The sequence below is a fragment of the Megascapheus bottae genome, unplaced genomic scaffold (genome assembly GCF_031878675.1).
Source record: "Megascapheus bottae isolate mThoBot1 unplaced genomic scaffold, mThoBot2.hap1 HAP1_SCAFFOLD_196, whole genome shotgun sequence".
In the NCBI taxonomy this organism is placed as follows: Eukaryota; Metazoa; Chordata; class Mammalia; order Rodentia; family Geomyidae; genus Megascapheus; species Megascapheus bottae.
The window spans coordinates 198,229-270,317 of record NW_028327387.1 but is presented as its reverse complement, the minus strand read 5'-3'; the positions used below and the strand labels follow the sequence as shown (position 1 = coordinate 270,317).

Below are 72,089 nucleotides of genomic sequence, written 5' to 3'. Positions count from 1 at the left end.
TGAAAGGATGTTGAAGATGATGGGAAGTGATGTTACAGGATACCCTTGGAAGGATTTATGTATGAATAAGAGCTCTCTAATTCCATGATACCCCTTTATAATATCTTTTTTCTTCTCTCAGTTTTTATATACCACAAGGATCTTTCCCTTCTCCCACTGTACTGTCCCTCTTACTGACCTTTAGGCCTGTGTTTGTTGTGTTTTTAGCATCCCCTTTCTTCTAGGTAGATACCGTCTGTGAATTACCAGACCAAAAGTTAGTAACCACAACATGTAAAGAACTAATTAGGGCCAGGAGCATGGCCTAGTGATAGAGTGCTTGCTTTGTATGCATGAAGCCTTGGTATGACATACACAGAAAAAGCTGGAAGTAGTGCTGCAGCTCAATTGGTAGAGTGCTAGCCTTGAGAAAGCCCAAGATCAGGGCTCAGGCCCTGAGTTCAAGCTCTAGAACTGGCAAGACAAAAACAAAAACAAAACTTCAATAAACTCAACAAAAAATGAAAAATAACATATAAATGAATAAAATTTTAAACTAGTATTTCAGATGCCATTTTATATCTGTCCTATTCTTTGGACATTTAGTTTGCTGTCTTCCTTTGCTTCTTTATATACACTGAGATACACATCACTCAATCTAACTTTATTTTGTTGAAATTTACTACTATTTCTTTTACATTAATTCCTAGGAGAGTGAACCCCTGGAGAAAATAAAGCATACATTCATATATAAATTACTTTTTATTGAGCCCAGGTCCTCCCTGGTAGTTCCTGAGATACTATCCCCAACTTTATCTGAGACAGTTGAATAATTATACATACCCCTAGTGTTCTGCCTCAGTTCTTCCTATTTTTAAACCTAAAGTTCATCTCTGTAAAGGTTAACTGAAGTGTTTACTTTGTCTCTTCCTACATTACTCTGTACTCACATTGCATAGTAAGTCTGCTCTTCTTGCCCTTCAGCACCATTCTGCTCTTTATTTGGGAAATTGAGGTAAGTGGCAAGACTCCACTTGTTGGAACTCCTAGAGCTGGGTTTCTGGCCTTGTATATATGTCATTCCAAATTGTTTGGAGTGGAATAAACTTGTCTTGTTGTTTCCTTAGCATTTGTGTTTATAAAATATTTACTATTAAAAGAGGCCCACATTAGGATAGGTCATTTGTCAGCTTGACAAAGGAGGGGAGCAGAAAGGTTTTTGTTCTCATACTTTGCCCACACGAGTCTTGATTATTATATTAGCTGTCTAATAGTGACAAGTGAGTCCAGCTCCCTGGTCACCTCATTAATTAATGAGATCAGACACTTACGGGAAGATAGAGAAATCACTGCCCCATCATTGGGTGTCTTTCTATCAGGGGCCCAAATCAAGAAGTTTTAAAGATATTAACAAGGACAGCAAGCAGGCAGTTGATATTAATTCCCCTGAAAGCAGTAATGAAGCAATCAGCTTCAAAACAAGCCAGCAGTAACCTGGTGGAACCTTAAGACAGTTGGAATCATCTAAAATTAAAGTTACTTTTTCCTCATATGAAAGTGTGTTTTTGGAGGGTAGTGAAAGCAGGCAGAGGTTAGGCATGAGACAGATTAGGCTTCAATCTGTTATCAGTGTTTAGATTGCTTGCAAGAGAAGCTCTTTTTAGGTTGGAAAATGAGCTGTGCAAAAGCTGAGTATACCAGACAAATACCAGCTAAGTATAGCAGAACTGGTATTTGTTTGTGTAACAACTAGTGGCACAAGTTGGGATTCTTTTTTTTTTCATATATTTTTTATTGTAATTAATAGAAAGGTTACATGATATTTGCCAGATAGATGGTGCATTAATTCCCATACATTGATACCCTTCCACTTGCCTTGGTCCCCATTTCCCTCCCCTCACCCCCACCCCTCATCTTGTTTTCCCCCGTTCCCTATCCAAATTCAAATAACCAAATACAAATATATCCGATATATCAGGTAACAAAGTGAGATACTGTAACAATATGAGATAACCAAGGGACAGCAAAAGACATGAGAGATAACATAGTACCTTAAGAACAACAAGCATTCATTATATGGCTTATGTTTCTATATCCTAGAGATCCTTTCATTTAGCGTCCTACTATATGGCCTTTTGTATCAAGGTTTTTTTGCTCTATTGCAAATCTCTGCTAGGAGATTCTTATGTATATTGTTCTACTTAATCAGAGAGGAGAATCACTTATGGAAATAGCAAAGAGTTCTATTGTGGAAAAGGATAACAGCTATAGTCGGGTGTTGAACACAGGCTGAGAACACGGTGCAACATAGACTGCCGTCTCAGATACCCCACAAATAATTGGAACTTGAAATCATTGTGCCTTGATGTGTGAATAGCCAAGAGCACTGAATTTCCTTTTCCTTTTGCTGTTGTCTAAAGTACTGCAAAAATTGGTGTTGGCAGGATACCCTGAAACATCATCCCTGTATGAAGATTTCAAGTGTTTAAAGCATTTGGTAGTATACATAAGTGATTGGCTCTCTCTCTATCTCAGGAAACAGCAGCTGCTTCTAAATGAAAAGTGCTGCATAATCCCATAGAAATCTCTCTGACCACACTGTATGGAGTCATGAGACCAGTTAATGGAGACTTACATATCCTAACATGACCACCCAAGGCTTTTTAAATCCTCCTCAAGTGTCTATATAGAGAAGGGCAGTAAAGACTTGTACTTCAGTTTCCTCAGTGGCTGAAGACATAAGGACATTGAGTGTTTAAATGTCCAATGATTCCTATGAACCATGGCTGAATAGTGCTTGTGTACAGAGAGGGACTCTGAGGCAATAATGCAGGCGGACCTAAGAGGGGAGAACTCCTGAGATAATTTTTATGTAGGAAATAATGCTAGGCTTTATACAAAGACTGGTTTTGCTGGTAAAAGCAAATCTTCTTCTTGCCTAACTTGGATACCTGGACAAATCACCTTAGGCTCTTCACAGGATTTTAAGTAACTCCTATGTAATTGTATTATGTTTAGCAAACAGAAAAGTCTCCAGTCCACCTCTTTGTCTTCCAACTAGAACACATGCCCTTTAAAGATACGAATTGTGAGATACTGTAACAATATGAGATAAACAAGGGACAGCAAAGGAGATGAGAGACAACATAGTACATTAAGGACAATAATTTCATATTTTATCCATAGTTGTTCACTGCCCTTTGGAATATTTGATTTGGCTATGATTTCCATTTGCATGTTTAAGCACATACTCCTGCAGGAATTAAAACTTGCCTGTCTCTCAGGGTTACACTCTGAGCTGTAACTTCCTTTTCTAGTGCAGGTACTCTTTACTCCTGGTCAGCACATGGAGTTCATTTGGCCAGAACTGGTGTTCTGTAGCCAGTGACCTCTGTGAGCAGTTCACATGAGTGGTGTTTTTGGTTAAAGTCCTAATTAGCCTTCTACAGCTAAGGAGCATGGGTTATGAATCTGCTCATTATTATGAACGATAGGGCCAGTGCTTAAAGATTGCCAGTTTGGCACCGAATCATAATTATTGATGAAAAGGCCTTGTCCCAGAAATGGAAATCATAATCATTATATTTAATCTTTCTATGGCTAATGTATTGTTCCCCCTAGAGAAACAGATGCCAGAGGGTGCTATTAGTCATAGAAAGTTCCCCATCCAGAGAAATCAGAAACACAGGAAGCTAAATCCTGGAGATTTTAGCTACTATTTATCCATGAGCCTTTACAAAAGATGTAATGCCCAGAGTCTTCGTGTCTATATATCTGTCCTACATAATTTCACCAACTGTTGATCCTTTGGGGGTTGTTTTTATTCATGAATTAAGGTGCTTAATAAATGGCTAAACAGAATACCTTTTCCCAGAAATTCTTACTGGACCCTGAGCAAAACATTCTATCAGAATGGAATGTGGAAATAATCCCTTTTGGTTGAAACACTGAATTTTACAGACAAGAATGGACTGGTCCAGGACACTGTGGTCCCAGACTCCCTGCTTTAGATGATAATATCTATTCAGTTTTCTTGGCTTGAGTAAAATTACATGAATTCATTAATTTAATGAAAAAATTCATTTAAGAGAATCTTGTTAAAAAGATGAAAAAAATAGTAAATTGACTTTGTGGCCAAAGGCAGTGTTTCTGTAATTTATATAATAATACAATTAAATTAGATAATCTTTAGAAACTATGAGTCTAATTTAGTCTGGGTTTTAGATTCCACTTCTTATTTTAGTTGAAGATGTGCCTCACAATAGCAGCAGAGCTAGAATTCCGGGATTATATATAGTTCATTGTGTTTCAGACATTTCTTAGCGCTACCAGCCTGTCTAACTAGTCAAAATATTCATTCCTCTTCCTAATCTCCTGTCATCTCTTACCCTTCTCTGCCATTTCTACTTATAGCATGCACTTTATATCTAGTGTAGTTGAAGAAAGGCACAATTGCAATTTTGCTTACACACCTCCAAACATTTATACTGACCTTAAAAATGGTAGTTGGAGTACAGGGGTATATTTACCCCTTTTTAGGCTTTCATCCTTGGCATTGTAGCTTAATGGATGTAAATATGGGTTCTGAAAGCTGCTGCTTAGCTTCAAAACTTACTGCATTCATTTACAACCTAGATGACCTTGAACAAGCCACTCTGTGCTTCACTGTTTTCTTTGAAAAACCTCCGAGATTATTAAGAGTAAATGCCTCAAATTTCTGTGAACATTAGATGAGCAGATATTCATAAACACTAAGGGCCATGCTGGTACATGGAAGCTGTTATATTGTCCTTTACTTTGAAGAGACAAAATACTATATAAAATAATGGGTTATGAAGGTATTAAACTTTCAAAAGCACATGTAAATAAATTCTCAATTAGTTAAATTCATTTCTGTGGAACATTTTTCTGAGTGGCCTTAGAGAGACCCATTTCTTTCCTTTGCATCATTTGTAATGCTCAAAATTAACTGTAGGTTGTATTGTATAGGAATGCAATTTATCAAGATGATAAATTTGTCATGATGAAAACATCTGTGCTCATTCTAGTCCCATTTAGGAGACAGATGCCCTTTAACACAGAAACTCATCTGTCCTCGTGTAAAACTTAAGATGAAACTTTTGGGGAATCCTTCACCTGTGGTGCAAGTGAGGCGACTGCTGTGGAGAGCTTTCTTTAGCGTTAGGAACCAGCTTGCAGTGGATCTTGGACTCCTGTTCTTGTAACTAATAAACCTACTTTGTAGAACTTGTTACAGGACTGTGTTCTATTTTTTGGACCCAAGACAAGGTGATAACTAGATGACAGTGACCTTGCTTCAGATTACAAAACCTCACAAAAAGCCTGTTTAGGTAGATAACTACAATGAGGGACATAAAGTAGCCAAATGGCTAGTGGCTAACAGTCGGCTTCCCAAACTCATCTTACTGGTACCTTTATATCCTATAGCTTGTTATTATACTGATCCAGGTCACAGACGCCAGTCACTGCTTAACTGAGATGCAGTCTACTGAGTGAGTACCCAGAACTACAGGTGTGAGTCTTGGGTACTGAGCCCACCACTGGCTTTTAATAGCCTCTGGATAGTGGGCTGTCACCTTGAGCTTAGAGAATTTGGATTGAGTGGTCTTTAAATCCATTTTCAGGGATGTTGTTTATTATTCTGCTGTGGTCAATGGGACCAGACTAGTGACTGTAATGAGAACTTAGGTCTGCATGTCAGGAGACTGGGGGTTACCTTCTCATCTCAGCAACCTTGACCTGCTTGCTTATACTGTGTATAGCCCAGACTCCTTCTTGTGTTTACACACAATGTAACTAAAGTATCCACTGCATACATTTTGCATGTCCAGTGTGGGTTAGCAGAGGCCTTGGCTTTCTCTCACAGCCTCCCAGGGAGTGGAAGATGGAGGCTTCCCTCCTTGGGGCTCTACCCATATGACACAGTCTTGCCCATTTACCTCATATTTGGAAAAATGAGAATCTGGAGAATTCTGGACTAGCTTTTGATTTCCTTGTCTCAAAGTGGCACATTCCCCCTTTGGTTCCCATTTCAAGAACAAGATGCAATCATTAACCCTTTTCTCTTTCCCATCTCTGCTCGGCAAGCTAAACTGTAAGACAGCTGAGAAACGTGGGAGTTCACATGTGCTATTTGTTACATGTCTTTCCATATCAGAAACGCAGGAGTTCACATGCGCTATTTGTTTCAGGTCTTTTCATGTGAAGGAATTTTGAATTTGCATTTTGCTGTTTATTTCCTGAAGTAGTGGACACACATTTTTTGAAACTGAACTTAAACATATATGAGCCATATGTAGATGAGACTGTACCAGTGGAGACAGCATAGGTGAAGCCTGGTGCCTGGCTGTGTTGTTCTACATAGCATGACAAGAAGGCTTTGTAATTGCACCAGGGTGCCTCAAAGGAACACTAAGAGCACTTCTGTGTCCAGGGTAAGACTTGCCTAGCTTAGTGACTTGGTAGTTCACAGCCACTGAAATTTTATTTGCCATTGATCATACCTAGTGTGGCTTTATTAAGCGATGTGCCCAATATGGTGGCACATGACTGATGTCTCAGCTAGCTATTCAGGAGGCAGGACGGTGTTGTCTGGAGCCAAACAAAAGAAAGTTAGTGAGCTTCTTTCTCAAACACCAAATACAAATGCAAATCAAAGAACACCAAGAATTACTAGGTAGAATGATTGCCTATCCCGTGGGAGGCATAGGTTCAATTCCTAGTGCTAAAATGTCAAAATAAAGTGAAGCAAAAAATAGCAGTGATAATACTAGTAGATTCCTTTCAAGAAGAGGAGGTTTGGACACTATTTTATGTTATTAACTCTTGTAGAATGGGTTGTATCTCATGAACTCTTGACAGAATTTTTGGGGAATAGTGTTTACCCTTGGATATACAAACAGATTTTGCAAGGATTGTGGGAGTCAGTAAGACAATGCTGTGTATCACAATCCATTCTGCTAATGTCAGTAGCCGATATGTAAAAATTTTTAAAATTAACATCTGAGACATCATTCTCAAACACAAGGTTTCCTAATTCCTTGCCTAACTCATCATCAGTACTATTGACTGTGTATTAGAAATTAGAAATAAAATGAATAAATAGTAGTAAACTGTATGAATCAGATATAATACCAAATCTGAAACCAGAGTCAGGTTAATATTTTGAAAGTATCCTAGGCAAATACATTGTTAAAGCACTTTTGTGAATTGCCTCTATCTTTAAAACATCCCATGAAAAACAGGTTGTTATTCAGAGGAGAATAGTGAATCTCAGGGGTTAGTACTTTTGACCCTTGTCTACTATTACATTAGGAGATATTTACAGACAGCCATGTACTCCAAAGGCAAATTGTTAAAGAGGTTGTAGTGACTTTCCAGCCTTGTTTAATGCCATTGTTTGCTTGCTTTTTTACATTGCCAGCATTTAAATTCAGAGTTCTGAATTGTAATTTAAACAGTAAAGAAAGCTTTGATTCCAATATATTTTTATGCAGTTCCATGGTTTATTTTTCATACAGCTAATGAGAATAAACAAATGACAGATGATTCTGTGGGGCAATATTGTCTTTTGATCCATTGAAAATGTTTAATAGTTTATGTAAATCAAGCCCAGTAAAAAAGTGACTTATTTAAACTGGCTTCAAGGCACTGTACACAATAGTAATGACTCCATCTATTCTTCCAAATGGAGGAAGACTGAGAACAAATGTTGGTTATTAACTATTCATATATCCCACACCACAGCACCTTGACCTTTGTGTAGTACTAGCGACTGCATACAGCGATAAAGATTGTAAAACTAAATAATGTATTTATCTTCATTAAGTTAATTTAAGAGCTTTATTTTAAGAGTAATATTCTGTTGATGACATTTATTTCCTAGAGATCCCTGAGTTATGATTAGGACAACAGATCTGTGTTGTTTGGCGTAAGTAGTATTCATGAGTATTTGTTTCTTGGATTTGTGACTGTAGTAGGTATGATAATGATTCCTAATCTCTACAAGTTATGAATATCTTGAATTGTATAGGAAAAAGGGCCTTACAGATAGGATTAAGTTTGTAGACCAGGTTTTAAAATAAGGAAACTCTCCTCCATTGTAAAATTTAGGTAGACCCCATTTGATCACATGAACTTTAAAACAAAGAAAGTTACCTTGGAAGGTAGAGAAATGTGATAATGAGAAAGTATGAAATATTCATGGCACAAGAGACATTTAAATTACTATTGTCTTAGAGAGGCTACATGGAAAACAGGATGAGTTTGGAGACTGGTGTGTCAGGCCTATAATCATAGTTACTCAGCAGGTTGAGATCCGAAGGATTGTGGTCCAAGGCCAGTCAGTGAGGAGTTTTCTAGACCACATCTGTAAAATAACGAGCAAAGAGCAGGGCTGTACTGATTTAAATGGTAGAGTTCTGGCCAACCACGTAAATCAAGTAAGCGTGCCTGAGTTCAAAAATTTTATATGTATTTGTGCATGTGCACGTGTAGCTTAAAATCAAACTATATGTTGGCTATAAGTAACTTACTTTACATTTAAGGGCATGTGTAGGCTGAAAGTGAAGGAAAAGAATAGACATCCCATGCAAAAGGCAAGCAAAAAAAAAGAATGAAGTGGCTATATTTATATCATACAGAGTAGAATTTCAGTAAAAATTGTTCTAAGACATAAACAGAAACAATATGTAGTTATGTAAGTTCCAATTCACCAAGAAATCATAATAGTGGTAAATACATAATCACTATCATAAGAGTAAATATATAAAGCAAAACTGCCCAGGCCATTGAAGGTCATCCTGGAGGGAGAAAGGTCATAAGATCTCTCATAACCAATTGCACACACCTATCACCCCAGCTGTACAGGAGGCAGAGATCTGGAAAATCAGAATTTAGTATAGGCAGAAGCTTTCATGAGATCCCACTTCAACAGGTGCTGGGAATGGCGGCATGTGCTAGTAGTCCAGCTAGTCTGAGAAGAGTGAACAGGAGTATCAAGGTCCATCACTGAGGCTCTATCTTAAAAATAACTGCAACATAGATCTGGAGTTTTGGTTCAAGTGACCGAGCACCTTCTTAGCAAACATAAAACCTTGAGTTCAAAACCCAGGACAGTCAAAATGAAACAAGAAGTGTTTCAAATAAGTAACCTAACATTATACATTACACATTATAATGACATTGAAAAAAAAGGACAAATGAAGTCTAGTTTGCAGAAATTAGTATTTAATGTAGAACCAAAACAGCAATAGAAACAAAGAAAATGGAAAATCAGTAAAGACAAAAATCAGTGAACTTATAAAAATGAAACTCCTTCAGGGGCTGGGAGTTTGGCCTAGTGGTTAAAGTGCTTGCCTAGCATGCATGAAGACCCGGGTTCGATTCCTCGGTACCACATACATAGAAAAAGCCGGAAGTGGTGCTGAGGATCAAGTGGTAGAGCTCTAGCCTTGAGAAACTCCAAGGACAGTGCTCAGGCCCTGAGCTCAAGCCCAGGACTGGCAAAAAAAAGAAAAATTAAAGTTCTTCATCTATACTAAGAAATAAACAATATAAAAATAAATAAATTTAGATAAAAAGCGAGGAGGTATTACAATGGATGCTTCAGAAAGAGAAAGGACCATTAGAATTTATAACAATTATCTGAAAGAAAAATAATTGACCTAGGGGAACTGGGAAACAGTCCTACAAACATAAAACACTTATGCATTTCATCATGAAGAAATGGAATGTAGAAATGACATACAGTCATTTAGGAGAAAAGCTTAAACCATAACAGTTCACTGATGAACCATACCAAACATTTAAAGGAGAATCAATAATGACTCTTTAGTTATTTCAAAAACTAAAAGAAATTCATTTTATGAGGCCAGGCATTGACTTGTTACTAAAGGGTAAGTTAAGGTACCTCAAAGAAAACCCAAATCCCAATGTTGATTGAAGCACTGTGCACCATACTCAAGAAGTGGTAAGGGCTCAACCACAGGTAAATGGACAAAGTATATGTGTTATATACACAAAATTGGGTATTATGGAACCCTAGAAAAGAAGGGAGTTCAACCACAGGCAGCTGTAGGGATGAATTCTGAAGATGTTGTGTTAAGCAAAGTAACCTCATCACAAGACAACAAAGACTTGTACAAGTTACCTAAAATAGCCTCACGGCGTTGCGGTGATGGGTAGCCGAGAACAGAGGCAAGAGAGTTACTGATCCTGGGCACTGAAACCCAATTGTACAAGATGAATAAATTCTGGAGGCTCTCCTTTATGGAAAGAGAAGAATCTCACGGCCAGTAGTTACCAAAAAATAAAGAAATGAAGATTTAAAGGGTCATGACCAGATTAGGACACTCATGATTAACTGAGGATTTGCTATGCTTCTTCCAATGAACTTGGCTTCAGCGTCCTTTATTTTTGCTTTGTGTGCCATTCTACATTAGACCTTACTCTGTTTCTCTTACCAGCTTTCATTTGTTTTATTTTTAGTAGAGCTCAGAAGACTAAGAAAGTTGGTTGCTGTGGAAACAAAACCCTTCTTTTTCACAAATATTTTTCTAAATGTCATGCTTAGGTTCTCCCTAAGCCTGAGTTGCTATGCCAGTGTCCCTCCTCTGTTTGTTGGACAAGGCTGGACAAATGTGTTTGCCACAAGTTCCCAAGTAAAAGCACTGCTGTAGTATTCTACATTTAATTTCACTTGAAGACAGGGCATGAAATTCTAGGAATTATTTAGCCTTAGAAAGAAGTGAAAGAAACAGCCAGAGTAGTAGTTACAGGGAGCACTACTGCCCAAAGTGTCTTCATGAATCAGTGTTTCAGTGAAGGTTCATCATCACTTATGAGCTGTCATAGCATACCAGGTATCCCCTTATCCTTCACAGAATAACCTTAATATTTATCTGTGCAGTGTTCAGATATTTTCAAAGCTCTGGTAGCTTAGGCAATGTCTTTAAATCTTGACCCTCACTTTGTACTAAATAATTTTCATAAAGCCAGTACCTATAAAAAGTTTTAGCAACTCTATTGTGTGAATTAATGAAAGATAAATACTGTACTCATGATTTTTGAGGACAGAGTTGTGTGTGCTATACTATTTGAATCATGTCCCTGGCCCTTTCTGCTTTAGTTATTTTTTTTTCCTTTCTAAGAGTTTGAGTTTTTTTCTGGGTTGCTTTTCTGCCCCAACCTTCCTATCTCCACTGATATTATTGGTGTTTGTTTCTTCTAAGAGACAGATTGAGATCATTTATAGGCTCTTGTAGAAAAAAAGCCTTGGTAGTTATCTGTTGTCAATCATTACTTATGATTCATGCTACTGAAGGTGATTTTACTATAATTCCAGTTTAGTTGGTACCTTATTGAATGCTTGAGCCATGTTAGGAAGCTAAATATCCATTAGTAAATCCTTTCTGGTACTCACCAGAAGTCTGAAAAGAAGTTGAATGAATTATATTTATTCCAAATGATTTGAAAACATCAGTTGTCTAAAAAGAGTAGGTATATCATAGCCTTTAAATATCAGTTAGCATTAACAATTCCTGGTTAGGAGATGATTGGGAAGGGATGGAGGAAGAGGAAGGGGTACAAAAATATGAGAAGGGGTTATCAAGGTTTGAGAAGTAATGTACCCCATACCCGATGTATGTAACTGCAATCCCTCTATACTTTATCCTGATAATAAAATACAATTTAAAAACTTCATTGTAAATTTACATCCAGCTTTTAGGACAGTCTCCAGTGCTTATATTGTAGAGGGAACCAGATAATAAATACTCAGCATAATAAAGTAGTAAATTATATTGCACATAGGAACATGACATCAGAAGGATAAAAGGAGAAAAGTTCAAACAGGAATAAGGATTGAAAATGCATGAGGCAGGGTAGCAGTGGCTGAGTGGTCTTTGAGAAAGTGACCTATGAGCAAAGTGTGCAGGTTGGGGGTTTGGTGACCATCAGGGAGAAACACACAGGCAGAGGAAAGTGATGATCTGAGCTGTTTCATGTTAGAGATCACCTGCCACCCTGAAGTAACATCAAGTATGTACACCACTGCACTTGGTGGGAGTGAAGGGCGAGGAGAAGATGGGATCAGAGAGGAGGCAGGCAGGGCTGCTGCTATGCTTGCAGATAACAGAAGGTCTTGACACTCTCTTCCGGGAGTTTGGCTTTGACTGAATGAAGAGAGACTATGCATGCCTGGATTTTGGACACAGCCATGGTAGCATCTGACTTAGCCTTTGCAAAGACCTGGCAGCTCTGTTAAGAATACCTCTTGCCTCATGTCATTGTTGGTCTTCTAGCATATTCAGGAGTCTAATTTTTTTGCAGATATCTATGAACAACTTCACTTCTGGGCATTTCACAGTAGATGATTAAAATGCATTGACTTCTTTCTATTTTAATATATTGAAGCTTTTAGAATAATGTTAAAAATAACTTTCTTGCCCAAATCTAAAATATAAATCGACTAATTTAAGGAAACTTTCTTTCTCTGATTACTTATTATCACTCTTACATTTGAAAAGCCTCAGGCAATTTTTGCAGGTTCCTCCCTGTGTTTTTACAGTTCATAATGAGATCCTATTTAGACTATATTAGTTAATTAATTCTTAACAATTTTATACAGCTTGCACTAAGTATCAGCGTTAATTAGTAGGTTCAAAAATGTTAACTTTTTCAGGAGGGCTTATGTTATAAAATTGCATGTTTTCCAGGTTCTCTTAAATTGAACAAAGGGAATTTACGGTTTCTGTGCCTTGACTATTGGATTGTTTCTCTTCTTTGACTCCCACTTCTTTTAATTTACAGCAATATTTATAAAGTAACTGATCTTTTGAGAATATGATTACCTGAAATTAAATCATGGTTAGTTATAGATGTAACAATATGCAAAGCATTGCTTAATAAGACTTTTGACTTTTCTTGTTGGAAATGCCATTATGTTTAGTTATATAAAATACGTAAAATTTAGATTAAAACTTGTTTAAGTCAGGTGTCACTGGCTTATACCTGTAATCCTAGCTACTCAGGAAGCTGAGATCTGAGGATTGTGGTTAAATGCCATCCCAGCAGCAAATCCATAAGACTATTGTCTCTTCCAGAAAAAAAACCAGAACTGGGGTTGTGGCTCAAGCACTAACCTTGAATGAAAAGCTCATAGACAGCAACCAGGCCTTACTTCAAGCAGGACCCACCTATTAAAAAACTGAAAACAACAGCCCAGTAAACCCGTTTATTTTCTCTTTAAGAAACAGATTAGACCTATTTGTTATGAAATGGAAAGACTTAGAAAAAGTCATATTAAGTGAAGTAAGCCAGACTCAAAGGAACTTAGGCTCAATGGTTTCCCTCATTTGTCATAATCAGTAGAAACCTTGGGCTCTACAAGCAGAGATTTGTAATAGAGCAAAACCTTGATACAAAAGGCCATATAGTATGAAGCTAATTGAAAGGACCTCCATGATATTGAAACAAAAGCCATATAATGAATGATTGTTGTCCTTAATGTACTATGTTATCTCTCATCTCTTTTGCTGTCCCTTGGTTATATCATATTATTATAGTACCTCACTTTGTAATCTGATATATTGGATATATTTGTATTTGGTTATTTGAAATTGGATAGGGAAGGGGGGAAAACCAAGATGGGGTGTGGGGGGGAGGGTAATGTGGACCAAGACATGTGAAAGGGTATCAATGTATGTGAATTAATGCACAATATCATGTAACCCTTTTATCAATTACAATAAAAATAGTAAAAAAGAAACATATTAGAGCAAATCATTTTGATTGAGATAAGTCAAGACCAAAGGAACAAAAGTATATAGTATCCTTAATATATGGATATTAGATCCAAGCACTATAGCAGCAATGACTCAATGACCCAGGGCTTCATGAATGTTAGAGAAACACTCAACCACTAGGCCATGCTCTCGGCCCCTCATGAATTGCTTTCCTCTGCACTTTACTTTCTTTTTTTTTCAGACCAGTTAGAATTTATTGTATAATCATTTCCAATACCAAAAACTGTCATCATCTGAAGTATCATGTACATTTTAAAAACCAGTGAGAAATGTTTGGGCAATTATGCATTTTACTTTCTAGACAAAATTAAGTATTGATAATTTTGTATATTTTATTCATGAGAAATTCAGTCCTGTTGTATACAATGTGAATATTTACTCTAAAGTCTAAAGTTAGTCCATGTAATTTTGTGCTAAAATTTATATTCTCTATTTCAATGTGTTTTTCTCTTAAGTCCCCAGGGAACTTGTTAGAGAAAGTTCAGGTTTCATTGTAAAAATAGCTACACCACGACCAAGGGTATATTCTTCCACATTTTAACTAGTCCTCATTTGGTAGAGCATTCCTTTCCTCACAAAAAGTGAAGGTTATATTCTTTGTACAAATATGCACAGCATTGATCTAATCCCACTATTTTGTTTGATGAAGTGAATATACTTAATTAGTATATCTATCTGAAAGAGAGACTAAGACTTTTTTCACTAATATTGTGATGTTACTAAAATGAGGTTTAATTGTAAGTACTGTAGGAAAAAAATTTTGTGCTGGTCTTAAAAGTGTGCTTATTTCAATTGCCCAACTACTCGGTGTTTTAGAAACAGAATTCATGACTGTGTTAAAAGTTTAACATATAATAATATACCAAATTCTTCATTTACCTTACTGGTAATGGAGGAACAGTATAAAATTTAAATGAGGTCTGATTCAACTTGAAAAATTGATGTGTGTCTGCATATGGCTGCAGTACATGTAAAAATGAAGAAATAATTTACTAATCAATTCAGAAAGTTATCAATATCAAATATGACATGAATGTCTTGGTTATTATGAATTCTACAAGGAGAATCAATTGATTCTCCACTAACTAAAATTCATTTGCATTGTTATTTATGGTGTAATTTGCATTACCATCAGATGTTCTCAAGTTAGCTTTTGCCATTAGAGAACTGTAAGATAGCCTGCTGAGTAAGAAGTCAGCTTATGGATGTAATAATCCCTCCAGAGTGCACTAGATAGTATGGAGCATGGCCCAGAATGATTTCCAGTAATCACCCTTACTCCTTCCATGAATAATTCTTCTCACTGGTGATTTAATTCTGCTTTGTGGGAATAGTTTTCCAAGTTTTCTTTATGGGAAAGATCACAGCACCTAAAAGGATGAAAAGACATTGATTAAAAAGAAGACTAGTGTGTATGCAAAATTTTAGCCAACAGCTCTTGATTTTACTGAGACTTCTTGGTTAAATAAGGTTCATTTTCTTAAGTACCACATGACTACAAATACAACCTAGTACCTGGCGGTCTTTCAGTAGGTTGAGCCAGCTCCTATTTCTCAGATTTGAATGGTTTGGGCACTGTAGATTCCTCAAATAGCATGCATTTGTTGAGCAAATACACTTGAAAGTGGTTGCAAATGGCAACCATTTAGATATGAGGAAATAACTCACAAGTGTTGACATGCACCTTTAACTGTGTTACTCTGGGTAAATTTGAATATTACAAATTTCCAAACCCAAATAGCAAACAATTTATCCTTGAATTCTAATTGCTAGATTTGGAAATCACATTGCTGCCATATGATTCCTCTCCTCCTCATATTTTGATCTCTACCACCCAGAAGAGACTCAAATTTATAGGGAATTAGAGGGTGTAATAATACAAGTTCTGCCTTTTTCCTCTTTTCAAATACACTTCACCTTCAGTGTGTCACTGTAGCAAAAGTGACAGTGCTGGATCTTTCCTAAGATGAAGCATCAATTGTTGACTATTTAAAGCATTATGTGTTCTACTTCTCTCTGTAGTCATTTTGTTTAAAATCATGTTTATTTACAAGCACACTACGATGTTCCTATTTACCTGTCCTTTGGAAAAAAGGAACAGCTTAACAGAAAACCTCCACTCATATTTAACATGATTGGCCAGGCTTCCTTTAGCCAGCATCTTCCATCGCTGCAGTATGATAGTTTCCACACCACCACTTCCTTCGCACTATTCAGCCATCAACATATGTCTGGTGGCTTACAGATTAAATCCAGTGACCAATTTTAGTATCTCTTTTGAATTAACTTCCCTCAGTTTTTCACAGTCTGAAGAAGCCCTTTCACTTTTATGCTTGAAGGAATTATTTCTTGCCTTTCAGAAAACAATTCTACTTCCTGTCTCTTCCTTTCTTCTACACCTTTCATTCCTTTCCACATTGTGATCTCTCTCTATTTGTCAACCTTTAGTATCTTTGGTTCTCTCTTCTGCCATTTCCTCCTCTTCTGCCCTTGTTCCCACATTGTACTGTCAAAATTTCAATGATCATCTTGAGCTGCTTCTTCCAACCACATGTCCCCTGCCCCGCACCCATCTCCTGGGATTCACTTCAGTGTAATTCAGAGCACCTAATTCTTTGAGTCAAAACTTCAAATGGTAAAAATAAAATTCACTATTTCCTTCCAATTCCCTTTATTTCCTATCTTGGATGATGGTAACACTTTATGAAAGAACAAGTAGTATACCCTTAATTTCAATTTTTTCTCTTCTTTCCCAGTAGACAATTAAAATCATATCGATTGCTCCTTGAATGTTACTTACCTCTACTTCAAATTGAGTTGGTATTTAAACCACTGTATCTTGATTTAGCTGATGAAATATTTGAAACAAGACAACCAATTCTGACTCTACAGTTGCCACATCACTTTTTCTCACCTTCTGCTTTCTAATATTGGACTTTGCATAATTCTCAGATTAATTATGGATTTCATAGTTGCAGTCCTTTCCATACTGATTCTTTTACAGCATGACTTACTAAAAGCATCACTTTCTTTGTGGAAATTCTCTTGGCTTTTTTGAGCAGAATCAGACCTGGCTTCTTCGGAACAGAATCTGCTTGTTCTGGCTGAGTGTTTAGACTTCCTCACGCACACTGTATATATAACCCATTTTCAAATATATATTGACAGATTTTTTTCCCCATTCTTCAGATTGGCTCTTCACTTTGTTGATTATTTCCTTAGCTGGGAAGAAGCATTTTAGTTTGAGGTAATGCCATTTTTAAATTTTTGCTTTGGTGTTCTCTGCTTTGTAGGTCTCATCCAACTGTGTCCTTTCCTATTCCAGTGTACAGAGGCATTTCTCCTATTTACTATTGTAGAAGTTTTATGTCTCATGTTTAGGGCTTTAATATATTATGACCTGATTTTTGTGGCTTGTAAGTGGTTTTGATGTTGTTTTCTGATATGTAAATCTCCAACTTTCTGAGTACCATTTATTTAAAAGGCTGTCCTATCTCCAATGTGTGTTCTTCCCTATCATGTTCCAGATCTTATCAAGAAAGTTCCCAGCTTTTCCTCAGTGTGTAAGTTAGCTACTGCCTCATGAATGGACATAGTTATGTGGATATGGGTTCTTCTTTATTTTTATTATGAATTGATATTATATTTTAAATATCACATAACTTTCCTGCATGTATTGGTACAATCATATGGCTATGTGTTTTATTATAATGATGTTGTGTATTATAATTGTTTATTTTCTGTGATGTAGCAGTATAAACCCTTGATGTATCTGGCTTCCTAATAAGAATGCAAAAATGTGGTTTATTTATGCTTCTTATGTAAGTCTTAGCCATAGTAAATATTAATGACTGCCTTTTTGAATTGTTTAGGATGAAGGGTTAGTAATTGTTTAAAGATAATTCCATAAATCTCCACATGATTTCATAAATTCTTATGCTTATAATTGATCCACAAGATCTTTTCAATGTACGTATGTGTCTGTGTTTGGACTCCTACCTAAAGATATGCTTGTTGTCCCTCACAAGTTAGAGAATTCCATGGGAATCTTAGATTTTCATAAACATGAATCAATGCAGTTCATTTTGCTACACCTCTTTTTAGTTGTGTCTAGAATTCTTTTGTGGACTGACATCTGTGCTGTGTTCATGCTTTCTGTTTGAACACTCACAACATAGTGGTTTCATGATTTTATTTTGACTCAGGGAATGTTTTGCTTATCAACTTTTCAGCAAACATGACATACCTGAAGAAAAGGATTTTCACTTATTCTAACTTTGAAAATTAGTAATTAGATAAGAAAATACTTTTTAAATTTAAAATGTAAATTTTTATAATTTTAAAGTAGTTGTACAAAGGAGTTCCCATTCAACAAAGTCATTTATGAATACCCTGCATCTTGATCAGTGTCACCCTTTCAACATTCCCACCCATCCCTCTCAATCCTAACCTTCCCTCAGTTTTCCCAATTTTGTAAGACATATATTAGGTTTTGTAACTGCATCCTTCCTTCTTCCTGTTTTCATTTGTCCTTATCCTGCTTTCCTTAATACTTCCTTCCATATTTTCTGGCATTATTTTGTTGAACTGTGAGTTAGACTTTCTAAGGAATTTTATCCTTTGACTTTTCCCCTGAATCTGTCATAGTTTGATTCATACACTTATGTACACTTGTATACTACCCCAGAGTGATTACTTATATATCTATGAATTAATTTTGTGTTCCACTTATAGGGGAAAACATGCATCCTTTCTTCTCTCTGGACCTGATTTACTTTACTTAACACATTTTTCCCAGGTCCTTATGTTTCCAGAAAACATTCTTTATATTTTTGGTTTGCTCACACATAACTGTATCCAGTATTATTTGGTTATTTCCCCTGTATCTAATACATCCCTATGGTCAAAAGGCTGTGCTGACTGCTGGTAAAATGAACTTCTCAAGAGATAAGCAGTATATATGATAGAAATAAACCTTAACCCAAGGTCAGTGAGCAGTTGAGCGGTATGCAGGTTAATATCTGCTTTCATCTTGTAGCTACATATCAGCATTTCATTTTTGTGAATTATAATTCTTTATGCAGAAAAATGTTCCATGTGGCAACTTCAAAGCAGCCTGCTGAGAAACTAAGAGAATATTTAATAATGGTCGTGAGCAGTGAGGCCTGAGTGATCAAATGCAGGTCTTCCCAGGTAGTATTGGTTATTCTGTTGGGCAGGTAGCTTCAAACACCATGTATAATCCTTTGAACATTACCCTCATCTCCTAGTACCTTCACTATCTCCAGAAGGTGTTACTTTCCTTGTCCTTTCTTAGCAAGGAAAAGGTGCTTTGTATTATTTATTGACCTGATAACATATTCTTGGAGGTATAATCGGAACGTATCAAACCCAAGTAAGTTGTAATTGTAGGGGCCTCAGAAGTAGCATTTTAACCCATTTATGCTAGGGTAGAAGAAAATTTCCGTTTCTTATGGAAAAGACTTCTAGAATTCCAGTCAGGCCTTAAACATTTAGAGTGAAATTGAGGGTTTATTTGCATTCTTAAAATCATCTAAGAAAATGTAACTTGGGAATCATCTCTCGTGTTCAGAGAGCTGGTGAACTATAAGTAGGTTACACCTTACATCCGAGTCTTTGTCACTTTCAGTTCTGAAAATGACAAAAGATTGCTTAAAATTAGTTTTGGAGCTGGATGCTGATGGTGCTTGTTTGTAATATCCTCGAAGCTTCTTAGGAGGCTGAGATCTGAAGATCAAGGTTTGAAGCTAGCCCAGGAAGAAGAGCCTGAGAGACTCTTCTTTCCAATCAACCGTTCAGTAATAGTGGAAATGGCACTGTGCCTTAAGTGGTAAGAGAGCTAGCGTTGAGCACGAATGGGCTCGGGACAGCACCCGGACCCTGACTTCAAGCCCCAGAGCCTGCAGAAAAGCAGTTTTTGAGCACAAAGAAAACTATACATCATGCATATCAGTAAAAATCATTAAGAAGAATCAAGGAGCAGCATTCTAATATGACAATAGCCATCAAACAAATAATTCAGTTTGAAATCATAAGGACTTTCATAAGTATAGTCTACTATCATAGTCTGATTTTATAGGACATTGTTCTACTGAATTACTGTCACTATTGCAGATAATGTGAATGAAGCCAACTTAAAAACAGTTAATTTGGGAAAGAAAATTGCTATATAACATCCAAATAATAAAAATGTAATTAGAAATAGCATAGAGTGTTGAAAGAGTTTTGTCTTTGGTGTTTGCTTTTCACGAGGGAATCAGTCTATAGCCCCTAGGCTTTTCTCTGCCAGACATGATAGCAAGTGTTTCCTGGGACTCTTCGCTATTGGTTTTATGTCTCCTTCCTGCTGTAAGTGCTTTGCTGTGCCACAGCTCTGTACCTGTTTTTCCTGATACCAGTAGCCAGTAGAGCCAATGCTGCTCCTCTCTTGGGTGCATCTAACATTTATATTTAGAGGTGTCCAATTCATTTCTATCTCATTTATTTATCTAACCATTTAATTGTTTACTGCATATTGAGTTTGAAAAAGAGCAGAGGCTTAGAGTTGAAAGTATCAAGAAAATGTATTATAAGACGTCAGGCTAAGACAATAAACATCTGTACGTATATCTACCAATTAAACTTGATTCATAATATATTCATTTACATAAACCAGTAAGTCAGTATATAGAGACTTTTCCCTTATGTCTACTTTATTCATTGAAATAGGCTTTTCACAGTATTTATATACTATGATATGAATTAGACTCTTAACAATCAACTTTTTTCTATAGTACCTTCTATATAGTGTTATTGATCAATATTTTTAAATAAATGATTAACAAAAATAACTTTTCCTTTCATTGTGGCACTCTTCTGAAAGCTCTGTGCTTCACCATTTCACTCATTTCCATGGAAACCATGTAAGTCAGGTTTCTGGAAAATAAATATTACAAAGGAAAATAGAAAAATCCAGATGAAGCCTTAGATTCTTGCTTACCTTGGCAAATCAGTTATATCTGACAGGTGCTACAGAGATCAGTGTTGTGGAGAGATTGCAGTCACTGTTGTCGTCCCGGCTTTTTCAAGTGAATGACAGCTAGTTGTCATACAGTCAAGGATTATGGGAAACATAAGTGTACTGACCCTTAGCACATGGGGAGCCTTTATAAAGTTACTTAGATTCAACACATTCTTAAGATTTCTTTATTAAACAGATACATAAACCTAATATTGGCAAGCTATTAATAGATGCTCATTCAGGCCACATATATTGCTTGCCTACTGTGGTTCACATCTTTTTCTGAAAACTGAAGATACAGAAATGGGAGGAAACTTGGGGTTTTCTCTTGTCACGATAGGGATGTTTTGGTGGGACATGCTTCTTTTTCTCTTTTTTTCCCCCATTTTCGGGAATCTCATGTGGTTAATGCATCTGACTTTGTTACCTGGCATACTATATATACACACACTTATTTGTTTATTTGAAACAGGGAAGGGAAGGGAGAAAACCAGATAATTAGGTGGGGTGGGGGAGGGAAAGGAGGACAAAAACATGAGAAGGGGTATCAAGGTTTGAGAAGTAATACACCCTTTGTCTGACAAATATAACTCTAACCCCTTTATACATTATCCTGACAATAAAATATAATAAAAATGCCACCATGAGATTTACTCCAAAGTGATAACATGACTATTGAATGTTTTCTGAAAATGACATAGCAGAGATTGATATTCACTGAGAGTAAAATTTCTCCTAATGTTCCCCGAGTCACTGGACTCAGTACACCACAGTAAAGAACATAGTGTGAAGTGGTACAGTGCCATAAAACTGGCTTGTTCCTATTTGTAATAAGCAAGTCCTGTTCTGCACTTGTGCTGATCCATGAGCCAATCTAGTTCCTACCTTCCTCCCAGTGTCAAGAATTTCTCCCTCATCTTTCCTGAAAGTATTGTGTGATTGCAATTCAAGGTTTCTGTTCCTGCCATATGCTTTCTCTTAATGTCAGAAACATGTGTATGCCCTGGTGTACTTGTTTAGATACTTTGTCTGCTATTCCTATAGAAATCAGTTTGGATGACAAGTAGCATCCATCTCTGAATTCTGTTATTTTATAAGGTGTCTCTATTCTGCTGTAATTAGTCTAATGGCTCTTTATTATGTTAGACTATTTTTCTTGAAATATTGATCCTTAATAACTTCTGTAGTCACTGCTAAACACACGTACGTTTATTGCACATATATACAGTAGAAATGAATAGAGAAAATGTGCAACTTTATTGAAGGACAAAATTGTACATTATACAGTTCTATCACAAATTATGTAATTCAGCTATTTTTAGACTATCAAGGGATTAGTTATTCAGCAATCACCAAAACCAATTCAAAATCAATGAAAGCATATAATGTGGTATTTTTGTGGAGGATTTTTCCCACTTACTATAATATTTTCAGAGTTTATTCATGTTGTAGTATTCTAACATGATTTTGTCATGCTTTCTTACTGCTTATTTGCTTGTGGGCTTTGGGTCGTTTTCACCTGTGGGTTGATTGACGCTACTGTCAGTAGTGGGTGACAGAAATTTCATTTAGTTTGGGTGTGTGCCTAACGGTATAATTGCTGGACCACATGTAGGTCTGTATTAATCTTCTGAAGAATGGTTAGGCCATCTGTGAAATGCTGTACTTCTTTATGTTCCCGCCATTCTGAGTTCTGATTTCATGATACCTTTTCCAACCCTGGATTTTATGGGGCTCTTTTATGTAACCAGAATGGCAGATGTTTCATCTTGGTTTTGATTTATGCTTACCTGAAGATTATGCCTCATTTTTCCTTTCCAAATATTTTATATTTTTACCTCTCATGGTGGCGTCATTAATACAATTTTAAGTACTTTTGGTTTAGACTATAGGTGTTCCAGTGCCATTTGCTAGAAGGACTCCTTTTCCCCATCTCTCTTTCTCTTTGGAGATGAGACAATAGAAAACACAAGGGCTTGTTTCCAGATTCTCAGTTCCTTTAATCCACATGTGCTGCCATGATGTTTCAGTTACGGTGGCTTTTCCATAAACCTTGTAATCAGAGTTCCAGTATTCTAAGCATTTCACCCCACGGTCTGGATAGTGGGAATAGAGGAACATTGTCTTCTCACCTACAGTCATTAGAATTTACCTTCTGTAACATGGAGCTGAGCGAAGGGAGGATTGAACGAGAAGGGCTGGCATCCTTTTCCTCATATTTCTCCTGGAACTCTGCCCAAAGTACCATAACTCTTGGTTGGTTTATGAAGGATGGGGAGTCTTATGTTTCTGACTACGTCTGACTGTAATGGAGTTACTATCCTGTTAGGCTGGGAGAGGTGAAGGAGGGAACCATTCCTCTCATGCCACAGACTTTCCCTGTTTTTATTGGATTTTATTTGATTCTCTTGATTAAATGTTTCTTCATTTTTCTGTATGCCCTTAGGGCCATTGCTGGAGACTTTAAGTATTTAAATCATTGTTGTCAGACCCCGTGGGGAGCTGGTTTACAACACTCCTCCCTCTTCACACTTTAAAGCTGTACAATAAGACTAGTCAGTCCTAGCCTGGTTTTCACATTCATCAGTATACTATGGGATTCCTCTGCAAATTTGCACAGGTTTCCCCAATGAAATCATTGATTATTCTTTGTTCTGGGTTGGCCTGGCAATATATTAATCCTGGCACTCTCGTCCCTCACTGTGAAATAACAAATCGTTATTCTTTTACATCTTGGTCTTTATGAAGTTACACTAATCAAAATGCACATGAAGTTATAAGGGCTTCCTTTTTTTGTATGAGTACTGAGCAGAATTTCACCTTATTTGGACTTTCTAATAGGGATAAAAGTCTGGTCTATCTTGGATAGCAAATCTTTATTGGTATATTTCCAAACTCTTAGGCATCATCAGTTTTGGAGTGAGAACAGAATAATGACAGATGTTTGAATTGAGGTCCTCATCATTATTACCGAAGAGAATATATCTTCAGACACTGGATAATATACAACGTTATCTGAAATAGAAACTCTGTTATTTAAGCTATTGGATATTACCTGTCCCAAAGGGTATTGGCACAGTCTTCAAATACATCGGATTTTGGATGAAAAAAATAAGCACATGCCCTACAACCTGTATTTGATAGTTATTGTTATTGCAACTCGTAAGATAAATATTCTGACAAATTTTTTTGTGGTCTGACTAGATAACTTTCTTACGAAATATTTAGAAAATATATTCTCTACATAAAATTCTTCATCGTCATTCTTAAGTATATATCTTGTAAAAAATTACTCCATTTCAATTACTTGTTCTACTTCATGTTTTATTTTTATAAAACAAAGCTTACATATCCATATAAAAGTTTGTTTCTGGTAAAATAAAATTCAAGTTCTTGTAGCAAACGTAGTACTTTGGATTTTCAGTACTAACTGTAGAACTCTTGATTTCTTTTTCAGACAGAAATATTGAACCTTGTAATAAATTTACAGTTTTTTATTTTAGTTTTCTCTTTCCCCTCTCCCTCTTGAGTCTGCAGTATATTATGCTCAAGTTCTGCAGTTGTGATGTGATATTTCTTTCCTGATGATTCCTCGAGGTGGCTTATCTTGGCAGCTGGGGTGGTAAGGAGAGGAGGAATGTAAGAGGTAAGAACCTCTGTGGTTCTGAAAATGTCTCTCCCAACTCCTTCTGGGACCATTCCCTGCTCGCGTTTATGGTTCCTAGAGCCAGCTGCAGAATTTCTTGAATTCTGTGTCAGCATCAGCCGGCCCCTGATTAAGACCCTGGGATCTTTATGGTCCTATGTCAAAACGGATCATGGAAACACAGTCCTATCCATGGCGTGCCAGAACATTGTGCCAAGCATGCTGTACACCTCAAACTGATCTGTCCTTCCCAACAAACGTTTCAGGTTAGCACATTTGTTGTTATACCCATTTTACAGATTAAAAAAAAAACCAAGGCCTGGGGATATACTGGAAGCTACAGAGATAAGGGCAAGTCAGGCTTGGAGCCATACCTGTTTGATCTTAACCATCATGGTGGGTACTGACTCCTGGGTTGGGGGTGCGTATGTTTTTCTTCATCTACTAAGGTCCTAGAAATTCCAGAGTCCTTAGAGGCACCAAAGGCACACGGGACCCACATTTATGCTCCAGTTAGCTACGGCAGGGTAACGGTATGGAGATATGGATTTTGAACAGTCGGCAATCCACCGTACATGATTGTATTTATGATTGTATTCGTTATGATTGTTCTTGCCATTTTCCCCTTGTGTTTCTATTCTTCTGAGATGATCTTTAATCATAGCCAAAGCTGGTGCTTATGCAGAGAGAATGTCATCTTCCTCCTCCTCCTTCTCCTCTTCCTCCTTTTCTTTTCCTTCCTCCTCCTCCTCTTCCTCCTCCTCCTCCTCCCCCTCCTCCTCCTCCTCCTCCTCCTCCTCCTCCTCCACCTCCTCCTCATTCTCCTCCTCTTCCTCCTCCTCTTCTTCTTGCTCTTCTCTTTGTCCTTCTCATTCTCTTCTTCTCCTCCTCTTCTTGTTCTTCTCTTCATTCTCCTCCTCCCCTTCTTCTTCCTCCTCCTCTTCTTCTTGTTCTTCTCTTCATCCTCCTCATTCCTTTCCTCTTCCTCTTCCTCTTCTTCTTGTTCTTCTCTTCATCCTCCCCATTCTCTTCCTTTCCTCCTCTTCTTCTTGTTCTTCTCTTCATCATTCCTCATTCTCTTCCTCTTCCTCCTCCTCTTCTTCTTCTGGTTCTTCTCTTCATTCTCTTCCTTCCCTTCCTCTCCTTCCTGCTCTTCTTCTTGTTCTTCTCTTCCTCCTCCTCCTCCTCCTTCTCCTCCTCCTCCTCGTCCTCCTCCTCCTCCTCCTCCTCCTCCTCACTCCAGGTGAAGGCTACAGAAAAATCTTGGCTCTTCTCTTCAGTTCAAGATGACTATCTTGCAAAGATGGCTGTTCATGGCCTGCAGCGGGTTTGACCACCAAGAGTTGATGTCTGTTCCTTTCACTACTCTGTGAACAAGTGTGTTTGTAAATGTAGGTGTAAGAAAGGCTGCAGACTCAGTGTCTATGAGGTATAGAAGTGACATTATGTGAAGTGAGCTGAGATGAAGTCCAAACATTTAATCTTCATCAACAGTGGCAGCGTTTGGGGCTGGGGGAATGTGGGCTCCATGATGACTGGTTTTTCTAGGAGAAACTGGACATAGGTACTTTATTTTAGTATAAAATCCCTTACGTTCATATATTGTCACTCATTCAAATGAATGCGACCATGTAGGTCCAGCAAGATGTCTCTGTGGCCTTCCTGTGACCCCAGCAGTAAAGGCGGGGTCTCCCCTAGTTTCATTTACAAGGCTGATTTGGTTCTGTGAGGCTGAGCCAAAACTAGATGAAGAACATAAGGCATCCATTTCTTTCTCTGCTGGGGAGACAGGAGTGGGGAGCTGAGCAGAGGCCCATGGGGGGCAACTTGTCCACAAAAGTAGTTCATTAAAGCAGGTACCCCCAGCCTCTTAGGACAGACAAGATTTGAGACGGTTTTCCTTTGTGCCTGTAAGGACGTCACACATGGAACTGAGAGATCGAGGGGAGTCATCATCCCTTCTCCACCCCCACCCCAGGAAGACCCCCCCACAAAGAGGGGGGTTGATATTTTTCCCCTTTTCCTTCATCATCTGTTGATGAGATGGGGAGACAACAGCAGTCTGCTCGCTGTGGCTTTAATAGGGCCTCACAGCATGGCTTTGCCTGTTGATGTGATTTTCAGGTTTAATTCCACTTCCTTCTTGGGCTGCACATCTGGCAGTCATAGGACATAATTCTTGCTATATTTTTCACAAGCTACTCGGGTTTGGGGGTGGGTGAGAGAAGGAGAGAGAGAAGGAGGGAGGGAGGGAGCGAAGGAGGGATTGAGGGAGGGAGACAGAAATGGGGAAGGAGAGAGAGGGTTAGAAAATTGGAGATCTGTCTGGACCAAAGGGCCCTCTTGCCTTCCTGAGGTCACCTATCAATTACTTAATTGTTGGTGGGCTCCTGGACTGATACTAGGGGTCTGGTAGTGGATATGGGAGATACAGTTCCTGTCCTCAGAGAATGTCTTCTCCATTTGGTGCTGTAGTGATCTTTTCAGATACCAATGAAGTTATATTTATATAGTTTGTGTGTGTGTGTGTGTGTGTGTGTCTGTGTGTGTGTGTGTGTGTGTGTGTGTGTGTCTGTGTGTCTGTGTCCTAGGGCTTGAACTCAGGACTTGGGGACTCTCTCTTTGCTCTTTTGTTCAGGACTGACACTCTACCACTTGAGCCACAGCTCTGCTTCTGGTGTTTTGTCGCTCCATCGAAGATAAGAGTCTCTTGGACTTTTCTGACCCGACTTAGTTTCGAGCCATGATTCTCAGATTTCAGCCTCTTGAGCAGTAAGGATTATGGGTGTGAGCCCCTGACGCCCAGCTCTGATAAGCATTGTTATTTTAATAGAATGAATTGAGTAGAGTACAGACAATGCCTATGACCATGGGGGACCTGGGAGACCCACTGTGGAGTGACCACCAGAGCCAAGACTTCAATCAGGAAGAGGAGGCAGCCATTTGCACTCAGGGGAAAGGAGTCTTCAGAGAAGGGGGGGAGGAGAGAGAGAGAGCGAGCATGCAGTAAGGGCTATACTAAGGGCCTGCATAGGGATGAAAGAAATGGCAACGTGGTCAGAGAATGGCAAGCTGTTGGGAGATTTTTTGAGTGATGAACTCAGAAAAGTAGCCCAGGGCTCCATCATGCAAAAAGTGAGTTATCATCATTGAATTGTCTTCTAAACAAGACGAGTATGCTCTCCTTAGAGCGCTGTAATCAGAGAAGGGAGGCTCTCCAACTCGTCTGTAGATATCTATGCAAATGTATACACAGTTATTAATCTACATATTCATGTATTATTTTGTGGTGCTGGGGATGGAACCTGGGGAGGGTGGGTCTCCTCACACGCTAGGCAAGCACCTCAAATCCATAGGAGGATTTACAAACTCTCACGCTGCCTGTGGAGTTTGGAGAGGATTGGGTCAGCTATGGGTTGAGAGCCCAAAGCCACTACAGAACCGAGCCAGTAAAAATAATAATTGCCTTTGTTTGCTCTTGCTTTGTTCTCTGTGTTCTGGGTAGTCAGACTTTTCCAGTAGTATGGTGAAGACCCAGAAGGAGCCATTTTCGGTGAGGAAACATTTTATTTTTGCTTATACTTGCAGAGGATTCAGTCAGGGATAGCTTGGCTTCATGGCTGAGGGCCCAGGGTGGGGTTGAGTGTTGGAGCCCAGAATTGCTCACCTTGTGAAAGCCAGGAGGCAGAGAGAGGGACGGGAAGGGGCCATGCAGAACACCCTTCAGAGGCAGGCACTTCCTCATCCAGGCACTGTCAACTTAATCACTACCACCTCCAAATAGTGCCAGGAACTTAGGGTTCCAATAATGAATGGGTCTAATCATCTCCCCCTCCCTCATTCTCCCACTGCCATGTCTGAGCAGCGCTGTGTCGGGAACCAACGTATGGAACCCTCTGGGATGGGGTCGGGCGGTTTAGCTTTGTTCCTTTGGCCGAGTCCTTCACTGATTCTGTTCTGAGCCACGAGCTCTTCAGCGCTCACTGAGTTGAACCTGAGCAAGGCATACAGAGAGCAGAGATGCAGGAATGCTCGTGAAGCCCGGCCTCAGCATTGGCACACTGTCATGTCTACTTGATTCTTTTGGGCCAAGGCAACCATGGAAGCCAAACTGAACTCAAGAGGTGGATAAATAGACTCTACTTCCTAAGGGGAGATACTGCCAAACTGCACAGCCTGGGTGTGATCCAGAGACGGGAATAATTACAGACATCTTTGCAAAGAACCTGCCACAGGCAATGAGGGGAAAAAAAGCAGAAAGACTATTCAGGAGGCTGGTACAGTCATCCTAGCCAGACAAGATGGTGGCCCAGAATCAGATGTTCATCCTCTTGTCATTTGTGTCTCAGTGTCATGGTGACTTACTTCTGGAACTGGAGATGCAGGGGTGCTACATCCAGTGGGGGGTTTTGTCCTCACTGCTATTCTTCCACAAGAAATCATTTCCAACTCCCTGCTAAAACTAACTAGATTGGCACTGACAAACACCAGGCCACCTGCCCAAGTCTACCCGCTGCTGAATGATGGAGCCAGGAGCTATACATTCCCACTATCATCTTCTAATTAAGACCCCCTCCCCAACAAGGGAAGTAAATGGCCTAGTTTGTATTCCCGTGTGCTCTCCATTGGCTTCCACTCAAGGCCTCTGGGCTGTCATCTGTGAAATGGGCTCCCGCCCCCTGTCCCACACCATTGTAATGAGAATCAAAGGAGTTGCTGCCTCCAAATGCTGACCCCTGGGGCTTGGTGTGGAGCAGTCTACAAGCACTTGCTGAATAAATGAGAAAGGAATGTTTAATTATGGCTCTCTGCTGTGCAGATGGAACTATTGGTGCTAGAGGAAAATTGCAGGATGTGGTTGTGAGAGAAATGATGGTAAATTACCTTTTAGATCGTCTCAGGTCACTCCTTTGAGACTTTTGATTGGCTATGAATTCTTCTCTTTTCTTTCCTTCCCTTTCTCCTTCCCCTTCCTCTTTCCTTTCCTTTCCCTTTCCCTTTTCCTTTCCCCTTCCCCTCCCCTCCTCTCTCCTCTCCTCTTCCCTCCCTCCCTCCTCCCTCCCTTCCTTCCTGTCTTGCTGGTCTGCCTATCTTCCAGTGTTTGTGCTTAAGCTCGGGGCCTTGTGCTCTTACTTGGCTTTTTCATTCAGTGATGACACTGTACCACTTGAGCCACACCACCTTCCAGCTTTTTGATGGTTAATTGGAGATAAAAGTCCTTGTATTTGTCTTTCCTGGGCTGGCATCAAACCATGAACCTCAGATCTCAGAGTCCAGAATAGCTAGATTTCTAGGAGTGAGACACCGGTGCCAGGCTCATGAACTCCATTTACACACAGAATGAAGTTACTTTTTCTTCTGCCTCCTATTTGGGTCCTGGGAATAGACTAGAGCCACCCGAGGGACTAAAGTATAGAACTCTCTGTTTGTTTCATTTGATAATAAATAAAGTTAATTGGAGTTTGGGGTTGAATGGGTAGAGAGATTGGGGTGGGGGATGTTGATGAGGTTACTAAGCACCCAGTAATGCATATGAGATGGCCCTATATGAGTGTCCCCACTCTCGCTGTCACTTGTGTAGGAGGCTTGGCCTCTTATACCTTCATAGGACGGCTGTGTGTGACATGGGGCGTCAGAGAAAATCAAGCAAGGAAGTCACTGCCAGCCCTTTTCTGTGTCTAGGGAGGCCATAGGAGCAAAGCACCTCTTCATGTTTCTTCTTTTAGCAGAAACTTCTACAGGGAGGGGAGAGTTAGTGGGAGTTTAAGAAAAATCCATCAGCTCTCATTTTGCCAGGTGTTTAGAAAGGTAACTTTGCTTCCGCACAAGAAATTACATGAATTATGTTAAAATCAGTGCTAAGGTAATAAAATTACATGCTCAGGACGCTTCTACAGAAAACTATCTTTGTCTGGCAGGGTAATTGGAGTGAGGGAAGACAAACTCCATAGCCGCCTCACTGTTACACAAAGAGGGAACGAAGGAAATTGTCCCCATCGTGTTTCTGCTGCGTGGAACGAGCTGCTGTTCCCTCTCTCCTTCCTAAATACATCTGTGGATTTCATCGCAGAGCAAACTTAGGGCATGGGGGGAGCTAGGAGGGGAATAAGGGGATTTTAAAATAAATGCACATCTTAGGAGGAAATGTCAAATCACCCAATCCATTGCAGTGACCCCTAGAACTGGGCAGAGATCCACCAGGATGGTGGTTGTTTTGACAGCCAGCACCCCACTGCTGGTTTGGATGAGACTGCATCCAATTGTATCTCTCTTTTTGCCTCCACTGTGGGGGTGGGGAGAGACAGGAAAAAAAAAGAAAGGAAGAAAAAAATCATCCTTGATTTAATGTCTGAGAAAACTGGAGAGATTGGAGAAGGGACATCTGTTCTGAAAGTTTCATTTCATTTTATTTTATTTTTTTTTCTGAGTCAACACTGGAGTCATTTAGAGGCAGAACTGATGTACAGGATGCATTGGCTGGAATAGAAAAAGCTGAGGCTCGGGAGAGGGACCCTCATTTGTATCTCTACCTGTGCACAATGGGATTTGACCTTTTACCATGATGGCTCAAATGAAGGCAGGATTGAGTCTTTCCAGGGAATAAATGCCCTGCAATGTCTGGAACACTTTCTCATTGCCTTTGGCTCGAAGCATCAGCCAGTATCCAGTGGGGGTAGAGGCCAAAGTCACCACTGAAGAGCCTTTCCTGATTATCACAGCACCTTGGGCTTGTCCCCTCTGCCCCATCCCGAAGCTTGTAATAATGTGGCATCATTGCCTTTAAAAAGTTTTTATCTTTTTTCTCCAAGCTGGAAGTGATTCTTTTTTTTTTACAGGTATGAATGTAATTTTTATGACTAGAGTCTCATGTTTCTGCCCAGCCTTGAATTAGATGGCGAGTCTCCTATCTATGCTGCCCAATGGCAGATATCAGCCACTATGCCCAGTTTGTTCGTTGACCTAGGGTCTTGCAATTTTTTTGCCTGGGCTGTCCTCAAAAGGGAATCTTACTGATCACAACACCCCAGAGGTCATGAAAATCTACTCATTCCTGGAAATTACAGGCATGAGTCACAGCATCCAGCCTATAGCTGTGAGTGTCTTTGCCCACTGTTGTATTTTCAGTGCCTAGAGGATAACGTATGACCAGTTCAAGTAGATATTTTATCGAGTGAATGATTGATCAGTGCCATCTTTATACATGGCTGCTTCTGTTAGAAAAGAACTCATTTAGATCTGCTTCTTTCCTGCTACAAGACACTCTGACACATTCATGCTAATGAGTCATGATCCAAGGGGGGGAGAGAGGGTTAGAGAGAGAAATACAGCCCAAGGATCAGGATGCTCTTTAACCTTGACTGATGACCTTGAAAATGGCCTTACCCCTTTGCCTTTGAAATGACTGCTGTTTTCTGGGAAGTATGCTAGTCAGGAAGAATTGGAAACTTTGTGAGTTGTCAGTCACTGTGGGATTTTGTGCGTGCGTGTGTGTGTGTGTGTGTGTGTGTGTGTGTGTGTGTGTGTAAACTCAATCTATATTCCATTGTATGCCTACATGAACTTCATTCTCTCTGGTATCTGTTCATTTCAGAAGACAGGAATGGCCTCTGCTTTGTCCTGGATCATTTGGCTTTTCACAGCAGCCCTACCCAAACCTTTCAGGCATTATGTAGAGTGTTCCCAGTTTACAGATGAGTAAACTGAACATTCTGGAAAAAGACTGTGTCTATACAGTGAGTTAGAAACAATGCCAGTACTAAAAAAGAAAAAAAAAGTATAGTTTCATTGGAGACGAATTATAGAAACTGCAATGTCTTTAAATTTAGAAAACAAAGTTAGCTCCTGCCAGAGTTGTGAGGCAGTTTTGACGTCCCACTGAAAGCCACCGCTCCCATTCAATTCTGTTCTTAAAGTAGGAAGGAAAAGCTCTCGGGTGTGTGTCTCTCCGCCCATGTATCACTATTTTTGCCTCTCCTTATACCCATGGCCTAGTTTTCTTGGGCTTCTTCGCTATCAATGGGCATGTTATACTAGGCATTGTCCTTGCGTAAGGTTTTGAAGTTTCTCGGGTATTATGAACAAGGTCTTAGACCCCAGCTGGATGCTGCAGCCTACTTTGGCTCTGTTTTCTTTCCTTAAGAAATCTAAAGGATAATGTTGTCATTTTTCTAAAGTGGAGGCCATAAAGAAAGGCTGCCCTCACACTGAGACTCCGCCCACTTCTCAGTGGAGGTGGAACCATTGCTAAAATTGAATTGTATTGTGCAAGGCCTTGTGGTCTTCTAACCGATGGAGAGCAAGCCGAGCCTTTGGGAAGGTGGGGTGACCTGGAGGAGGGAAGGCGTTTGATACCCAGCCTGATGGGGATAGGAAGTCAGTCCTTTACCTTGTCATTCCAGCCACTGCTTTATTGGGGAAGAGGAATCAGCCTAGCAATGGCTGCTGGGGATCTAGGAGGCCGCCTTTGGATGAGAGTTCTGTTTACTGTGGAGCTTTCAGAGGAGATTGGGTTTCTGTTTTTGTTTCTGCTCTGGACTTTACCCAGCCATGTGTCCAGTAGCCACCTGCTACTGGAAGTTGTCTTTGTAATTTGCTGGGCCAGAAGGGGACGCAGAGGGAACTGTGCTGGAGATTGTAGGAGGGAGGGTGTGGAGCTGGGGGCTTGATCTTCAGCCAGTGGAATGAACGTATACAATCGAATGGAAGGGAATCTGAGGAGACATGCTCAGGTTCCCAAATAGAACACCCCGCCCCACCCTTCTCCATTTCAGACTTCAGAAAATGTCAGTGTGTCTGTACTGTGTCTTGGCTTTCTATAACTTCCAGCTAGGAGGCAGTGCCTAAGCTGGCTGGCTGAACTGGCCTGTGGATTGTTGTTGCTTTTTCCTTATCAAGCTTTTCCTCTTGTCTGTCCATCTTGAGTTGGGGTGGGAGGGTGTGAAGGACAGAAGCTGGATGATACAATAAAGTGGCTGCCACTACTTTGGCACAGTAGAAGCTCTTTCAGTCTGCTGTCTCTCCTCTTTCCATCTCTTTCTCTGTCTATCTCTCTTTCTTCATATCTCCAACATTTGTGTTTTAGCAAGTGGGTTCACATGAGGTTGTACTCCTTCCAGTACTTAAAGACTGGGGGTATCTGAGGCAATCAGCTTGAGCTCACATACTGGATATAGGTGAAACGTCATTCTTACACTCTGGTCCCTCCAAAGGATGTGTGTGTGTGTGTGTGTAAAAGACAAGGAGATGAACTGAATGAACTCTTTATGGCTCATTGTTCCCTTTGAACAATAAAGTTATGTTGGATAATATTGTAAAGTATAAAGTGAATATCCATGAGTCATTTCGATAAAAATGGGTCCTATGAATATTGAGGGGGGAAGAGAGGACTCCTTCCATAGAGACTACTGCCCAGGAGAGGGAGGGGTGAAGCCACCAGCTCCTTCCATGTACTTCTGGTTCAGTGATCCCTTTGAAGGCCAATAGAAACAAGGAGAGTTGGAGAACCTGTCACAGGTCACAGCCAACAGGAGCCTAAGGGAGCAGGATATCCTGGGATAGGATTATAAGTGGCAGGTCAGTTGAAAAAAATCAAAGAAAGCAGAATGGACTGTGAACTTGGGTTAATAATGCCATCTCATTATTGGTTTGTGTATGGTAATAAATGTGTGAAAGGAATCTAGGATGTTAACAATAAGAGGTAGTAGGAAGAGGGCATGTGGGGACATTTCTTCTGTCTTCTCAGATTTTTCTGTAAATCTCCAAGTGTTCTGAAAAGTGAAGTCTATGAAAAAGTTGTTAATCATGATCATATTTTACCTTCTGGAGTTCTTTCTCCTGGACAAATTTAAGACTCCCAGAGAGTCTTGTAAGTCTAAGATGTCAGAGGCAGCTGTAACTCGCTGTGTGGGCCTCCGTCGTCCAGAGTCTTGTTCTTTTCTGGTGGTGATGTGGCCCCCGCATTGTCATCTGAAGGAATGCACCAGTTCGGGGAATGGGAACTCAGCCACACGCTAGAACTCATGTCCACCCAGAAAAAAGTGTTTAGATTAGGGAGGGTGTAGCTTCCCTCCTAGAAAAAAAATAAGAAAATCAATAGGTAATTTGTTTCTCTGCCAATACAGCCTTGTGAAGATGCCTCAGTTAAATCACTCTTTACATTGGATTTCCATTATTCATCTTTGCTGCTCAGCTGGGAACTCCCAGGTGGAGGGGTATTTTCTCAGTTATCTATGTGTTTCTAGGCCTTCATCATCCTATGTCAGCTGAACAAAGCCTGACTCAGTGAAAGATGACTGGGTAGTGTTTAGACATACAACACCAAAGCTCATACCCAGTGGCATGGCACCGGAGGAGAGCAGGTGAGACAGATGGCATTTCGGAAACATGGTTGCAATCATGTACCCTATCCCACAACGACCACCATCACCTCTTCCTTCTCCTCCTCCTTCTCCTCCTCCTCCTCCTCCTCCTCCTCTTCCTTCTCCTCCTCCTCCTTTTCCTTCCCTTCCTATTCTTCTTCCCCTTCATTTCCTAATATTGTATTTCTTTTGACTTTTATGTCATTTATGATTTGCTATTATTATTATTACTATTACTATGTAGTTGTACAAAGGGGTTACAGTTCTGTAAGTCAGGTTAAGAGTACAGTGACTCTTTGTCGATATCACCCTTTATTTTCCCTGATTTTCTTCCCCCTTTAGTCAGTGTTTGTGTGTCAATGCATCCAGAAGCTAGGTGACTCTCTCAGGGATGCTTCTTTGTGAGGCTACCTGCACACTCTTGCTGTCTGGGTGCAGCATCTATGCTCCTTCGTCTTCGATGAACCTTACTCCACATCAGTCCCCCAAACTCACTAGACATGACATCACATCTCCTTATATACATCCCTTAAGTGACCCCCTGGGTTAAAAAAAAGGTAAAGTCAGGATCTGAGGAAGAGTTGGATCCCAAACAATAGAAGGGGACTTCTTTTTTTTTATTGTGATTAATAGAAGGGTTACATTATATTTACCAGATAAAAGGTGTGTAACTTCACAAACATTGATACCCTTTCTCATGACATGGTCCCCATTTCCCTCCTACCCTCATCCGCTTATCTTGATTTCCCCCCTTCCCTATCCAATTTCAAATAACCAATTAAGCACATATAAAATATATCAGATAACAAGGTGAAATATTGTAACAATATGAGATAACCAAGGGATGGCAAAAGAGATGAGAGATAACATAGTACATTAAGGACAACAATCACTCATAATATGACTTTTCTTTCCTTATCCTGGAGGTCTTTACATTTAGTGTCATACTATTTGGCCTAATGTCTCTAGATTTTGTTCTATTGTAAATCTCTGCTAGAAGAGCCCAAGGTTTCTACTGATTATGACAAATGAGGGAGACTATTGGGCCTATGTTCCTTTGAGTCTGGCTTACTTCACTTAATAATGATTTTTTCTAAGTCTTTACATTTTAGAAGGGGACTTCTTAAAAGATACAAAGACGAATGTAGGCAAGAGAGACACAGTAAGTTCAGAAAATGATGGGGAAAAAATGAGGTGTTACAGTGTGCAGTGAGTCCCATGCAGGTGGGGCGTCCTCTGTAAAATGTCACCCCTTAGGGGTGGTTGGTTAACTTTTCCCTTTATCCATATCATCTCCTCTTGTTACTCATTCCAATGTGAACATGCGCCTGACTCATTTCTACTCCTTTCTGGACTTAATTAGGTTTGTTGTTGTTATTATTATTATTTTTGCTTGTCTTTGGAACATGGAATACCCTTCTCAGGTTTTTCAAGTGACTCATTTGGCCTCAATATTGTCACAGACACAGGGATATATTTATGGTGGGGGTGGAAGTTTTCCCAGAAGTGGGCATGGTTAGATTAGATGTAGCCCAAGTTTCTTTTACAAATGTGCATTTAAAAAAAAAAGAAAGAGGGCTGGGAGGGACAAGGGCTGGGAGTGTGACCTAGTTGTAGAGTATTTGGCTATTATGCACAGAGACCCAGGTTCGATTCCTTGGTACCACCTACATAGAAAAAGCCAGAAATGGTGCTGTGGCTCAAGTGGTAGAATGCTAGCCTTGAGAAAGTCCAAGGACAGTACTCAGGCCCTGAGTTCAAGCCCAAGGACTGGAAAAAAAAGAAAAGAAAAACCCTACTGGATCGTTTATCATGATTTTAAATGATAGACAAAATGGAAGGTCCTTATCATTTCCCTAATTGTCTAAAGGAGCCACAATGTACATGGAATTTGTGTGTGTGTGTGTGTGTGTGTGTGTGTGTGTGTGTGTGTCTGTGTGTGTGTGTGTGTTCCTGCTTGCAGGGAAAGCAGAACATACAAGTTCCTAATTAGAGCATTGACTCACAGAGTTCTCTTTGCCTTCCAGGCTCTGAGTTCTGCCTCTCTCCCACCTGTTTCTGACGTGTGTCTTCATTCCTAGCAGGTTAATGTGGAGGCCAACCCAATGTGTGCTTCTTGAATAGAACAATTAGTGCAGCCCTGTTGCAGAGTGAACAGCCGGTCTCCTAAGATCTTCCTGGCTTTTGCTAAGCCTATTATGATGTTTCCTAGGAGATGGGACTCAGCAGAAGGCAAAGGGTGTTTTGTTGTGTGTTGTCAGGAAATGGAGAGTCCTATTTACTGAACTGGGCCTGGAGATTCATTTCTGTATTACTCATCTCGTGTTCCCAGGTCAGGTGTTGTGGAACTGTGTGCATCCAAGGTCCTAAGTTTTGGGGGCTGAGAATTACCTGTGTCAGATAAATAAAGAGTAGGATGTGAAATTCTCCAGCCTACTACTGGTTTGACGTAAGAGATGACTGGCATCTTAATCTGGCTTCACTCTAGGAAAGGGTTGGAGAATTCACGAAGGTTCCCAGGGCAATGCTGTTCTTGCTGGTGTAAGTTTACCGAGTGCCAAACCTCTTGCTAGGCATTGCATTGGGGGCCTGGGGGCCGAGAGTGGGGTGTAAATTAGCATCTGTCATCGGTAACATAATATCCATCTGCTCTCAGCCTGCCATCTTACCTATTGAGGGGGGTTGAGATCTGAGTATTGTGGTTCAGAGCCAGCCTGGGGACAGAAAGTCTGTGAGACTCTTAGCTGTAATAAACCACTCAGAAAAAAACCGGAAGTGTCAGTGTGGCTCAAGTGGTAGAGTGAAAGCCTTGAGGGAAAAAAAAAGAAAGAAAAAAGCTCAGAAAGAGTGTGCAAGCCCCGAGTTCAAAAACAAGACCAAGGGGGGAGGGAAATGGGTACCAAGACATGTGAAAGGGTATCAATGTATGTGAATTAATGCACCTTCTATCTGGCAAATATCATGTAACCCTTTTACTAATTACAATAAAAAAATTTAAAAAAAAAAGAAAAAAAAAAACAAAAACAAGACCAAACAAAAATCCTGAAATGCATTTTTTTTAGATCCCAAAGGAAGATATAATTAAAGAATTCAGTAGAATCCGAACACCTAGTGCAGGGCAGTGTTGCTTACGTGGAGAGAACTTACTGAACCGAAGGCTGACATTTCCTCTTTGCTCTGGATGACGGGGAAGAATTCCTTGAGTGCTGTTTGTTGAGGCCAGAACATTTGGCAAATGTGTTACCCTAAAGCAGGCCAAGAAAAGTTGGGATGCCTAGCTGAGTCATAAAACAGTTAAGAACTTTATGAGAGAGAGAGAGAGAGAGAGAGAGAGAGAGAGAGAGAGAGAGAGAGAGAGAGAGAGAGAGAGAGAGGAGGATTTCATTGTGGCAGCGTGGAAAGCAATGACGCTCCCATCCTCGCCCCTCATGCACTCACATTGCATTCCTGTATGTATCCTGCCCAGTCTGACCTTGTCCATTACACAGCCTCTGTCCCTTCCCCTTCCTGGTACCCACACACCCCGGTTCACCCATCCCTTCCAGGAGCTCAGCCCTGTATCACTTGTTCTTAAGGACCCAGAGAGTGCATGGTTGTCTGCAGAGATGTTAAGCAACCCAGCAGTATTCAGATGGCATCTATAACTACCAAGAAAGTGTTGACCCTTTCCCCCACCCCAGGAAGGGGGGGCTAGAGAGCCCACAGGGAAAGCTCAGGCTTTACAGCTTTTAAATTATGGATATTTGGCTCGGTGAAGAAGGGAGGTGACCGAATCGTGTGCACGAGGAACATTTGATATGCGCCCATCTGGGCTGCTGCTATTCTGGATGGTGACTGTACAGAATTCTTCCCTGTGCTAGCCCGAATGCCTCCTCTGTTCTCCTTGAAGGCCTGGAGTGTTGATTTCTCACACATACAGTACGGTAGTCCCTTTGAGCTGTTAAAGCTTCTGTTTGGAAGCTTTAAACCAGGAGAGAATTATGGGGGAAAGATGGTGGAGAGGTACAGAATGCCCAAGATACACCTGGTATTATCCATTGTGCCCCAGATCCACTGAAAAAAAAACCCAAAACAGCACTGGCAGGCACATGTCTGTACCTTTTTTTTTTTGGTTGAATGTGGGGCTTGAACTCAGGGCCTGATTAGTACTCTATGACTTTGCACCACAGTGCTACTTCCGGTTTTCTGGTGATTCATTGGATATAGCGTCTAGGCTGGCTTTGAACCATGATGCTCAGATCTCAGCCTCCTGAGTAGGATTATTGGCATGAGCCAGCAGCACCCAGCTGTCTGTGCATTCTTGAGATAGGAATCCCCATTGTTGGATGGGTTCACATGTAGCCAACAATAGATAGGGTTGGTAGCAAGCCCTTGACCTGGTAGCTAGCCTTGATCCTGTGTCTGGGGGCTTGATGGCTGTTGGAAAATCTTGTCTGGCTTTGGTTTGTGCAGCTGGGGCCTCCTAGCTCTTCTCCACAAGTCTCTTACTGTCCAGTGGTCTTCCTTCCCCCACCTCCCAAGTGCTGGGATTACATTGTATATGGCTGTGGAAGTAAGTAGTTCTTTTGGAATCAGGCAACATGTACCCTTTGCAGTGGGAGCTCCCGGAGCTGCCTATGCAAGTATGTTTTACGTTCTTAAATGCTAACTGAATTCTGAGTGCGTAGGCTTTTAGAAACCATTCTACACTCTAAATATGAAGTGTAAAAAAAAAAGAAATCTTTACACAGAGACTCATGTGCAGGCCTGTTGCTCCAACATCATCATGGGAAATATAAAATATCTCCTATTTGTCTGTTAGTGGAAAATGAGGGGGAAATGATGGCCCGCCTAAATATTGGAATAATGGTAATTTCTTTTAACAATGGAGCCATTGAAAGCATAGATGTAGGTATACCAGAATGAAGTAAATTTTAGGATCTATTATAAAGAGATCCATATGTAACATGCTTGTATGAGACTGACATCTCATGCCTGTAAGGCTCAGATCCACCAAAAATCCAGAAGTAGAGCCTAGGCTCAGCTGGAGAGGAGGAAGCTGAGGGACAGAGCCTCAGTCTGGAGAGGAAGAAGTTGCAGGACAGAGCCTAGGCTCTGAGTTCAAGACCCAGTAACCACTCCGCCAAACACACATTTGTCTGAGTATGAGTCTCTATCTACGTATCTCTTTTTTATCTGTTTTTTGTTTGTTTTGTTTTGTTTTGTTTTGCCAGTCCTGGGGCTTCAACTCAGGGCCTGGGCATTGTCCTTGGGCTTTCTCAAGGCTAGCACTCTACCCCTTGAGTCACAGCACCACCACTTTCTGTTTTCTCTGTGTATGTGGTACCAAGGGATTGAACCCAGAGCGTTGTACATGCTAGATAAGCACTCTACTACTAGGCCACACTCCCAGCCCCGTTATCTGCTTTTATATGTACACTTACATTTATTAAATGTACCTAAACTACATTGAGAAGCCTACTTTTAATAAATGCATTTCTGGCAAGATTTGTAAGACTAGTATTTTGAGGAACAGTTCTTCATTTGAAATGCTTTGGTTCTATTTAATTAAAAAAACACAACTATACACCTATGCTACATAAAACAGTTTCTTTTAAAAAATTATAAATCATTGGATAAAAGCTTATTCTTTTAGCATCAAAGGAGTCAGCTGCACAAATGTACAGTGACTTGGGTTGGAGGTTAAAGTTAATTAACCAGGCAGAATCAGGTCCTTGACTAACCTGCAGCTGTTGGGCTTAAGGTTTGAATCTTTTTTTTTTAAGCCTCCAGATACAAAGACAGACCCCAACTGGTTCCATCTAAGTTCAGCTATTTTGTGTTGAATCTAAACAGAGAGGAGGAGGGCTCAAGTTGGGGGCACAGGGAGGGGTTTCTCATCTCTCAGCTACGTTAATTCAGCACAGAGACATTTCTCATGCCTTACTCACTGCCTGTGGAGAAAGCTTGAAATAGCCTTGAGGGTATGAAAAGAGGGGAAAAGAAAGCAATGTATCTTAAATATCCTGTAGATTTTAGGAGCAGAACAACTGTAATTTCCTTAATTCTTACATGAGCTCCGAATTCTTTCCTTTTTCTCATGCATAGGAGGAAACTGAGGCTGGCAAGGGCAAATAATTTTCCCCCCCAAGGCCATCCACTTGGTCAGCTGAGATTTGAGTCCCTGACCAGTGAGGTCTACACATCTTAGGATAGTTCTATCAGGCTAGGATTTGCAAGTTGATGCTTATCTGCAGTGGACAGGATGGGGCCAGTTTAGGAGTGACGAGGTCCAGGGGACCCATCTTCTCATTCTTGTGAAGTAGGAAAAAGTAGTTTTGACAACAGTACATGCAGACATGAAGTCTAACAGGGGAGTCATATGAGTTTTGAGGATAGAGATGCTAGAGAAATTCCTTGTTTGCTTCAAAATCCTTTCCTCTGGAGGCCTTCAATCATTCATTTGTGTCTCATAGTCAGCATAAATGTTTTCTCCAGTCAGAAGGGAGCTTTTTAGAGTCAAACATTGTCCAGAAGCAGAGTGATGAAGATGCGGCCCTCTGTGTGAGTACTGGACCCATGCATCCAGCTTCCTGTTTCCATGCAGACATTGCTAATCACTCACCGAACATGTCCCTACTTGATGTGGAATGGAGCGTGCAATATTTCCCAGCACAGCCCCTCAGAGTTCTAGAATTAGGTAAACAGATTAGCATTGATAATGGAACCTGTCTGTTATGCAAGCAGTAAGTGCAGTGGTAAGCATACATCTGGGAGCCAGATGTTGAGATTTGAGAGGGAGGGGATGAGACAGAGACAGATAGAATAGTTTAATTCAGTGATTTTTAGTCCATGACAAGCTGCTCACAAGGGATGACAGGGTTGGGGAGTAAGGAGCTAAAGTTCTGGAAACTACCTGACTGTTAGTTAGTTAGTTAATTAATTTTCTGTTGGTCATGGGACTTGAAGTCTGGTCCTGGGCACTGTCCTTGAGCTCTTTTTCTTTTCAGGCTAGCACACTGCCATTCTGAGCCACAGTGCCACTTCTGGTTTTTAGGTGGTTAATTGGAGATAAGAGTTTCATAGACTTTTCTGCCCCTACTGGCTTTGAACCTTGATCCTCAGATCTCAGCTTCTTGAGTAGCTAGGAATGCAGGTATGAGCCACCAGCACCTGTTTTATTATTATTATTATTATTATTATTTATTTTTTTGTACTGGGATTAAATTCAGGGCCTTGTGCTTTCTAGGTAGGTGCTCTATTACTTGAGCCCTGTTCCCAGTCCCTTGGCTTTTAGTTTGGTTTTCAGATAGGTCTTGTATTTTCTCCCAGTTCAGCCTTGAACTGTCATCTTCCTACCTCTGCCTCCCAGGTGGTTGAGATTATAGGCAACTTTCAACAACCTTTCTTTTCTTTTTAAATCGGAGGCACTGAACAATCTATAGTCAAAATACATTTTTGTTTCACTCAAATACTTTTAAGAAGCTGTAGCTTCTTGAGAAAGTTTGAAATTCTCCATGGTGCACGCTCCTTTCTGTGTCCTCCAGAGAAGGTTGAGACATTTTCCTGGAAAGGTAATTTTGGCTCTAGTGAAGATGTCACCATCTGCTTGCCTGCCGGGCAGCTGGCCTGGCTGAAGGAGAGCTGGGGCTAGCTGCTTTGAGATCTGGGAGAGCAGGAGGTCCAGGGCACAGGTTGGGGAGGGGGATTGTTTGTGGCTCCCAAGGCTGTTCTTGGGTAGGGTCTTCCTTCCCCAGGCACCTGCTCAGTTGGGGAAGCCCCTCCAGCATCTCCCTCCGGCTGACTCTCGCTCCTGGCTTTCCTCCCCATCCTCTGTCAAGAGCTCCAGGCTGCCTGCCATTCCTGTTGGCACTGGCAGCAGCCAGAACAGTGCAGGCTTTCCTGGCAGCGGGGTCCATGACTGCTTCATTTCTCCTTCTGCTCTTTCACATTCTTCTGTCTTTTTCTCCATGGCCTGGTACCCAGCAGCCTGTGGCCAAAAAGGGCATTGATTACCTTTTTTTAAAAAAAAAATTTTTTTTTGCCAGTCCGGAGGCATGAGGCTTGAACTCAGGGCCTGAGCGCTGTCCTTGGGCTTTCTCAAGGCTAGTGCTCTACCACTTGAGCCACAGCACCGTTTCTGTGTATGTGGTACTGAGGAATCGAACCCAGGTCTTTGTGCATGCCAGGCAAGCACTCTACCACTAGGCCAAACTCCCAGCCCTTACCATCTTACCTCCCCCCTTCTCTTCTCTCAGCCTTCACCCAGTAGGGATAGATTGCCCGCTTTCCCTCCCTCCCTTCAACAGGCAAGTAACAGACATGGGACGTGGGCTCTGACATTGCACAGGGCTCGAGTTTCCCCCTATCCCCATTTCAACCAACAAACCAACAGTAGTGCACACCTGAAATCCCAGCTCCATGTTGAAGCATAGACAGAGGAGGATTATGGTCCAAGGGCCCACTGAGCTGTCTTCTAGAGAGATCTTTCTATCAGCCAGGCCTTGGTGGCTGACATCTATAATTTCTGCTGCTCAGCAGGCAATGATTGGGAAGATGGCAGTCTAAGGCCCTCCTGGGCAGAAAAGAGCCTATTTCGACAGACAAGTGGTGTGTGTGTGTGTGTGTGTGTGTGTGTGTGTGTGTGTGTGTGCAAGCCTGTACGCACACACGTGTATGGTTTGTGCTTTTTCCATTATCGGCAAGTGCGATCTTGGCAGACATGGGAAGATGACATGCTAGATGATCAGGTAGAGAAAGCACCTTAAAGAGGAGCAGTACACACCAGCCAGCATTGATTGATTACTGATCAGTGCATCTGTAAATATCTCAGACCCAACACTTTGACCTAGGTGCTCTTATGATCTCATGTTACAGGTGACTGAAGTGAATTGATGAATGAACTTGTCACTACCGGTGCTTGAACTCAAGGCCTCACACTCATATTCCTGCCTGCTATCCCCAGCTGCATGGCTGGTGCTCTACCACTTGCCACACCCCTAACTTCTGGCTTTTTGATAGTTTATTGGAGGTAAGAGTCTCAGGGACTTTTCTGCCAGGACTGGCTTTGAACCGCCATCCTTAGATCTTAGACTTCTGAGTAGCTGAGATTACAGGTGTGAGTTATCAGAACTCTTGAGATGAAAAAAGGAATTGCAAGGAGAGTGACTTTTCTAGAACATGAGAATGCTTGGGAAGGGTCCTTCTCTTCCCTTGGCCTTTCCCTCAGGGAGATGTCCTTTGTCCCCTTACTGGCCTGGTTGCAGCCACAGTGGCCTTATAACATCCAAAACAGCAGTGGCACCCTCCTTGGAGCCAATTGGTGTAACCTCAGAGGGGTGTGCCTGCAGCGGACTGATTTCTAGTTCTATTCTTCTCCCCTGGAGATGGGGAGGTGTGGATGGAAAACAGCAGCTACAGCAACAAAAATCTGAGGCTGAAGCCTAAGGCTGGATTCAAAACCTTTAATTCAGAGTGAAAGACTTTAATCAGGCTATAACTTGGCTCCATTCCTAAATGCTACCATGTTAAAAAAGGAAAAGAAATGACAACAATAATAATTCAGAGAACGCAAATAATAGTCCAACCTAAAGCCAGGAATAGGTCAAAACAGCTGTAGTTTCTCTGGGAATGAAACATTCCACTCTTTAAATTATTGCAAGGAAATGTATCTTGTTTTCCCCAACTGAGCCTGGAAGTGAATTTTTAAAAAAAATCTATTACTGCTAGTTACTGATTCAGCAAGAGTTGCTTTATTGTTATTGTTGTTGTTTGCTTTTCTTTCCCTTTTCCTTTGCAAGCCACTGTCCACCTCCATCTTTTTCTGCCCTTTTTCTCCTGGGTGTACCAGAGGAACCTTCTAAGTAAAAAACAAAACTTCACTTTGTGTGTGTATGGCCAAGATTCAAATTTGCTATGATTCATTGGAAGGGGGGAGGGGTTGGCAGAATTGGAGGGAGAAAGGACCCATGGAGCCTCTCAGATGTAAATAATTCAGGGTTTGGAAGTGCTCATCTTTGGACGTATTGGAGCCATTGGGAGTGTGGACGGCTGGGAAGCAAAACTGCTGAGGCAAGCAGGAGAGAAGCAGAGTCACTGGCCTGGATTGGGTCAGCCAACAGAGCAGCTGCATGTGTTGGAGAAGCCAGCCCATGTGGGGCATGGCGGGGGGCCCAGATCTGGGGATCCCCGGACTCTCAGAACACATGAGGCTCAGTGTCAGGGGAGCCTCTTGTTACACACAAAAAAAAATCTCAGGGAGGTGTAACACTCACAGCCTAAGAAAAGGGAACAGTGAAATCCTAAACAGTATTTAACAGGAATAAGTTAGTATGAGTGTATTCCTATTAATATACTATGAATGATATATTAACAACATTAATGACATAGTATAGCAATATATTCATGAGCTAAGGTTAATAGAGCTGATTCTAATTAGTATTAATAGAACTCTTACCACATACGAGGTTACTTTTCAAGTCAGATAAGTATTCTCTCTCCTTTTTTGCGGGAATTTGAACTCAGGGCCTCATGTCTACTCAGCAAGCACTCTTCTGCTTAAGCAATGCCCCCAGCCCTCTTTTGGGGTTGATTATTTTTCAGATAGGGTTTTAATTTGAATCCTCCTACACAGCTGGGATTACATGTATGCGCTACCATACCTGATTTTTTTTCTTTGAGCCAGGTTCTCGGTCTATATCCCAGTCTGACCTTGAATTTGTGATCCTCCTGCTTCCTCTTTCTGAGTACTGGGATTCCATGAATTTGTGCCACTAAATCGCTGACATTGATTTCCTTTCCTTTCCTTTCCCCTCCCTCCCTCCTTCCCTCTTTCTTTTTTTATTTTTTCTTTCTTTCTCCTCTTCCTTCCCCTCCCCTCCCCTTCCCTCCCCCTCCCCTCTCCTCTCTCTCCCCCTCCCCTTCCCTCCCCTCCCTTCCCCTTCCCTTCCCTTCCTTCTTCTGCTAAACCAACCTTGAATTCCCCAGGACAAATCTGATTCAATCATGCTCTTTCATCCTTCTTCTAAATTACCAGATTCCACTGGCAAATATTTTTGAGCATGTTTACTTCTATGTTCTTTAGGAATATTGATCAGTAATTGCATTCACTGTCCAAAGGATAAGCCTGGATTACATGATGCTCCATGCAACTAAATCTAAATGGATTACATTATGATGTAAAATTGAAATTCCACTGCTTCGGATATTCCAGACACATCTGAAGTCAAATCCATGGATTAGAAGTCAAAACCAATAATATTGGATGGTACCAGCATGTCTATCATATTGGACAGCACAGAGAGCTTTCCCTGCAACCTAAGCTTTTGTATGTCTTTGAGCAGAGTTCAAACTTTGACGTTTATCTGTTGCCTTTTATCCTTAGTGTGGTGGTGGAGCTCTTTCCAGCCTTGGAAAAGAAACTCTGTGATGGATCATCTGACATCTGGTTTTTTTTTCCCTACCCCTAAAAGTGTTCTTTAAATTCCCAGCCTAGGAGGGGGTCAGCTCAATATTATGTAAAAGCAAGGTTTAGTTTCATTTAAAAAAGGGAAAGGTGTTTTAGTTTGGCCAGTTCTAGGCAGAACCCAGAAGTGCTCTTATAGGATGCATATTTCACAAACCAAGATTTATTCCAGAACAAAGCTCTAGCATAGCAAAGGTTTTGTCTGGCCAAGTGGGATCCATCCTTACTTTGCATGAGCAAACCTGCAGGTACAATATTTTACAAGGCACATCTCCTTTCAATAATTAAATACCTATGCCAGCATGTTGTAATTTCTAAGGACATAAAGATCACAGAGAAATAGAGCGCTTTATAGTCAAGCAAAGCTCAGGGAGGGTTGTAGATGGGGGGTGGTTTAGGGAGGGTTGTTAAAGAGGAGTATTCTGCTTAATGAGAATGAAAAGAAAATTGTAACTTGGTTCCAAATAGTTCACTGGGGTCAGGAGACATGGAGTAAGAAGGGCAGTGCTGAGATCTCAAGCCCAGCTGGGACTCCAGGATGGGCTCACATCATTGATTTTTTTTAACTCTGTGAAGGAAGGCTTTCTCTTGGACATCTTGTGTCAAATTGGAAAAGAGATTTTTGTAACGGACCCCTCCACCCACCATCAGAGGCTCTGTACGAATCATATCCCTGAGATGCTGCTGGGTTTAGACAAGCTAGGATTTCTAATGGTGGTTTTCCCTTTCAGTGACCTTGGGCAAACCAGTAACCTCTCTGACCCTCTCTTTCTTTTCAGGGAAACAGAACAACAAACCCCATTCTCTTAGTGTGAGATCTGTGGGCCAGCCCCACTACTACTCTCAAGAGCTCTTGCTATAACCGTGGCTGTGTGGGCCACTCTTTTGGGAGGAGTGTCATAGTCCCCCCAGCTGGGTGGTTGGGGGTGAGGGGTGTTTGAGGGGACTAATAGAGAGAGGGGAACATTTTCATCCTTCTCAGCCCCCATTCTTTTCTAAGTTAGGATGAAGTTTAAATCAAGGGCCAGGACCTTGACTCCCCCTGCCCCCATAATTGTGAGCGGTTAAAAGAGGTTCAGGCGAAAAATACAGGCAATGGTCACAAAGGAGTTGGAGACTCATTGCCACCAGGAAGTCAAACACCATTGCGGAGTGAGGTGCTCTCGGAAGGCAATCGGAGGAGGATGTGTTTGGAAAAGCAGGGATTAAAAAGAAGGGTATCTTAGGAAAAATGGTAAACACCATTGAGCATTATGAAGGGTTGGCAGTGCAAAGTGTCTGTCGGACTGTGGGAGAGTAAGCAGGATGTCCTCATAATAGTCCCATATGTGCCTGTGGTCCAACTTGATTTAAAATTTTATGTCTACAGGAGAAATGCCAGAGTAAAGAAATCGCGGGGGAGGGGTGTTTCCAGACATCAGGGATACCCGTGTGGCTCCACAAACAGCGCACGCACCTTTTTACCCAGACAGTTCTATTAATATTGGATTTCTGCTATGATTATAAAACATCATCCGACACAAGCTGTGCGGTAACATTTCTCCCCCAGCAACCAGGGAGCCCGGAGAAGCTGAATTGTCATTTGCAGGAGACAAATGACAATAATCCCTAGAGATGGGATGTGCAGAAAAAGATATAATCCTATTAAGAGATTGCCATTGTGCACGTTGCCTCTTGTGGTCCCAAGTGCAGATGCAGGAAGGAGACAAGGGGGCCTGTAACAGCTATAGGAAGGAGCTCTCCCTGCAGTTGGCAGTGACAGCGCCCTGCCATTTCTGAACAAGGGTCCTTGGGGTATCGGATCACAGTAAATGACTGAGGGGAAATGTACTCAAGAAAGGTGATAGACCTGAACAACTGGAGTTTCACTTCTGAAGGACCTGGAGGAAGCCTGGCCATGACTCAATTTTTTTCATATATTTTTATTGTAATTAATAGAAGGGTTACATTATATTCATCAGATAGAAGGTACATTACTTCATAAATATTGATACCCTTTCTCATGTCATGGTTCCCATTTCCCTCCCCCTCTCCCCATACATCTTGATTTTCCCCCTTCCCTCTCCTATTACAATTAAGCGTATATAAAATATATCAGATAACAAGGTGAAATATTGTAACAATATGAGATAAAGGGACAGCAAAAGGACAACAATCACTCATTATATGGCTTCTGTTTCTATATCCTAGAGATCCTTTCATTTAGCATCATACTGTATGGCCTTATGTATCTAGGTTTTGCTCTATTGTGAACCTCTCCTAGGAGAGCCCAAGGTTTCTACTGATTATTGTAAATGAGGGAAACCATTGAGCCTATGTTCCTTTGAGTCTGGCTTCCTTCACTTAATATGATTTTTTTCTAAGTCTTTCCATTTCCTTACAAATGGGTGATGTCATTTTTTCTGAGAGCACCATAGAATTCCATTGTGTATAAATACCACATCTTGTTGATCCACTCATCAACTGAGGGACATCTGGGTTGGTTCCATATCTTTGCTATGGTGAATAGTGCTGCAATGAACATTGTTGTGCTAGTGGATTTAGTAGGTCCTTGTTTCTGGACGATTGGTAAATGCCAAGTAGTGGAATTGCTGGGTCATAGGGAAGCTCTATATTTAGTCTTTTGAGGAACTGCCATACTGCTTTCCATAGAGGTTGAACAAGTTTGCACTCCCACCAACAGTGTAGTAGTGATCCCTCCTGTCCACCTCCCCTCCAGCATCTGTTATTATTAGATTTCTTGATCCTAGCCATTCTAAATGGAGTGAGGTGGAATCTTAAAGTTGTTTTGATTTGCATTTCTTTTATGACCAGAGATGCCATGACTCAAGTTTTACACTCTTAGAGCAAACCCTGTAACTTCATTGGGTTGAGGACCAGGTAGTTGGAGTTCTAAGTATGTGTGAGATCCATCAATCGGTAAAGGATAAACTATTATTATTATTATTATTATTATTATTTTATTATTATTTGTGCCAGTACTGGGCCTTGAACTCAGGGCCTGGGCACTGTTCCTGAGCTGCTTTTTTTTTAAATTGTTGAAGGCTAGCATTCTACCACTTGAGTCACAGCTCCACTTCCAGGTTTTTGTTGGTTAATTGGAGATAAGAGCTTCATGGACTTTCCAGACCATGATCCTCATATCTCAGGCTGGCTTTGAACCATGATCCTCATATCTCAGCTTCCTGAGTAGCTAGGATTACAGGGGTAAGCCTCCAGCATGGGGCTTAAGGTCTCTATTTGAGTGATGAAAATGAAACCCTTTAATTCATGCTATGTTTTAATGGGAAATGGAAGGGAGTGAATATTCAATTTATGACCCCAGGAAATGAGCACACGTGCACATGCAGATTTTAGTATTTAACAGTGAAGATTAAGACATTCACTGGCCCCCAAGCAATCACTTTGGATTATTTCATGCTCCATGCTTGCTACTCAGTAAGATACCAGCATGGTGTAGAAGAAGAGACATGAGTTTTAATAGTAGAGACATGTGGTGGGTTCAAGCCTAAGCACAACCATTTTCCAACTCTGGGACCTTGGGTAACTTCCTTAAACTCTTGCAACTTTGCTATTCTCATTTGTGCACTAGAGATACTATTCTCTGAAAAGTAGTAAAATATTAAATATTCAAGTAAATTATGATCAAAAAGAGTTACTTGTTTTTTGTCTTGGTGAAGGTTGACACCTCTTAGTTTACCTCTTAGGATCTCTTTCCTTCCCTTTCGGTTAATACTACTTTGATGATGGTGATAGTTGCTGCTGTTGTTATTATTACTATTATTTTAGTCCAGGTGGTTTGGATAGAGATCAATCTGATCCACAGGCAGATAGATATACCAATCCAGTCCATTTCTCTGCATCTATGGGATTGGTCCAGGGAGGTCATGTGATCAAAGATGGCCAATATGACCCCACTGTCTTTCTGGTTTCTAGAAGGAAAAGCTCTATGGCTCTTCTGGGTGCTGAAACTATATAAGAATATCCCTCGAGGGAGTGGTGCTGTGGCTCAAGTGGTAGAGCACTATCCTTGAGCACAAAGAGGCTCAGGGACAGAGCCCAGGCCCTGAGTTCAAGCCCCAGAACCAGCAAAATTGAACTCAAAATTGAGTTTGGGGCTTGAACTCAGGACCCTGCAGTTGTTATGCAAACACTCTACTGGAGTGACATCCCCAGTCTTTATTTAGAATTACTATGCTTTGAGATTTGCAATAGAGCAAAACCTTGATACATAAGGCCATATAGTATGAAGCTAATTGAAAGGACCTCCAGGATATTGAAACAAAAGCCATATAACGAATAATTGTTGTCCTTAATGTACTATGTTGTCTCTCATCTCCTTTGCTGTCCCTTGGTTATCTCATATTGTTATAGTATCTCACTTTGTTATCTGATATATTGAATTTATTTGTATTTGGTTATTTGATAGGGAAGGGGGGGAAACCAAGACAGGTGGGGGGTAGGGAAATGGGTACCAAGACATGTGAAAGGGTATCAATGTACGTGAATTAATGCACCATCTATCTGGCAAATATCATGTAACCCTTTTACTAATTACAATAAAAAATTGCAAAAAAAAATTGCTATGCTTTCCCATGGAATCTTTACAACCTCTAACTAGACTTGCAGAGCTATTTCACCAACACGGAGTTGCCTCATGGTTCTGTTCGGGGCTTAGGTCTTTTATTATTTATGTAACAGTTCCCCTACATTATAGTTCTGTTTGACATGCTCAAGTCACTTCCTGTCTCTGACTGGACGCTGAGAGCTGGAGGGCCTCAAGCAGGATTAGATGGGCATGGTTCTGTGGGTGGGTATTATCTTCACTTTACACAGGAGCAGAGATGTTCAGACAACCCTTTGCAAACTGTCAACTGTCATGGAGCCTTGTTGGAGTAGAAATAGATATTGAACTCAGGTCTTTGGGACTACAGAGATCTTCAGGATTTGGCTGTGTATGTGTATGTGTAATTATATATATGTATATATATATATATAATTTTTTTCAAAGGATTCGGCTAAGAACAAAAATCCCTTTTGAGAAGGAGGAAATCTTTTCAATGTGGAGAAGTATCTTAAAAGGTTCTATATCTGGGTCCTTTCAAACTTGAAATTTATATGCAAGGAATAAAACCAGATGAGAATGGATGGTGTTGGGATGAAACGAACAGGTTTGTGTCTTTTCTGAGCTGATTTGTCTCAGTAAATCCCCAGAAAATATCGCTTGTCTCATTTTCCCTTCAAGCCTTTTGTCTGAGTTTCAGCTGAGAAGATTTTTCCCCCTCTCTCGTTCTTTGTAAATTCTCTTGATTTTGGTTATATAACAGGAGCAAACAATTGCCTTTACTGAACAAAAGTCTCAAATGAATAGCTATCAATGGTAATACTAGTAATTAACAGTTTTTTTCTCTGTCGTGCCTGCCCAAAACTGCTTTTATTGATTTATTTTGACTCTGTTCCATATAGGACAATTTTCCAGCTTGCACAAACATATGCTTATCTTCTTTTGGGCCCAACTATCTTGGACTCTATTTCAAAAAGAGCGTTAACTCTTCAGGACAGAGCTGACAGCAGACCAGAGGAAAGGAATTGGGGTGCCTCAAATGAACTGTACACTGGGAAAGATTATCAATGAGTGTGAAACATAGAGCACCTCTTAGTTTGAAGTTTGACATCCTGGCTTTCCTTTCTGAATGAAATTGGAAATTACACAGAATTGGGGGTGAGCGTGGTGGAGGGTGGCAAGATGGAGGGGTCCATCCAAACAAAAAAAGCCAAGGTCAGAGGGGAGAAACAGTGCAAAGAAAGAACCAGTTGGCTACTGGCAGCTCGCGCTTACTCAGGAGGCTGAACTCAGAGGATTGTGTTATGAGCCCAATCCAGACTAAAAAGCCCGTGAGACTCCATCTTCAAAATATTCAGGAAGAAGTCAGGCTGGAGGCTTAGCTTGAGTTGGAGTGTCAGTCAAACAAGCAAGTGAAGTGAGTCCAAGGCCCTGAGTTTAAACCCTGGTTCTAAATAAAGAAACAAATAACAAAGTAAACAAATAGGCAAGGGCAGGGGAGGAAAAACCAGTCATCAATTCTCCCTTTCTCTCTGCTCTCCTGAGGTCAATCTCAGTTATATGAGTGTCTTTCTTGCAATCCAAGTGAAAAGGTAATTCATGGTACTGAAAAGAGAATTCATTGTGTTATTGAGTTTCTTAAACCCCAGAATTGAACCTTTTATAAAATTAGAGGTGAGAAAATGAAATGACACAGGAATAGCATCCCCCTCAATATATTTGAAACCCCACTGGACATAATCATAGTATGGAATATACAACTTTGTGATCTATTTTTTCAAATCAATAACTTTTCTTCAATGCTTGCACATATATACTCAGTCTTCTTGACTGAGTTGTATTTCATTGGATGGATGCATAGAGCATGCTTAACTAATCACAGTCACCTAGTGTTGGCTATTGGTTCCTTTTTTAGTTTTCTTTTTTTTTTGGCCAGTCCTGGGCCTGGGCATTGTCCTTGAGCTTTCTCAAGGCTAATGCTCTACCACTTGAGTCATAGCACCATTTCTGGCCTTTTCTATGTATGTGGAATCAAACCCAGGGCTTCATGCATGCTAGGCAAGCACTCTACCACTAGGCAGCTGTCTTCTTGAGGGCTCTTCTGTCCTGCAGGCAGATGCTCAGGGTGAAGGACGAGCTGGCAGCGTCCAGAGTGAACGTCCCTGGAAGTCACCCAGCAGCAGATGGAGCTAGTGGATAAATGCAGCCTTGCAGGTGTGGAGTAATTCTAGGGTGCTGGCTCTATGGTGCTGAGTGGAACCCAACCTAGAGCAGAACCATTCCTTCCATGGCCTGCCTTCTGCAGTGGAATTTTACTACATGCTCTTGGAAGCTGGGCTAGCACTTAGACTCAGCAGCTGGAGGGTTCACTGAGGCCATACACAGCCAACACTCCCACCCCCTCATGACCACAGAGCTAGTGTCAGGAGACAGACGTCCACAGACGGCCGTGCATAAATCTTGCCCACAATGTATTCCTGTGGATGGCAGGATCAGACGGTGGGCACTTGACAGCCAGCTGGCAGTAGTATTGGTACCCTGGAAGTGTCAGCAGGCTTAATTACCAGCCCTTGTGCCAATTCCAGGACAAACCACCAGCCGTCTCCTCACCCCTGCCACCGCTGCCGCTCCACAAATCCCTGAGGCGACATCAATAATTCATCTGAGAACCAAAAAGTGCCAGGCCTCTGACACTGTTGTCTTCCAGCCTGGTCCTACCTTCTGGGCCTCGCCTGGTGTCCCTGTCTTGTCAAACGTCAGGTGTGGTGTGAGGTGAAGAACGATCTGCGGGGTGGACACGTGTTGTCATTTTCTGAGGAAACAAGTATTAGAGACAGGGATTAAATGCTCCCAATTAGAGGTCTTTCTTGCCAAGCTTCTTCAGGAGAAAAAAAGAATTTTCTCCTCAGTTGATGTGCTATCCTTATGGAGACCTTGGGGGAGGGGCAGAGGGTGGGTATGTGGAATTCATATCTGGGAGCAGGTGGCCATATCAGAAATAAGGGCTCGAGGTACTGGGAAAATGTAATCAATATTTACCTGCTGAGAAGTCCCAAGAGGAGAAGGAAATGGACTCCTTCCCTACGGCACAGATTTCATTCTGGTGTCCTGCTTTCTTTGTGTATTTGGCAGCAGGGGAAAAGTGCATGATTTTTTTTTCTGGTGGTGGTGGGGAGAGTGTTGGGATTGGTGGAATTATTCCATCATCAGCCTGCACACAATAATCCATTATTCAAGCATGACAAACTTAAAATACTCAGTCTGGTCTCCTGGTATCTGCCTGGTTTCTTATTTGTGTCCAAATGAATGCAACCCATGACATACTTTTTAAAAATATTATGATTCTCTCTCTCTTTCTCTCTCTCTCTCTCTTCCTCCCTCCCTCCATCCTCCCTGCTATCTTTTGTCTAGAACAATCATTATCAACATTAGGCTTCCTTATCTGTGTCGTCAGCTCTGGAGAACAAGAAACTTATGTGGGTTGGTAATGTTTCTCTAGACTTCATTTTAAAAACAACAACAACACACACACACACAAACAAAAAAAAAACCAACAAAGCTAGACTTGTGACAAAACAAAAGTTCTCTAAAACTCCAATGTAATATAATTTAATTCATTCTTTCCCTGCAGAAGTGTAGCAGCCGGAGTTTCTGTGGCACAAGAGACGACAGAAAAGGTGGCTGATGGCATTAGGCAGAAAAGAAATCTAAAGGTGAGGAACAGAGGAAGCAAGGCCATGCTTGGGGAATCAAGTAGCCGGAGATGTCGCTGCTGGTCCAGTGTCTTAGAATCCACTATATTGCTGAAGGCAATCTCTCATCATACTCTCCAGTTGGATTCCAGGTCCTGAAGAATTGCTGCTATTTCCGCACAGGTGTTGAGGCCAGCCAGACACCCAGCCCCTGTCCCCCACCCTCCACCATGTGATTTCATTTGGCAGGGGTCTGAGGACATTAGTATTCTCATAAGGACCCTAGGGTTGCCTTCTACCATCCAAGCAGGTCCCTGTCCCCTGTGGGAGTCTGCTCAGAACTCATTCAGATCACTGCTTTCTCCAGGGTCCCCAGGAAGAGGAGGGCTACAATGTCTATGAGGTGGATTGCTGGTTGATGGTTCCCCTCGATGCCTGCTCTTCACACACTGAGAAATGGACAACCCAAGGTGATTGCGTGTCAGGACGCAGTGTCAACGGAACCACCGTGGTCTGGCCTGTGGTTCAGGGCATGGTCTCTGGAGTCGAGTCAGCATCAGCTGAGATGCTGTCTAGACCCTGGCACACCTGGCAGCTGGGTGCGAATGGAGGAAAAGAGCAGAGATGTCAGGTAAGGTGCAAGATACCCGGTTAGATCTGAACTGTAGATAGACTGTGAATCATTTTGCCAAAAGAAGTCTGTTTCATGCAATATTTAGATCCTACTTGCCCTCAAAGAAAAAAAAGAATCGTTGGTTGTCTGAAATTTAAACATCCTTAGGCACCCGGCATTTATGTGTATCCCAGAAGTTTCAGGGCTTGCTTTGTCTCTGCCCGCTCTTGTCTTTATAGGAGGCTTCTTCTTCATCATCTCGCTCAGATGGGAAATCAGAAGTCATAAAAGGCTTGAGGGGGAAAAGAAAAGGACAAGAATTTTAATGTCCCTACAGCATGAACTCTATTTAGGTTCAGTGATGTGGAACAAGAGTCTTTTCCTATTTTCCTCTCTTTACTGGTGTCCTGTACCAAGACTCAAGATGGACCCAGAAACCATCACTTCCATTCCAAGGATGTTTGTGTGACATTTCTTTCTGATGTAGAAAGAAGGTAGTCTAACGGGCCCGTTGGACAGGTATGCATTCTGTAATTCAGCAGGTAGCTTATGGTTCAAAACCATCCTGGGCAGGAAGTACCTGAGACTTTTTTTTTGCCAGTCATGGGGCTTGAACTCAGGGCCTGAGCACTGTCCTTAGTCTTTTTCTCTTTTTTTTGCCAGTCCTGGGCTTGAGCTCAGGGCCTGAGCACTGTCCTTGGACTTTCTCAAGGCTAGAGCTCTACCACTTGAGCCTCAGCACCACTTCGGCTTTTTTCTACATGTGGTACCGAGGAACTGAACCCGGGTCTTCATGCATGCTAGGCAAGCACTTTAACCACTAGGCCAAACTCCTGGCCCATCCTTAGTCTTTTTCTCAAGGCTAGTGCTCTACCACTTGAGTTACAGCACCACTTCCAGCTTTTTTCTATGTATGTATTACTGAGGAATCGAACCTGGATCTTCATGCATGCTAGGCAAGCACTCTACCGGTAGGCCAAACTCCCGGCCCCGTACCTGACACTCTTATTTCCAATTAACTACTGAAAAAAAAAGCCAAAAGTAGATCTGTGGCTCAAGTGGTAGAGCATTAGCCTTGAGCAAAAAAAAAAAAAAAAAAGGAAAAAGCTTAGGGACAGTGCCCAAGCCTGAGTTCAAGTCTCAACACACAACACAACACACACAGGAGAATATTAGATAATTCCTTAAGCTTACTCTCCAAACAAAAACTAGCTCCTATGTAGCCAACCAAGGGGTCCTTAAAAGAGTATAGTAGGAAGTAGAGAGAGATTTACTACAGAGGGGAGAGACGACACAGGATAACTTCAGTAGAGAGAGAATGAAATAGAAAAATGGAGGGGGAACAGGACGGGGGCGAGAGAGAGGAACAAGAGAGAGGGAGGGAGAGAAGCTTCAAGTAACGGAAGGGTGCAAGGATGGAATTCGTGACCATGTGAAGGTCACAGGCCCCACATGCTCTTTGAAAGGAAAAACAATGGCTTTATTGAAGGTTGGAGACAAGAGCATACCAAAAGACCTGTCTGTCCATTGGCCAGGAGTGATGGCTTTTTCATCTGATTGGCCAGGGCAGGGGAACTAGAGGTGTGGGTTGTTTACAAGCAGAGTCTTGGTAGAATCAACCCCACCTGGTCCCAGTCCAGGTGCAAGGGTTAAAGAGTTCTGATCCACTGCGAAGCCCGCTGATGGCGGCATGCTTCTTCTCTTCTACCTGGGCTGTGCTTGCTCCTCAGCTTCTTCTTGACAGGGTATTTTAGATTAGACTCGAAGGTTCTACAGGTGCACCCCAAGAAAGAGCTCTCCTACAGATCTCCAGGAACAGGGAAGTTGCTGTTTGATGGCTGGGTTTCAAAGCCTTTCGCCCTCATGTTGATTTTTTTTTTCACAGCTGCAAGGCAGTCTGTAAGCCCTGCCCTTTTACATGACAACGCCCTTGCATTTCTAGATGGAAGAAGAGTGGCTGAAGGGTTGGGGGTACCTCACGTCTCTGGCCTTTCCCTTCGTCATGCAGCCTCAAAGTGAACTCCATCAGCCAGCCATCAAGGGGATGATGTCTCTGCAGCAGCAGACTCTTCTCCAGTCACGCGGCTGTCTGGACACGGGGTCCACAAGCTGCAGACCAGGTAAGCTGGGCCTAAACCACAGGAACTATGAGGTGACTCACCAGTGTCTGGTATGTTGGAAATGTGCTTTGGCAACTGAAAAGCAATGCCATCCCCTGCCTGTAAAGAGCATCCTGGGAAGTAGTTTTGGGGTAACCTTCAGTCTTTTGCTACCCATTCCTCTGCTGTTTTCTGTACAAGGCTGACCTGAGGGACTTGAAGGCCACAAAGATAGATTTTTTAAAAATATGGAATGATTATCAGGGTTTTCTTCTTGTTTTCATTTTTTTTTGGTGTTGAGAGCTCAACTCAAGACCTAGGCAAATGTTTTAAATTTAGATCAAAAATTTGAGAAATTGAGAACAGAGTGTGGTACAGAAAATAATGTTTGCTTGCTGTCCTTTTGTGTCTTTTGAGACAGTGAATTTGAGGTTCTCTGCCTCAGCCTCTCAAGTTCTGGGCTTACAGGTGTGCAAGATCATGCCCAACTCATAGAAAACACTTGGATTGAGGCAAAAGGCACAACCTGGAGTCACTCGGCGTCAGATAGAATTTACTGTTTAGTAGCATTGGCCGTGTCAGAGCTCACACTTAATGTCAGCCATTTACCACCTAATATTTCAGTCAACAGTTGATTTGCCTACACTAACAAAATTGCGTGATTTAAATACATATTTGTAGCCGTTATATTTTTATTGTAACTTTATTATAATCTTTCACTCGTTGTACAAAGGAGTTTCACTTCCACATGTCAGTTTATGAGCACATGCATCTTGATCAGCGTCAGTCCTTTCATCGTTCTCAGTAGAAGAGATAAAAAAATTGCAATATAGTTTTGGCTTACGATGAATCCCTTTTGAGACTGTGTTTGGGTATCTATTTCTTCTGGAACTAGACCTACCTCCCAACGACAGGGGTGAATACACATCTCAAATAGGGCCAATTCTTTCTCTCCCACCATCCCTCTCATCTTCCTTCTCTTTCTTCTCCCTCTACCTATCTCTCCTTCCTTCTTTGTTGTTGTTGTTGTCGTGGTCCTTGTCCTCCTCCTCCTCTCCCCTCCTCCTCCCCCTCCCTCCTCCTCCCCCTCCCTCCTCCTCCCCTCCCCCTTCCTCCCCCTCCCCTCCCTCCTTCCTCCCCCTCCCTCTTTCCTCCTCTCCCCCTCCCTCCCCTCCCCCTCCCTCCTTCCTCCTCCTCCCTCCTTCTTCCTCCTTCTTCCTCTTCCCTCCTTCTTCCTCCTCCCTCCTCCTCCCTTTCCTCCTCCCTCCTCCCATTTCTAAGTAGTGGCCTGAAGGGAAACACAGGCATGTAGAGTCTATCTGTGGTCTTGTGCAGACAGACCAAAGCAGAGTGGGGGCCTTCTTGATTGTTGAGCTCCTAGTGTTGCCAGCACCCAAGGTCCTCACATGTGCAGTAGTTGGGACAAGGTTACCTTGCAGAGGTGCCCAGGCCGTCATGGAGAATTGAGAAAGAGATGAGCGGGGTGGGGTTTACAGTCTTTCCGTGTATCCTATCTGCTGTTTGAAATGAAGGCTGTTGGTGGTGTGACCCACTATTTTCTTTCGTTCTTCAGCTTTAAGGAGATGCGGTTGATGTAATAGCTTGTGTACGTTTTCACGTGTGTCATTAGAGGATGTTCCTTGAGTCACCACCAATACCGTGAATAGATCCACAGCATCCCAGCGTGTCCTGGAGCCCCTTTGAGGCCTTTCTCTTCATTGCCCTCTAAACCCCAGGCAACCACCGATCTGTTTCCGTCACAAGTAATTTTTATTTTCTAGTATTTTGTGTCCAGGGAACTCTACAATATGTATTCTGTGTTTTGGTCTGGCTTGTTTAATTCAGCATAATAATTTGAAGATATGTTTCTGTTGATCCTCACATCAATAGTCCAGTAGTTCATGATTGATCCATTTGTCTGTTGTTGGGTGGTTTCTCCCCCCCCAACTTTCAATTTCTGACTGAAAATGATGAGAAATAGTGTCTTGTACATTTGGCTATATATCTTTTTGTGGACATAGACTTTCATAGTCTTTCTCTTAAAAGTACAAGGGCATGGGAAAGCTGGTTACATGGCAAATGTATGCTTTTAAAGAAACTACTAAGCCATTTTCTTGTCTGTTGCCTTTCTCTCTGTCTCCTTTTATTTCTCTCTCTTCCTCTATTTTTCTCTTGATTTCTTTCTCCCTCTCTTTGCCTCACTTTGTTTTCTCTTCCCTTCCTCCCTCTCCCTCTCTTCCTTCCCTTCCACCTTTCTCCTCTCTCTTTCTGTCTTTCTTCTGTGCTGGCACAAGGGCTTGAACTCAAGGCCTGGGCACTGTCCCTGAGATTTTTCACTCAAGGCTGGCATTCTACCACTTAAATCACAGCTCCACTTGTGGCTTTTTGAATAGTTAATTGGAGATGAGTCTCATAGACTTTTCCTGCTTGGGCTGGCTTCAAACCAAGATCCTCAGGTCTCAGCCTCTCTGTAGCTCAGATTACATATCTGAGCCCCCAGCCATCTTCCTGCTCTTACACAGCACGATCAGTCTTTCCCTTCCTTACTTTTGGTTCAAATCAGTTCTAGTTATGTTTCTTGCAACCCAAGAGTCACGGTAAGTATGGAAGACACTGCTTTGGGGAAATTTATTTGTAGGATTGGGAATCTGCATATTATCAAATAATATTTACTTAGAACAAATAATGCTCAGAAGAAGCCATGTGAAGGCTTGAGCCATACCTAACATGATTTAATCTGATCAGCTCAGGACCAATGATTTTAAACCCTCACACTGGGAGAAATTGCAACCCAAACAGCCCATAAATACTATCATTTATCATCTGATCTCATTCCTTGTTATTCCTGAGAGCAAATGGGATTCACAAACTGAGAGAAGACTAATGGTTGATGTGGTTAATTTGAGCAGTGCTTTTTTTTTTAAATTCTCTAATGAGTTAATAAGAATTTAATAAGAAGTTTATAATTGTTGCCAAGATGCCTGTGAGGTAGGGAAATGTTCTGCCAGGGGCAGAATATTTGAACCAAGTGATGCAAAGACAAAAGTGGCAGCGTGCCCGAGTTAATGTGGGGCTTTGCCACGTCTAAGGCCACCTCTGGCTGAAGAGCAGGTGAAAGAAGAACAACAGAGGGACTAAGAAGTATGGCTCCAGGCTAGATGGCTTTCTTGAATTCTGATGCGGGCTCCTATCATCTTGTGACCTTGCCCTTGCCCTTGACCACAGGCTTGCCGCTTCCCTGTGCCTCAGTTTCCTACAAAGCAGAGATACCCAAGCATGTTCCCTGTTGATTAAGTTCTCATTGCTGGGACAAACAACAGAGAAAACAACCTAAGAGAAAAGGCATTTGCTCTGTGCTTAAGGTCATTCTGGTAGGAATGGTGCAGGAAAGATCAAAGCAAGTTATGTCCTGGTGGCCAAAGAGGAGAGGGGAGGGATTGAGAGGATGAGGAAGAGAAGGGAGGGAGAAGGAGAAAGTTTGCTTGAGGTGGCTTCCTTTCCCTTTTTCCTCTTACCCTGATTAGGCCCTGGGAGGATTCTGCTCACTTTCAGAGAGATTTCTACCCCTTCATTGGGTCTTCCCTTCAGTTATTGCTCTCAGGAAAGGACTCAGACACACCCCAAGGTGGCCTTTCCTAACTTCCCAGGTTTCCCCCAAGCCAATCAGGATGCCATTCAAGACTAACCATCACACTGCCTCTGCTGTGCTTCTCTCTCTCCCTCTCTCCCTCTCCCTCTTCCTCTCTCCCTCTCTCCCTCTCTCCCTCTCTCCCTCCCCCCTCCCCCCTCCCTCTCCCTCCCTCTCCCTCCCTCTCCCTCCTTCTCCCTCCCTCCCCCTCCCTCCCCCTTCTCCTCCCTCTCCCCCCCTCCTCTGTGTGTGTGTGTGTCCTGGGCTTGAACTCACGGTTTGGGTGCTGTCCTTGAGCTTTTTTATTCAAGGCTAGCACTTGAGCCACATCTCCTCTTCTGGCTTTTTTTTCTTATTATGGCTAATTGGAGATAAGAGTCTCACAGACTTTCCTACCTGGGCTGGCTTTGAACCATGATCCTCAGACCCCAGCCTCCTGAGTGGCTGGGATGAGAGCTATCGGTTTCTCTCAGGGTTCTTTAGAAGATAAAATGGGTTGATAGTCAGGGGTGCAGGGGACGCCAACAGCAGTCAACACAGTTAGCAAATGTTCATCCACAGTTTTATCACAACGACTGTTGGTAGGTTCATCATGCATAGCATTCTCCCCAGTTGAGTGCAGGAAATTCACTTTTCCCATTTCTCACTTAGATGTTTCGGACAGTCTGCTTTAAAACAATGGATCATCATTTTCATTACTGATGAGAATCTGGGGGTTCAGTAACATGAACAAGTGGCCAACTGATGGAGCCAGTTTTCCAACCCAGAATGGCGGGTCCCTAACGGGCATGCTTTCTTCTATGTACTGTTTTGAAGCTGTCCTAGACTCCAGGGACTCCAAGGTCAGCTTAGAGCTGTCTTGCGCTTAGATGCAGGAGAGAAAGAGCTCTTCCACAGGAATGAATGCTCAGGATTTCTATCAGTTCTCCTAAGATCCAGATGGGACCTGAGGGCTTTGGGTGAAGAAGGCCTTGTGAGCCTTTTCTGTCTTAGGGCAAAGCCAAGGGAGCCCACCATATCCTGTAGGCCAGGGGGTCATTTCCCAGCATGTAGCTTTTCCTCCTCACTGCAGCTCTGTGAGGCCTGGGATAGGAAATGTTGGCAGGTATCTCTGAAGCCATGGGCCCTCAAGTGTGGTCAACCTCACTACTCAGGTGTCTCGTGACTCAGAGGAAACCGGTATGCCTGTGAGTGCATGCCACCACTCGAGCTCAGGGCCTGGGTGCTGTCCCTGAGCTTTTTTTGCTCAAGGCTAGCATCAATGTCAACTGAGCCACAGCGCTCCTTTTGGTCTTTTAGAGGGGGCAGTAGTTAATTGGTGAATCTCAGGGATATTCCTTTCTGGGCTGGCTTTGAACTGTGATCCTCAGATCTCAGCCTCCTGAGTAGCTAGGAGGACTGGCACGAGCCCATCAGCACCCAATCCGTTATCCCAGTTTTACAGGTCTGGAAAGTAGATTGGTGGGGCTCAAGTTCCTAACCCAGAAGTGATTTTAATGTGTAAATGATGGAAATGGGATTCCAACTCCGGTCTCTACTGATCTGAACACTTAAATTGCTGACATGGCTGAGTGGGAAGGTAGCCAGGTGGTTTGGTTATACAACTGATCCATTCCCAGGGTCTCTGTGTCCTAAGAGGTGCAGTTTTCCACGTTGGGTGGTTAGACAGATGAATTAGTTGGGTGATCCATTCCTGTTAGTAGTGGAACAGTCTCTGGGTAGCACATTCCTCAGGTTCTGGGGTGATTTTGCTTCTTCCTTCCTTGTCATGCTCAGCTCAAGGGCTGTAGACTCATTTTATAATTCTCTGTCTTCCTTCCTGGCTAGCCCGGCTCTGGCTGCATCTGCTTTGATATGCGTTCCTGGTTTGATCTCTTATTTATGAGAGGCAGTTTTCACAGACAAAACAGAGAAGCAGGCCTTTCCATCCCAGCAGCAAATGTTTGCCTCACTTCTGGAGCAGGAGGCAGGCAGCCATGGCTTGACTGCTCTGTACCCGCACCTGAGACCAGGGCCAGAATCTGGACACTGGGTGGGGACATTTAGCTCATCGCCGTATTTTGCACCCACTGCACAAATGGGCCGTGTATTTACACCCAGGCTCGGCTCGGCCTCGGGGAGACCCAATGCTTTCCCTCCCCTGCACCACCTATTAATATATCGAAACACTAACCCACTGTGTGGTGGTGTTGAGAGATCAGACTTTGCTGGAGTCATGACAGGATAATGAAATTACAAGGGTGGGGACCCTCCTGACAGATCAGTGACCTGTAAAAAGAGAAAGGGAGATTAGACTTCCCCTTTCCTCTACCTGTGAAGAAAGAGATAACGAGAAAGCACCAAGGACTCCATACAGAAAGAGCTCTCACCAGAGGGCAGCCAAGCTGGATAACCTGGGTGCCAGACTTTCAGCTCCTCTGAATGTAAGAGAGAGATGTTTGTTACTTTTCACCGTATGGCATTTTGTTCAAGGACAAATGAAGATAGATTGCTCTTTGTCCAGAGAAGCCAATCTAGATTGCTGGATCCACTTTGAGTTTGCTAATGTAGATGGGCAGTTAGCAACTCCAGCAGAATGAAGCCTAAACTGAATGGAGGTGGCTGTGAGCCGTTTGAGTTTAGGTGGTTTGGGAAATATAACTTGAAAGGACAGGCATGTCTGGAGAGTGCTGTCTCCCTTACTGGTTTTGGCATATTTAAGTTAGGGAATCCTCAATTTACTTTGAAATTAGTTCTTTTGAAAAACATATCCTACAAAGTTGATGTAATGGTATATTTTATGTTATATGAACTTCAATTTTAAAATGTAGTAATCAACCAAATTAATCTATTAGGGTCTAGATTTATGTATTAATATGTTAATCAATTAATGTATTTACTAATCTACAGATATAAATCTATAAATCTGTCTACAGAAGTATAATCTATACACAGTACATGCATTTATAAATAATATATTTAGTGTATATATTACAGCATATACAATCCAGTAATATACACTATACTATTTATATACTATATATACTATACTACTATATATTATATTTAATAATATAGTTATACCATATTCTAAATGTTTTTATAATGTGTTGTAAGTATATAATATAATACATTTATAAATATAGGGGCTGGGAGTTTGACTCAGTGGTAAAGTACTTGCCTAGAATGCACAAAGACCTGGGCTCTATTCTTCCATATCACATACACAGGAAAGCTGGAAGTGGTAGAAAACTAGCCTTGAGTAAAGCCCAAGGACAGTGCTCAGGCCCTGAGTTTAAGCCCCAAGATTGGGAAAAAAAATAAATATAATCTATAAACATATTTTCTAATAATATAATATACTATAATAAGAGTGTATATTACAAATATATTAAACATGCTAGCTATATATTAGTACATTATATATCAATACATTACATACTAGTATATATTAATCCATACTCTGACCAATAAATGAGTTTATATTGACAAAAATTTACATGAACATGATTCTGTGTCATAGAGCTATGATAATGGATGAATGGGTATGTGCCAGCCCAAATGGGTCTTTGAAAATAATGTCAAGGATAAACAAATGCTGCAGGGAATAGATGAAACTATACCACAGTTCTATATGTTGTTGCATGTTGTTTATGGGATTTACACATGGCTTTAGTAATCTCTCCAGCAAACACATGAATAAGAAGATTGCTCAGCTGATAAAGAGCAAGCTGTCTATAAAGCCTGAGTGAACTTGGGAGAGGCAACGAGGAAAATTCCAGTGTTACTGAGTGTTATTCTAGATGTTAAATACACCCTAACGGATGTAAATAAACATTAACTTTTAATTGCAGAGGGTGGATATGTAGGTGTTGGGTTTATTATGCTGTATACCTTTCTATATAATTTTTTTCTCATTTAAAACCACGCTTGGTTATGCACAGAATGCTGTTAGAAAACAGAAAAGAAAATGGCCTCAGTGCTTGTTTGGGGAAGAGGAGTGGGGGTCAGAGGTGGTGGGACATTTATTTGTGCTTTGTGAGATGAGGGCAGCTGCCTAAAAACTATGCCCCTTTCCTGTCTGCTGTTCAAAGGTGGTGTTAGGAGAATGTGCCTGCAGGGGTGTAGCGAGCAGAGAATTAAACTTAATTAAACATGGAGAAGAATCCCTGGGTACAGAATTTGTGCTTAATGATTATTAACTGCTATTGGTACACGGATGTTACACATGATATATATATACATATTTAAATTATGCCATCTGTTTTGTTTGTATTTTTGGAAGCTTATTTAAAAGAAACATTAGTATATGTCTTCTAACTTCTGGTAGTGTTTGACTTTTTTTCCCCTTCCTAAGGTAGAAAAAAAGCTGTATTGGCTTGGTGATGCTTTTCTCAACTTGTTACATGTATTTACAAATAGCTAGGTACAAACATACACAACGCATACACCATCCATGCACCTGTCATGATCTATTCATCCATCTCTGTCTACACTTACATACATGACATGAGTGTGTGCATTGATGCATACAGTACTTACCCAAGGAATGTACGTTTCCACCATTAAGTTGGCTACTCCACACCGTATGAAAGACAGAACCGAGATGCCTGGGTTCCTTGTTCTAGAGCCCAAGGCTCTAGAACGTGCAATTGTAGTGATCTGAGAGAAAGGCTTTAATCTGAGGCAACTGGTGCACTAGCATGGCATAGAAGAAAGGCCTCACACTAGTAGTCAGCAGTTTCAACTAGCCGGCAGGTGTGTGCTTTGTGTAACTCCTACATTGTTTTAAACTCAATTAATGAATAAAAAAATCCTAAATGGTGTTTGATCTTGGGTAAGTTACATCTCCTCTGTCTCTCTCTCTCTCTGTCTGTCTGTCTGTCTCTGTCTCTGTCTGTCTTTCTCTCTCTCTCTCCCTCTCCCTCTCTCTCCCTACCCCCCCTTATAACCTGAAAAATGAAAGTTAATGCTGTTTCAGTGAGCCCTAAATGAGAGATTGCCAAGTATGTATGGTCGTGCACACTGCGTAACTCAGCGCCTCGTGAGTCTTTGACTTTAGTCTCTAATGGCAGGGCGTCGCTTTCCAGTCTGATGAACCGAGAAGCAATGTTGATGGCTTTTTCATTCCACTTCAGAATTCAATAGCCGCAGTGGGCACTGCAGCCACATGACCTCCAGATGTCCTTTGAAGGAACTGCTCCTCCTGTAGGCGATGGGCTGGGAAGTGGTGATGCCTGGCCTGGGGGTGGGGAGTGGGGTGCTGGATTGGGGCCCATGGTTGAGCTCCAGGGCCTTGTCTTCCTTTGGGATTTCAGACTAGGTGTCCCAGGATGGTAGGAGAAACGGCTCAGATTCTTGGATGATGGGCAGGACAGTGGTTAAACGAGATGACAGAATGGACAATTTGCAGAAGTCCTCCCTGCAGGTTCTGTCACGGATGGTCCCCAACATGGGAATCTCCTAAGAGGCCTCTCAGACTTATGAACTGAAACACATGTAATACGATCGAGTGGACATGAATGCATTGTGTATCTTTGTATGTCTCATCCTAGCATCAGACCCAACACAGGACACAGCTCAGTGGGAGTTCATTCATTCTGCCTCTGAATAGCTACTTTGCTAGTCCTGGACCTAGGTGTTGTCCCTTAGCTCCTTTCATTCAAGGCTGGCACTCTACCACTTGAGCTACAGCACCACTTGTGGCTTTTTCTGTAATTAATTGAAGATGAGAGTCTTGAGGACGTTTCTGTCTGGGCCATTTCTGTCTGGGCTGGCTTTGAACTGTGATCCTCAGATTTTATCTTCCTGAGTAGCTAGGATGACAGATATGAACCACTGGTACCTGGCTTTTTTTTTTTTGCCAGCCCTGGGTTTGAGCTCAGGGCCTGAGCACTGTCCTTGGATTTTCTCAAGGCTAGAGCTCTACCACTTGAGCCTCAGCACCATTTCCGGCTTTTTTCTATGTATGTGGTACTGAGGAATCGAACCCGGGTCTTCATGCATGCTAGGCAAGCACTTTAACCACTAGGCCAAACTCCCGGCCCTGCTTTTTAATTTTTAAAGTATTTCATAGGAAAATTTCCAACGTGTACAAAAAGTAGGACAATTATATAATAAACTTCCAGGCACTAAACCCGTGGCTTCCACAGTCATTAACATTTACAGGTCTGGGTCCAGATCTTCTCCCAAGCTTTTATTTCTATAATAATTTAAAGCAAATAAGATATTCTAGCATTTTACTCACAAGTACATTAGTATGCATCAATAACAGATAAAGACATTTAAAGGCCACATCGACATTTGACAATAATTTCTTATGTCTCATCTGTTGCTTAGTGAGTGTTCAACATTCTATATTTGCCTTAGAAATATAGTTATGGCCTACCTACCTGCCTACCTACCTGCCTATATCCCAAACCTTGGAACTGGCCTCTTTTTCCCTGCAAATATGCATCACAAACCTGCCAATGTGTATTTGGAAAAGGGTTCTGTTTGGGAGGCTCTCTCTCCAGACTTAAAACAACAACAAAATCTCATTTAATATTATCCATTTGTACTATCATCTTTGTTGTCTCTTTCTTTTTAAGAACTCAGCCATCCCTGAGGTCACTCACCTTTCATCTCTGCTTTTCAATTTTCTTCCAGGCTTTTATTTCCATTGACAATCTTAGTTGTTACCTAGCAATTTGAATCAGGGTGTTCAGCCTCTGAGATTTTTCAAGAGAATTGCACCCTTGATAATAAGCATTGGTTGACAGGCCCCACTTTTGGTCTGCATTGTTTGATGATGAGGGGAGAAAATAAAATATAAAAAGCAAGCCTAATCCTAGTGTATTCTTTTGGGTCATTCTCCTATTAATTTCTCTTTGTGAAGAGGATCTGTTTGCTTCATCTGAGGGAAGATTCTTGACAAAAATGTTTTTGTTTTTTTTGTTCAGAGTAGATTAGAAATGGATTTTTGAAGACACCAAGCCAGTATCAACAAGAACCTGTCACCTTGAGGTTAAAGTGTGTGTGTGTGTGTGTGTGTGTGTGTGTGTGTGTGTGTGTGTACACCCAGTAACTTTTTGACCTCTACAATCTATTTTTGAAAAATGTCTTCCACACAGGTGACATATTTGGACCACCTGGTAAAAACTCATTTTTTTATTTGACAGCTTTAATATGTCAGGCATTCTGTTGTCAACATTTTGTTATCAGATGGGTCATGTTTGTTGGCAGTGGGAGCTTACAAACTAATGAAGAAAATAAGGAAGGAAATGAGCTCTGGAGTTAAGAGTTATGTGCTACCAGAAGGTACATGAGGAAGGTACCAGAATCTAGAAATAATTCCCACCACCACCCTAGTTCTCCAAAAAACCTGGGGGGTCTGACAGTTGCATTAAAGTTTTCAAGCCAGGGAAAATTAGCTACAGAAAGCTTAAATTCTAGTGATATCCAGTCTATGACAGTCCCTGTGGAACTTGCTATGTTGATTCCATGGGTGTGATGCAGGGGTGAGAGTAAGGTGGATGGAAGAAGGTAGAGAATGAATTTCTCCCCAGTAGGCAGTGTTTATGGAGGAATTGTCCCAGCAGCTGACTATGAGAGTAGATGCATCTCCAATAGTGTTTGGATACACAGCTCTAGATAATCACAAGTGTCTTGTCCAATAGAATTGTTTTGTTACTCAGCTCTAAGATAATGACAGGCTTACAAGTCAGGCCTGATGGTAGGAAAAGAAGCCCAGGTCCAATCCTTTCTTACTGGCTGTGTGCCTTTGGGGTTAGTGACAACCTTTTTGAGTTTACTTGCCTTCAAAATATGGATAAACTATTTGTTGTTGTCTGTGGTTCTAGGGAGTAAGCCTATGGTTTAGCACATACTGAGCAAACACTGTCACTTGGGCTATGTCCACAGCTTTTTTCCTTCCTCCCTTCCCCTCTCCCCCCCTTTCCCTTTTGTTTAGCTTATTTTTTTTTTAGATAAGGTCTTCTGTTTTTGACAAGGACTATATCTTCATTATCTCTTATCCCTAGCTGAGATTACAGGCATGCATCATAACCCCTGGCCCTTTTGGGCCACTTTTTCATGTGACTTTCTTGGGGGATGGGGTGTGGAATGGCACAGGAGTGGCCTTCCTGGAATAACCTGGTGGCCTCCTTACAATGAAGTCTTCTACTCTAGTTATTAAGTATTCAGGTCACTCTGAAGATCCAAGGAAGCTGTGCTGTGTGGGTAGTTTGACATTTCTTCCAAGATTTCCTGATGCATTAATATTTGTCCCCTCACTTTGTGTTGTAATTACTGATCTAATGGATCAGAAATGGAGCCTGCTGGGACCTTCTCATGCACACACACACTTCCAAATTACAGCGTCCGTCAGTTGACTTCTCATCTGGAAAAAAAAATGGGCAGCATGTTGCAATTCAAATATAATGCCATTTTTTAAAATAAAAGAAATGAGTACAGCACATCTTAATGAAATGAGAGGGATACTCTTTGCTCATAAGTCCAACTTGGAGGCACCTATTGTATAAACATAAAAATGCAGGTAGAGTAGATGAGTTATTTTTCTTAGCTGTATTGTCACAGGGGCAGGATGCTAACACAACCACTTTCCTTACCACGAATTACAACCCCTCCCCCAATCCCACCATACTTGTCTATAGATACATTCCAGATCTAAGCCCTCACACTGGCTCATGGCATTTTACATTACTCACTAGTTTTATCATGTTGGTGTCATTTTGTTGACACCAATGTCAGTTTCAAAACAACTCCAAATACAGAACTTCACCCATTTTTTTTTGAAAAAAGCTTCTCCTCTTAGGTGTGGCGGTATATACCTGTAATCCTAGCCATATACAGGAGGCATATATAGGATGATCATAAAGCGAGAGAGAAAGAGAGAGACAGAGAGACAGAGAGACAGAGAGACAGAGAGAGACACAAACAGACAGACCCTGTGTGAAAAAGAACTCCAAAACAAAAATCTAGGAACATAGTTCCAGTGGTACAGTACCTGTCTAGCAGTGCAAAGACCTGAGAGGAAACCTAAGTATTGCCCAAAAGAAATTCCTTTCCATTTCTAGCAAAGAGTGTGTGTACTGTAGAACACATTGACCTCCTGACCACTCGGTGGAAAGGAGATGGACCGTGAGGTACAAATTCAGCCATTTCCTCAGTATGCTGTTGCTTGGGACAAACCCACGGAACTCTTCTGAACTTCTCTCTGAAAAGTGAACAGCCATCACCAACCAAGTGGTTATGCAGACAGATAAATTGCTACCACGGACGTAATGATATGGATATTATTATCTATTATTGATGATCGGTGATTGACAGCAGATAGATTTCTGGTATAGCAAATTTGAATTCATGTGCAGAATTAAGAGAAGCATCAAGTTTTTGAGCGAGTTTTTGGCAGCAAATGACAGAAGTGCTTACCAGGCTGTATTGCCAGTAAGGAAATTCTGTTCACAGGGTTAGGGCATCAAAGCAGATTGGGAAGATCCCGTGTCTTATGTTTGGGGGTGAGCTTAAGACCTGCAAGCTGGGACATCACCATAGGGTTAGACAAGAAAATGATGCTTGATTATGGCATTGCTCAGCAAACAGTGTAGCACAATAATTAAGGGGAGCGGGGCAGAATATCAAAGTGAGACTGTGACATTTTCCCTTCTGATTCCTCCTGATTTTGTAAATTCTCAGGCTCCAGCACCTCCACTGTCCCTGTACTGTGTATTATCAGGCACTGAAATCCTTGTCTCAGAATCTCTTCTGTTGTACGAGTCATGATAATGTTGTCTATAGTTAAAGACATCTTCCCTGCAGCCTAGAGATGACACCATGGTGTGATCAGAGCGGCATGTAAGCTAATTATCTATGGTGGAGTTTTGATTCTTACTGGGCTTTGTAATGAGAGCTTTCAGAATTCTGTTTTGTATGGTTGGAATTTCTTCTTGTGTGTCTCTATGTGCATGAGAAGGTGAAGAAAGTCGGGTGTGGAAAGGTGTCCAGGGAAATTGTAAATGGTCTCCATTCACATGCTGAACTCACTGAATGCCTCGTCAACCAGCACAGGGATGAAAGTGGAAAATCTGAGTGTTAGCTGGGCATCAATCACTCACACCTGGAATCCTTGATACTCAGGAGGCTGAGATCTGAGAATCCCTCCGTTTGAAGCCAGCCTGGCCAGTAAAGTCCATAAGTCTCTTATCTCTAAAGAAACCACTCCCAAAAAAGCTGGAAGTGGAGCTGTGACTCAAGTGGTACAGTACTAGCCTTGAGCAAAACACTCAGGGGCAGCACCTAGGCACTGAGTTCAAGGCCCAGAATTGGCACCTATGAAGTCTGGGTTTTGTTTTCTATCTTTCAAATTTCAAATGCTATATTTTCATGTGAGAGAAGGAAAAGAGGACTACTGGCGGTCCCTATAGTCTGTCAGGACATTATAAACACCATTTTACCTGAAGATGAGTGACATTATTCAGTTTGATTGTGTGGTGACCAGGAGGGCTTACATGCAAATCACGTAGGATTTGAACTACCTCGTCTGGATGGTATAAAGATAACTTGCAGATTGGTAACAAACTATTTAGTGCATTTGTTTCAGAGTGCTGATAAAATAATAATGCCCTCTTGTTTTCAATTGGGCTATTCCTTATTAAGTAAGACTTAGGGATGTAACTACTTGATATCAAAGCAACTGTTTGGGGTTTCTTTTCAGTTGTTATCTGAGGCCTTTAAGATAGCCCTGGGACATGTAATTAATTAAATGATAGAATTAATTGATCTAATTTGGTCATTCTGATGCCAGTGAAAGCCATTCACATACGAGCAGCATTTTGGGAATGCTAATTGTTCTCGAGATTTTGGTGTACTAATCACTCAAGGCGGTGATTTCAAATGTTTTTTTCTTGTGGGTAAAACTTTTGGAACAAAAAGTCAAAGCCTCACCAGACGCGGTCTTGACAGAGAAGTCACGGAATTAACTTCAGCAACATCTGGAGGAAAAGCAAAAGTAGACAGATGAGACTGCATCGAACTTAAGAGCTTCTGTGCGGCAAAAAGAAATACGTCACTGACAAAATGGAAACTTGCAAACGTGTGAGAAAATGTCTGCCAGCCCTTGGGATGCCTGTGGAAAGAAAAAAACAAAGGCCTAATTTCTGAAATACACGAAGAGCTCCTACAGTCCAATTACCAATGCAGTGTTAACAAGTCCATTAGAAAACAGGCCAGAGACTCTGCATA

At 41.5% G+C, this 72,089-nt stretch overlaps 1 protein-coding gene and 1 long non-coding RNA gene across 7 annotated transcripts; one reads left to right on the top strand and one right to left on the bottom strand.

Annotated features, from left to right (window-relative positions):
* The first annotated feature begins 41,514 nt into the window (after positions 1–41,514).
* LOC150040005 (uncharacterized) lies at positions 41,515–57,860 on the top strand. 6 transcript variants are annotated; one of them, XM_090327463.1, is made up of 6 exons: positions 41,515–41,567; positions 43,687–43,840; positions 54,469–54,550; positions 54,897–55,160; positions 57,151–57,262; positions 57,663–57,860. In XM_090327463.1, exons 2-6 carry the CDS (start codon positions 43,779–43,781, stop codon positions 57,734–57,736), a joined length of 594 nt encoding a protein of 197 aa, XP_090183589.1. In that variant the 5' UTR covers positions 41,515–41,567; positions 43,687–43,778; the 3' UTR covers positions 57,737–57,860. The 6 variants fall into 6 exon arrangements, 5 of the variants coding, with proteins under 5 accessions (XP_090183589.1, XP_090183584.1, XP_090183585.1 ...); XM_090327458.1 differs by having other exon boundaries at positions 57,085–57,262; XM_090327459.1 differs by having other exon boundaries at positions 41,526–41,555; positions 57,085–57,262.
* Positions 55,267–65,462, bottom strand: LOC150040004 (uncharacterized). The gene is made up of 3 exons (XR_016534125.1): positions 65,391–65,462; positions 63,043–63,137; positions 55,267–55,434 (listed from the first exon to the last, which is right to left on the bottom strand). It is a non-coding gene; the product is annotated as an uncharacterized LOC150040004 (long non-coding RNA).
* Positions 65,463–72,089: the final 6,627 nt, after the last annotated feature.

Excerpts from the sequence above, each read along its gene's own strand:
- LOC150040005 (XM_090327458.1), top strand. The coding sequence starts at position 43,779 with ATGGCTGGTGCTCTACCACTTGCCACACCCCTAACTTCTGGCTTTTTG. Across the intron at positions 43,841-54,468 it reads TTTTTGATAGTTTATTGGAG|AAGTGTAGCAGCCGGAGTTT; the intron begins GTAAGAGTCTCA and ends CTTTCCCTGCAG. Across the intron at positions 57,263-57,662 it reads GTCCACAAGCTGCAGACCAG|TGAATTTGAGGTTCTCTGCC; the intron begins GTAAGCTGGGCC and ends CTTTTGAGACAG.